Raw genomic sequence first — 60,948 nt, 5'->3', positions numbered from 1 at the left:
GCCATGAGTAAGGCATATACAAGACCTTGAAGCATGCTCCTTGGATCCCCCTTTGACTTGAAACTTCTTGCACAAGCTTTAGGCATGAAAATCAATGGCAGACCATGGAGAGGAAGCTCGAGAATCCTTGGACAATCAATCACAACCTACAAACAAAGGATAAAAAGCAAGTAAAAGGGAAAAATAGCAAGTAAACTAGAAAATGCATAAAATAGAGAAACTAATTACAAAAAGCATAAAATGAAGAAAACTAGAATAAAACTAAGGAAAACTAAAGAAAAGAGTAATAAAATGAAATGAAATTCATCCAAAAAGGGACCAAATGAGTGCCATAAATGTCACTCATCAACAAACTTGGATCAAAATCAAAGGAAATGTGCTAGAATCATCAACCATCAATCTTCAAGTCTCTCTCTCTAAAAATCTAAGAACTAAAGTTTCTCTCTCTAAGAAAATCAAAACCTAAATCTAAATCTAATTGATACTATTCCTTCTCTCTCTAAAAATAGAAGAAGAACCCATATAAAGCAAAACTAACAAAGAGAGTTAGTTAGATCGTCCAAAGAAGACCCGTACAGGCGCGACCATCTCCAAGGAGTCGCGCGGCTGCGTAGAAATGGGTACGAAACATGGGGCTCAAGTGGCGCGGCCGCGCCACCAGGCCGCGCGGCCGCGCCATGGTCGCGTGCACCCGCGTCTGGGAGCAGGGCAGCCTCCTCTTCTTCACTTCGATGCTCCTCGTGCGCTCCACTTGGTGTGCTTGAGGAACACGGAGTAAGGCAGATTCCATAGGGCCTCCATGGTGGGTTCAACACCAAGAATGGTACCCCCACGACTTGAATGCACGCCCTAATTAAGGAACTTGGAACTTGCACATCTCCAATCTTGAGCTTCAAATGGAAAGCACTAGGCATCCTAATCTTTGCAAAACTCGGGAAGGAACCTCGAGAATCCTTGGTCAACAATCTTAACCTGAAAATGAAAGAAAACAAACAAATAAAAGGGAAAAAGGCAAAATAAAGTAAGAAATACAAGAAAATGGAAAACTAACTTAGGAAAATGCAAACTAAAAAAATAAGGAACAAAACTAAGGAAAATGAATGAAAAGAGCTACAAAAAAGAATGAAATTCACCCTAAAGAGAACCAAATGAGTGCCATAAATGACACTCATCAACAAATTAAACAAGTTAAACAAGGTGTTATGTTCATATGATTGAGAAGATGACCACGAACTAGCTTGTTGTCCTTTTCCTTCTTTTTCAAAGCTTCTGTCATGGTTGGCGCAACGGGGATCGTAGGATTTTTATTCCGCCTTCTTGAGCACCTCAATGATATCTTCATATATCACATAATCTATTTTAATTTGGTCAAAGAAAATTAGTACCTTTTGCGACCATCTCTTATAGTTGTTACCATCAATAGGCTTCTACTTAAAGAGGTCGGGGAAGGTCTTGTTCATAACACCAGTTGCAATAGATACTATTTCGTTTACAAATTGTTGTAATATGAAGAGTGATTTGGGTATTTTTACCCTAGCCAGCTGGCCTAATCAGAGCCCGCCACGTGTCACTGGAAGGGGCGCCACTTTGGACCTTCCACATGGCGACACGTGGTAGGAAGATAAAGGTCCCTTGGGAATGGCGGCTTTCAAGGCCCAAATCCCAAGGGCCCTGCAAAAAATGGCGTGCCCTTCCCAAGGGCACAAAACCCTAGGAAGGGCACACATTTCTAGGACCCTAAAAATAGGGAACATTCCCTCATTTATGGGGTAAGATCTGATTCTTACAGCTTTATGACATAACCATGATTGAATACCAATCATTGTATGAACTGTCACTCTCAAGAAACAGTACACCTGAGCTTGGAATCCAAGCAAATAACCTTTCTTTCCGCACGTTTTCTCTCCGAATCCGTACTAACTTAATCTTCGGAGGCGGACCACCAACCATTTGGTGCTCCGTTGTTTTGCAGGTACAGACGTCTCTTACTGGATCCAGTCTTAGTGTTGTAACTCTCCCGAGGGACAAAAAAACCCCAAAACAAAGAGGGCCTAGAACAAATAGTCAATAAAATGAACAAGGGAAAAGAAAATAATACTCAACGGAATTTCAGTGTGGCGTGATAATAATCACTGACCAGAAAATGAAATCCGGCGCAACTGGGGTGCACATTTTATTTGACAGTATGTTCCCTAAGGTTACACACACCACTCCCACACAAAGGCACTTTTGGGTGGGAGGCTAGAAACTAGTAAACTTATGCCCAAAGAGAGAATTGTGTTTTGCTCAATGTGTTTGATGATTGTATATTCTTATTTTTCAATCATGAAAATATATAAAAAAATATAATGAAAAATGAAGAGTAAGAGGATGAATCGAGACATCAAAGGGTGATTAAATCACAATAAACATCCACTTCAATGGGGGGTTATAAGAGAATCCAAGAGATGAATTGAAGAAAGAATGCTTAAGTGGATTGTATGTAAATATGAAAAGTCTACTCCACAACCCACTTGTAGGCAATCGTTGGTGGCCACAATCCTCACTAGTTGAAAAAACGCTATTTGTGACGCCTTATTTGTAACCAAGGGGTTTTTTTTAGTTACAAACACTAGTAGAAAAATTCAAAAATACAACGCTCATTGGCCACCGGTTTTTGAAAACTGGTGGCTTAATTAAGTGGCGGGATGAGGCAAAGAACAATGGCCACCGGTTCAACCAAACCCATGGCAAAAATTGGAAAGGCCACCGGTTTTGAACCGGTGGCAATAACTAAGTATATTAAAAAAAAAAAAAACCGGCCTTTATTTGTTCCTTTATATACCCTAACCCTAAATGATCGGCGCCTCTTTCCTCAATTCCTCCTTCTGTCTTCTCCTCTCTCCTCTCTCCTCCTTCTCCTTTCCTCCTTCTCGTTCTGTCTTCTGTCTAGCTTATCCCCTTTAATTTCCTCCTTCTATCTTCTCCTCTCTCCTCCTTCTCTCTCTCCCCTCTCCTTCATCTCTCTTCGACCTCTCTTCTCTGTCCTCTCTCCTCCCTATCTTTCCTCTTCTTTCCAATTTCTCTTCTTTCCTCTTCTTTCAAATTTAGATCCAAAAATCCATCTCAAAAATCTGAGGTTAGTGCATGTCCGCTTACAAGTCCGCTTACAATCCAAAAATTTCATCTGTCTTCTTCCCACCACCACCGCCGCCGCCATCAAGTCCGCTTACAAGTCAAATTTGAGGTTAGTGCATGTTTTTGGGTTTAATTGTTCGGGGTTATGGTTTATCAGTTTAATTATTTATTTTATATGCCTTGATTTTTTTGGGTTTGATTGTTGTAATATTGTTTGAAATTGATGGGTGTAATTGATTTTGGAATTATTTGGGATAATTGATTTTTTCATTATTTTGCGCTTAATTGATGTTTCGAAATTTTTGGGTTTAATTGAGTTTCGAAAGTTTTGGGGTTAATTAATTTGCTGGGTTTAATTATTTGCTGGGTTTAATTGATTTTCTGGGTTTGCTGACTTTAATTGATTTGCTGGGTTAGATCCGTTTTCGAAAGTTTTGGAGTTCGTAGATTTGCTGGGTTTTATTAGGCGAAATTAATTTTGCTGGGATTTGTTGGGTTCGAAAGTTTTTTTTTTGACGAGAAAAAAAAAACATTTTGCTGGGATTTGCTGGGTTCGAAAGTGTTAGTCCTGCATGAGTTTTCAGGGTTTTTTTCGCATTTTTTTTTAAGTTTTATTAATTTCTGTGTTTTAATTGATGCAGGTGTTAATTAAGGAAACAAGGATTCAAGACTTGATTTTGGAATAATTTTTTTGATGTATTTTTTTATATATATTGTACAACAACAATTTCTGAGTTGAATTTCATAATAAATCATTGTAATTTTTAATTTTTTTTTTGTATTGTACAATAACAATTTACTTGTTGAATATAATGGGATTACATTTCATTGTTTTTGCGCTTCTACTATACTGTGATGTTTGGTTTGCATTTTACTTGTGTTTTTATATAATTTTTATTATAATTGCAGCAAAAAGCAAAAGCCAAAAAAAAAATAAAAAATAAAATTACATGTTATTGCCACCGGTTAACCGGTGGCATTTATCTTAAATATTAAAAAAAACCGGGAAGCATTTTTGCCACCAACCGGTGGCAATACTTGTTTTTGCCACCGGTTTTGAACCGATGGCCTTTATTCTGGGATTTGCCACCCCCCAACTGACCACCGATTCAAAACCGGTGGCATAGGGGGGTTTTGAACCGGTGGCCAACTAGTTTTTTCGCCTAGTGAAATACTATATTTGTAACCAACATTAGCTATGTCTGTTACAAATAGAATAGTAATTGTAATTGACAATATAATGTTGGTTACAAATACATCATATTCGTAACGGACATCATAATGTTGGTTACAAATACATCCTATTTGTAATTGACAACAAATAGTTGGTTACAAATAGGAAAGATATTTTTATATAGTCTTATAACGGGTCAAAGCCCATTACTCTCATAACCCTAACTAGCTTAGCACTACAGCCGCCCCCTCCCCCTTATTTTCTTCCTTTATCAGTATTCTCTCTCCTCCTCCATTCTCTTCTAATTTGTATTCTTTGTCCTCCTCCCTTCTTTACTCTCTTCTTTCCCTCAACCTCTTAGCACTTCTCTCCTCCACGAGCAAACACCGCGCCATGAGCTATTATCATCAACAATCGAGCTAACCATAGTCGCCGTTAACAACTGTGCACACACCGTTAAACTACCGAGAATCCACACCGCAAGCTTCCTTCAACAACGGTACGGGACCTTGAATCTCGTAGCAGCAAAGGTTTTACATTCCAAATCCCTAATTTTGCTCAATTCATTTCTAGTTTTATCAATTTTAGGGTTTTCAATTTGCTCCTGATTTTTCTTTCTTTATCTGTGATTGTGTTGAATTTACAACAACGAAATTGTTTGAATTTATATCTAATTTGGCCTTAAAGCAGTATAATTTGATGAATTTGTAGTCGTATTAGTTAGATTATGCGGTCATTACTAGTCAAATCAAAGTGGAATTTGACAAATTTGAGTTTAATTTTCGATATTATGTTTGAATTTGTGGAATTGTTTTTTAGTTTTGTGATTCCTGGCAATTATTTATGTTTATAATCATAAGATTCTAGTGGATGTGACAAGATTGTTCGTTTTCGGAGAATTTTAAGTGAATTTATGTAGTTTGCCAACCTAAGGTAGGTTTTGAATTTTAGATGTTATTTTAATTTAGATTAGACATTACGAGTAGATCTTATAATAATCGTCCTTTGAAGATTTCTAAACTTTGATTTATTTCTTCTTCTTATTATTTCCTTCTAATTTTTATGAATTTATTAATTGTTGGTAGTTGTTTAATTTTTCTGGTAATTCGAGTTACATTTCATTATTTTAGAGCATATATATGATTCCATCCTTTAAATTGAGATAGTGGTTTATTTAATGAAAATATTTTGGGTGTTGTTGCTATATTCCCATTCATTTTTCTAAGTTTGGTTAAGTGAGTTTTTCTAAATTTGATATTATTTAGACCGCAATTGCGTGCTAACTTTGATAAATATAACATATAAATTACCCTTTTGAACAAATCCATCATTTCCCTTTGATCTAATTTAGAAGTCTCGTGTTTTATTTTTATTATTATTTGTTTATATGTTTGCACAGGGAAAGGAGCATAGCAACATTTGTGAAGGTTATACTAAGCGTTGTAAGCCCAACGTGACAAACTATGATGGGAGCTACATAAACAATTTTTTACTTTTTTAGACCATTTTTTTACCATAATATGTTGTAATGAAATAATGTAATGAGATGGAATATAATTTAGTTTGTATCAATTGAAAAGATTATTATTCCCTAGAATATTCACCTATTAATTTTATCTTTTTTTTTTGTTGTTGAAATGGTGCCTTTAATGATAATGATAATGATAATGATAATGATAATGATAATGATAATGATAATAATGATAATAAAGTTAAATCGACCTAGCATTTGCTAGGTATTTTTTTAATATCAAAAATGAGCATTTGTAACCAATAATTGACATGTACGTTACAACTAGGTACCTATTTGTAACTGACATATCAATTGTGGGTTACAAATATTTACCTGTTTGTAACGAACATATTAAATGTCCGTTACAAATACATAACTATTTGTAACTAACAATTGAACTATTAGTTACGAATAGGTACCCATTTGTAACAGATCGTTACAACTGACAGGACTATTTGTAACCCCAGTACTTGTAACGGCCAATGTTGGTTACAAAAAGCCCGTTTTTGTTAGTTACGAATAGCGTTTTTTCTACTAGTGCCTTGTGGAGTAGGCTGATTTTTCTTATAAAATAGACATAAAAAATCTACTCCACAACCCACTTGTGGGCAAACATTGTAGGCCACAACCTCCTTATGGAGTAAACTAATCAACCTCCAAAAAACATGGTTTTTACTCATTCCACTTGTTCACCATTGAAGCATACTCTGATTTCTCTCGCTCCATGATGAAGTGTACTCCGAATTCTCCATTGAATCAACTTGTGAACTTTTTCTCCTCCATTGAAGGAGCTTCTACCGTTGCAATTATTTCTCTCAAACATCAAAAATATTCAAATGTATTTTCATTTGATATCAATTAATTGACTTTTTTTTGACGAAATTATATCAATTGTAATTTGTTATTTTTTTTTTTTTTTTACTAAGCACATTTTTTGGGCCAACTAACTACTTTGCCAATCAATAAAGGTTTTTTTTTATTGAATGTGATTATGCCTAATTACTGAGTATAATTTCTTCCAGTTTTTTTTCTTTAATTTTACTTGTGAAAACTTCATTTGCTTAATTCATAATTCCACTCATCTCCAAACATAAGTCAAAATTTGAAATTCTAAGATTGGAATTCTGATGTTCCCAAACACTAATATATAGAATTGAATATCAAGATTTCAAATTCTAAAATTCAATTCCACCATTTGAAATGAATTAATATCATGTTTCCAAACATGTTTCCAAACGCAACCTTATGAGAACCAAACCGGCCAAACAACTTAATACCATTTCTTAGGAATTACATGAAGGAAATAAATTCCCATGAAATACAAATTACCAAATTCCTATGTTAACCAAACGAGCCCTTAATACAAAGTATAGATAGATAGATAGATAGCTTAAGTCATAAGCTATCCAGCTAATTAAATAAATTTGATTAATTTATTTGATTTCTTAAAAATAAAACTTTTAAAATCGGTTTTTTATTTTTTATTTTTTTTTATATATATCTTTGAAATTATGTATGTTAAATTTTTGTAAAACCGTGTTGGACCTAAACTAGTGTTAGATTACAGAAATCTCTTTAATTCATCATGTTTAAAAGGAGCCAAAAGTAGCATACTCAAGTTAATTAACACCTTTTATACGGAGTATACACTTGGATGCACATAGAGGTAGGTGCACCCAAAAATTTTAAAATGAGCAAAAATGTTAAATACGTAAAAAATATCTTGAATGTGCCTTGCATATGGGTGTAATAATTTTATTACATGTTAACAAGTACTCGGTACGAAATAATAATTCTCCCTCCGTGTTTTATTAAGTGTTACACTTTGACCTACACATATACGTGGGTTAGTTGTAGTATTAAAAAATTGATAAAGAAAAATATTAGAGTCAATAATTTATTAAAAAGTAATGAATGTGAAAGAAAAGAGATAATGAAAAAAGGATCTTGATAACAAACCCCTCGCGGCGAATGCATGTCAAAATCATGATTCGATTGGTGTAATTAATGTTCATTTTAATTTAAGTTTTCTACTTTTAACTATCTTTTGCCAAAAAAGTATTACTCCATCCGTTTTTAAATACTTGATCCACTTTCTTTTTGCGGTCATTTTAAATACTTACTCTATTTTCTTAAATAGAAAGCTTTTATAATATTTAATATATTTATCTCAACTAATGAGACTTAATTTTATTATTTTTAGATTTTCTGTCTTCCAATTTATCTTCCATTAACCCCACCATCTCTTTATTTTATTACTTTCTTCAATTTCTCCTAAAACTCCGTGCATGAGAAATTGAGCAAATTGATTTCAGTGTACTTTCTAATTTCCTTCTCTTATAAACAATTTAGTTCAGTTCAATTAAGCTCAGCTCACCTCACCTCAGTTCAGTAAATCAAAACGTCCTTAATTATTTTATTATTATTATTATTATTTTTTTACCATAAATTTTTTTTGAAAAAAAAAAAGTGAGAAACGACGGACGGTGTTGATAAGGCATATCTGGAGCAAAAGTGGTGCATCTGAGTCGTCTCCTAAATCCTAATTTCTCCAACGTCCGATCTTCTCTTTCAACTACTCTCTCTCTTCATCGCCTTCAACGCCGATCCCATCTTACGCTTCTCCTTTATTTACGCCACTTCTCCAATTCATCGGTAAGTTCCTTCCTTCCTTCCTTCCCTTTTTATTCTTCTTTCTTATTCCTTCTTTAACCTCTACTTCCCTTCACTCTTTCTCTCTCCTCTTTCTCTCTCCTCATCATCTTCATCTTCTCTCTTTCGCGCTTCTATTCATGGCGGTCTTTTTCAATTTCGATTTTGGATTTGGGGTTTGTGAATTGACGTTTCGTTTTTTAGGGTTTAATCTTTCAATTTTATATGGCGGATGCACCGACAAGTCCAGGCGGTGGAAGCCATGAAAGCGGTGACCAAAGCCCGCGCTCCAATGTTCGTGAGCAGGACAGGTATCTTCCTATTGCTAATATTAGTCGGATTATGAAGAGGGCTTTGCCTGCTAATGGCAAAATTGCTAAGGATGCTAAAGAGACTGTTCAGGAATGTGTTTCTGAGTTCATCAGCTTCATTACTAGCGAGTATGTTTCTCGATTTTGATTTTTTTGTTTCCAGATTATTGGGTTTGTGTTGTTTGACTTGTTGTTGTTATTGGTGTTTGATTGATTGATTGTTTAGGGCTAGTGATAAGTGTCAAAGGGAAAAGAGAAAGACCATTAATGGGGATGATTTGCTTTGGGCTATGGCAACTCTAGGGTTTGAAGAATATATTGATCCTCTTAAGGTCTACTTGACTCGTTACCGAGAGGTATAACTATTGTAATTATTCGTTGGAAGAGCTGGCTTTTATATGAAATTTACAATTTTGGATGATGATGAACTAAGTGTTTGTTTGTGTTTCATGATTGGTTCGTCTTTGGATTATTGCTATCTATTGCAGATGGAGGTGCGTATCTCTGTGCTAGTTTTGTATACAAATGGTGGGTTTGTGATTAGGTAATTGATTTGCTTATTTTGACTAATTTTGATAGGGCGATACAAAGGGGTCTGCTAAGGGCGGTGAAGCCTCGGGCAAAAGGGATGCAATGGGAAATCAACAACCTCAGGTAGAGTTTACTCATGTTTAATTATGTAATCATCAGGTGTAGTTAGATATCTCGTGAGCTAACAGGTTTGCTGCTGTGATTTCTGTTTTGGAATTTGGCAGCTTGGTCATCAAGGTTCTTTTAATCAGGCCATGAACTATGGAAACTCGCAGGTAATTTGCATTTTCATATATATGTGATCATGCTAGTCTTCTGCATTGTGAATGTATATTTTATAGGAAAATTTCACAACAATAATCCAGGTTTAAACAAAACTAGAGGGTATCTTCCCAAGATGCACCCATGTGTCAGGGAACCTCTTAAACTAATTAGTTATTTTTGTTATTTTTCTTCTTTTCCTGTCCTTTGACTCCCTTGTCAAACTCTATTGCAATCCCATCCCTTCTCAGGTAACAATCATTCACTCTCTTGTTTAACCCAGCCAATGAGTACTTCCTCTCCTTACTAAATCTATAGGGAAAAGAAAAAAAAGTGTGCCTAAGTGTTGAGGCATTGGGTGAATGGGATACCTAAATTGGAGGTGCAGAACTTTATTTATTTTTTTTCCTTTGCTGATCTATAGTACTATATAAAGTGAAAGGACCTTTTGGTTGATAAATTTTGCTTTTCCTAAAATACCCTTCTACATTTTAAAAATTATATTTTTACCAAAAAAAAAAAAAAAAAAAAAAAAACTATCCTATAATTATTCATAACTACCTCTCTCATTTTTTTTCTAGAAAACAACTAACCATCCTTAAAAAAAACTACCATCTTTAAAAAAAAAAAACACCATCTAAAAAATTCCTTTTGACCAAAAAAAAAAAAAACAAACAAAGAATTGATTTTAATAGATTACTTATATGAACACGCACGAATTTTCGTGCGTCTCTAAACTTGTATCTATAAAGTATGCAGATGAGGTGCACCTAGGCACAGCAGGACCCCATAATGTTAGTGTGCCTTGGGTTTTTTTTTCTTTTCTTTATTTTATTTTTTATTTTATCAATTGGTCCCGTGTCACTCAGAGCATGGGGACAGTGTTGTGTACCACAAACCAACTTCAGTTGTCATGGAACACTTACGGTTTGGTGAAGGTGGCAAACCCATTTTTAGATTTGAGAACCCATTTATAGTTAGCCTCTAAATGACTTCTTTCTCAATTTGTATATCTATGCAAAACTATTGGGACCTTTAAGATTAATAATCTTTCCAACACTGTTAACACCAACCAAAACCTTCAAACTCCAAAATCATTATAATGAATGTTAATTTAACTAAGAGTGAGAATAAAAGCGAGAGAAGGTGATTACATCATACCAATAAAAATGTAGGAGTTTGAGAGATGAGATGTTTGACAAATATACCAACCAAAACCTTCAAACTCCAAAATCATTATAATGAATGTTAATTTAACTAAGAGTGAGAATAAAAGCGAGAGAAGGTGATTACATCATACCAATAAAAATGTAGGAGTTTGAGAGATGAGATGTATGACAAATATTACAAGTTTAATGAAGGTATAGAGGATGAAAAAAGAGTTTTTAACACGGTGGAAGGGACATTTTAACATCAGATGGCAGTAGAGGGAGAAAAGTAAGCTCCCAGGTGTGTGGTGGTGAAGCTTTGGTGGGAGAGGAGTTTTTGGTATTTGTTGGGAGGGAGTCCAAGGGGTAGAGAGGAGTTAGGGGCTGAACCTTGTAATGTTTTGGTTGGTTTGTTTGCTTAAATTATTTATTTATTTATTTTTAATTATTTATTTTTTAAATGCCCATTACATAATATTAGAGGAACCTCCCATAGTTGAAATTATACTTAATACATCATAGTTGGAAGCTTGGCACAGATATGGGGAAGAATACCCATAGTTGGGAATCTGGGATTATTGATTCTAGAGGTCAAATTTGCATATGATTCTTTGTCTCTTCCTTTGTGTGTCAGATATTTTAAAATGTAGTGTAGTGAAAGCTTAGTTTGGGCTTTTGTGTTTGCATTACTCTTAAATAACCAATGTGAAAGTTTAGGATGATTTTTCATCTCTTCATTGTGTGTTGGAAAGTTTAAATTATAGTTTAGTGAAAGTTCCATTTGAGCATATTTTTTTGGGTGTAAGTAAGAGTATCCTAATGATTTGGGGTTTGCAAGATTTTTCTCTTACATCATACTTTGTAAAAAACTGAGTAAATCAAATAAGATTGGAACATTATAACCATTTTGTAAAATTAGTTTATCTGTTGAGACCTTTGTTTTATTTTTCATACCATTACTGTGACAGTCATGTTGAAAGATGTCCATATGGAGTGGTTATGTGTAATCATTTCTTAGTATTAGATTTACTTAATTTTCTGGTTGAAATGATTTGTCTTGGGCTATGTTTACTTCATCTCATTTGTGTTACTTATTCTTGTTTAGACCAACTTGACCAAGCTAAAACCTTAAAAGAAAGAGCACAAGGTTAAACTGCCTCTTTTCTATATCATCGAGTAAACTAGGTCCAAAGTTACTGACCAGACCAGATTTGTTGAATTTCTATTTTTTTTTTTTTCACTAGATGCAATTGCTGCAGATGGTTCATAAGTGTTTTGAGAAAGGGGAGGGTAGGTGAGGACTAGGAGTTATCCAAAATTTTGCTTTAAATTAACTGAATTTGTCTTTAAATCTTGGACTCTTAAAGTTGCTTTCCATGAATGTAATTTTTTTTATTGGCTTATTGGCCCTAATGATAATAGGTGTAGTTGGAGTGGGCCACAATGGCCACTGATGATCTCAAGCATTACTGAGGAAAATTTTAATGGACAGCTGTAGGTTGTGAAAGGAGTGATGATTTTCTTTACCTGATAATGTGTACTCTGTACTATAGAATATCGTCCAAGTAATCTCTGAGTAGGCTTTTCTTGATAGGGATAAAAATAGAGGGGGGGAGGGGGTTCAATTAGGCGCTTACTAGAAAGCAACTGACTGGTCAACTACTTCATACAAAATAATTTTTGGAACATATAGTGAACAATTTGTTTTCGATCATTGCAATTTTGAAAATTGTTCAGTTGAGACTTTCAACTTTGTTGTCGTTCATAACAAGGATCTCATGTCAAATGCCTCTCTTGGCTAAGAATAGTTGCTGTACAATATTAAGAGATGCGAGCCTTTATGCTGCTGTAATATCAAGAGATGCGAGCCTTTATGCTGCTGTACAATCATTCAGAGACTGTTAGCCATCACTCTAAATTAGACTTTCAATCACGCCCTTGTTAGAAAGCAACTGATTGGTCAACTACTTCAAACAAAATAATTTTTAGAAAGTATAGTGAGCAATTTGGTTTCAGTCATTGCGGTTTTGAAAATTCCTCAGACGCTCAGTAGAGACTTTCGACATTGTTGTTCTTAAACAGGATCTCATGTCAAATGCTTCTTTTGTCTATGAATAGTTGCTCTTGATGCATGATGAAATGAAATGAGGACTGAGAAACTTGGGCTTCTAGTAATGTGTGCACCTACCTTGAATTATCTAGGAGACATTACCCTTAGTATGATGCTAAATCATAAATTGGTTTTTACTATGCAACTGTGATTAACATAACTTAAATTGATAGAAACTATTGTAAGATTGTCATTTATACTACGTACGTGATTTCGTTGGAGAATTATGCCTTGCAGTTTTCCAAATGTATTGTCTGTTAGAATTATATTTGGAATAAAATGATTTCTCTTTCATCATTGTGGTTTCTTGCTTCTGGTCGTTGTCATGATCTGTTTTTCCCGTGGTCGTTGTCATGATTTGTTTTTCCCGATCTTCTTGCAGTTAATGTTTTTTGAGAGGACTGTCAACCCCTTTGTGATGTGTCCTTGATTTAGAAAGTAAATTGTATTCTGCACATTAATCACTTGGATGGCTTCTCATTTGGGCTTGTGATATATGTATTGCAGTATTATGTAATATTTAGGACCCCCAAGATTTAAATAATTTAACAATTGGTAGTTGCTTCTTATGGTGTTTCTATTTTTTGCGAAGAGGATTTGACACTACAATAAGTTGCGTAGCTATCATGGTTTGGTAATTTTTAAGTTAATAGATTTTGAGGCTTGTTCTGTTTGCTTATAAATTAGCATAATGGTGACTTTGTTTGATGGGAGAGATTACCATAGCCTACTCTTAAGCTTTATATGTACGAGTTTCTATTTTTATAATTTTTGGGTATGTACATCTGTAGGTGAAGTTAATCTTAATCTTTCTGAAAGTATGTGTAACTAGTTATCTGCTAATCTGCATTTCAACTTCATAATAGGTAAGATTTGCTCTTTAGAAATGATTGATAAGGTTAAGAAATTGTTTTTGGTTGCAGGCCCAGCATCTAATGGTTCCTATGCAAGGCCCGGAGTAGGTATTACCTGCAATTCATTGATATTACATATAATTGACAATTTCAGTGACGGGGAGTTTTATTACCTTCCCACTGAAGTCTGAAGTCGATTTCATCAGTGCTATAGGAAAAACTTATATCAAGGATACTTTTCTCATTCTTAGCAATTTAGGTTTTGTAGGCGCTGTTTGTCTCGTTTATCAGGTATAAGTCTGATAGTTCTGTATATGAAATTGTGAGCGGTTTGTCGCAAGACGTATAAGAGATCCTAATTATATCGACCTTGAGTAATGCATAATTTATTATATATATATTTTTTATTATAATTGATTATATCATTTTTGGTTGGCTCATTTTCTAAGTTTCATGTTATCTAAGCAATAGCTCACCTAAATTTTGATAAAGGTGACTAATAGGATACGCTGGTGTGCTTAACTTACACCCAAGCTTCCATGTTCACCATCAGTAAAACCTTATCGAAATAATTTTGGTGCCAAGACTGGTTTTGGTGCTAAGACTGGTTTGAACATGCTTGGATGATTTTAAAGTGTTTAAAGTGAAATCGCGTCCCTCTCTACTCCTCTAGCATATACTTGTATTAGCAAGCCATCAGTAAACAACTAAACATAAAGGTGTAATCTTGAGTTTTTGGACATTTGGGACGGCTTTTAAAATCAGGATCATCGTCAGTGTTTAAGCACCTGCTTAAATACTCTAGGCCAACTGAAAATTGAGTTTTAAAAGGAGATAGGGGATCTTTATCCTAATATATTAATGCAAATTTTTAAATAACAAAAACTAAAATTTTACTCAAATTAAGCAAATACGAGTATTCAATTGAAAATAAATACTTCATGAGATTATTTCAGTTAAAATATACTTACAAAATGCTTAGCAAATATAAGCAAATATTTCACTAAATTTGAGCTATGTCATATAAATAAATAGCTTGATATACTAATACGAATATTGGGACAAAACTACAAAAGTTGACCCTTCTAGCAAATTAATACTACCTCCGTTTCTTATTACTCGCAACAAAGGGGTATTATTTGTGAGATATAAAATATTCATTTGTTGCAAGTAATAAGAAACGGAGGTACTATTTAACATTTTCAGCACAATGTTGCACATTCCCAAAAGTAAAATTGAGCTATATGTTATATCAATAAGTTGATCATGACTCTATATCGTAATCAACCTCTCACCCGTTCCTCTTATTAGTAGGGTTTATGGTCACGTTACTCTAGTGCGCCCACTTTTGTGCCGTTTTGAAATTTCATTGTATGTCGATGGTGAATTACTCTAAAGCACATCAAGGTCTCAATGGGTAAATGTCAATAAGGTTTATGGATTACCAACCTTAAGTTCTAAACCATAATTTTACAATAATAGCAAAATGATTCTCTAAACTTGTGATTCTAATCCTCACGTTGGATCTGCCACTCTTACTCGGCATAAAACATCTTAATTGAATTGAACTGAATTAAACTGAAATATAGTGTAAAAATGAAGTAATCTCGCCTGAAATGAATTGAACGGATTGAACCTAATTCACTTGAACTAAACTGAACCGAATATAAGATGGGGAGAAGAGACCTAACATATAACTCCTAACATATATTTTTTGAGGGGATTAATTTGGCCATATATTTTTTGAGGGGATTAATTTGGCCATATAGCAGACTGAAAAAAAAAAAATTAATAATAAAAAAATTAAAAAAAAATTTTTTAAAAAAAAATAAATAATAAGTGTGGACTAATGCAGAGTATTCGCTTCCTTCTCTCTTTCTTCATCACTGTTTTCATAATATTGGTGGATGAAACAGTTGATGTTGGCGCCAAAGTGTATAACCGTTATGATTTCCCGCCTGATTTCATCTTCGGTGCTGGAACTTCGTCTTATCAGGTTCACTACTACTTTTTCCTAATGATTTATTCTGATTTGTTGACAACTAACTCAATGAGTTGGAATAAAGATGCCTAAATAACGCAGAAAACTTTATATTTGAAGTGAATTTATTATGGACTAAATTATTTTTGATGTTTTTTTTATATAGTATTTATTTATTTATTTATTTATTGATATTATGTATTTATTTGTTCTTTCAAAATAATAGTACAACTTGATTTGATTAAATGAAGGTGGAGGGAGCAGCATTTGAGGATGGAAGAAAAGCTAGCATTTTTATAGTTTTGCTTATTCTGGTATTATTTCTGCCTCAATTATACTCAACTACTCCCTTCGCGTAAGACTAATTCAAGATATCCAAGAGCAATATTTGGTCCTACTGAATAGAAATCAGGCTGATTTGAGGATGCAAAAGGAGACATAGCAGCGGATGAATACCATAAATATAAGGTAATGTAGTAATGCAACTAGACCCTTTTCACATCTTTACTCGATATTCTTCGGAATGACATAATAATAAGTTTTAGGCTGATAGATGGCTTTTTATGTATGTTGTTTGTTTAGGAAGATGTTCAACTGATGGCAGAAACAGGATTAGATGCCTATCGTTTCTCCATATCATGGTCAAGACTTATACCCGGTATATTCTTTACATCTAAAACCTGGCGAATACTCATAAGTGTTGAATGTCTTTTAAGCTCAAATTTGTAAGAATCCTGTATCAGATGGCAGAGGACCGGTTAATCCCAAGGGTGTCGAATACTACAACAACCTCATCAATGAGCTAGTTAGTCATGGTAGATTCTGTTTTTACATCATAAGTGCAACTAGAATTGCAAAGAGAGAAAAGGAAACAAAAGAATTATAATGTGGTTTGATCAAAGTTATTTTTGCTTCATTTCGATCTGTAGGAATCCAGCCTCATGCTACATTATTACACTTGGATACACCCCAAGCACTTGAAGATGAATATGGAGGGCTCCTAAATGAAAGAATAGTGTATGCAATGCTTTCGATCTGAGTTTCTCTATATGATATAGTTTACGTCTGTGCTAAGTTGCTTACACTTTCTTTAATATAAGATTCTACATTCTAACATATGTCATGCATACAGCGAGGACTTTACAGCATATGCTGATGTTTGCTTTCGAGAATTTGGTGATAGGGTTCGATACTGGACCATTGTCAATGAGCCAAATATATTTATCATGGGTGGTTATGATTTTGGGAACTCACCACCTGGTAGATGTTCTAAACCATTTGGCCGTGGGCATAAATGCAGTATAGGAAACTCAACAAGCGAGCCATATATTGCTGCTCATCATATACTGCTTGCTCATGCATCAGCCACTAGGCTGTACAGAAACAAGTATAAGGTATGACTCTTACCAAAAAATGACACTATTAACTGTCACATTATTCCTACTCCTTGCAATTAAAAGTAAGAATATGGCATGATTTTAATAAAAGATCATTGATAATGATAATGGTTTTGGATTGGTCATCCTCTCCTCTCCTTATCAATACAAGCTAAGAGACGCACACAATGCGTGCGTTTGCAATATAAGGGCCTGTTCTCATTGACTGAACTGAACTGAACTAATCTAAACTCAGCTGAACTGAACTGAGCTGAGCTGAGCTGAACTGAACTGAAATGAATATTTTATAAGAGAAGGAAATTAGGAGATGAACTGAACTGAACTGAGCTGAACTGAACTGAACTGAACTCAGCTGAACTGAACTGAACTGAATTTCAACGTAAGAGAACAGGCCCTAAGTAATTTATCAAGCTCCGTTCTTTGTTTTTTTTTCACCACAATATTATCTTTTTAATTTATTTTAAAAAAATATTAGTAAGTTTAATAATTGTTAATAAAAAATAAAAATTAAAATAAAATTATGTTAATGATGTCATATAGGCTAAATATATATTTTTTTGGTGCACGTATAGGCTAAATAATAAAATATGACTTCTTTAAAACAAATTTTAAAAAGAAAAGATGGAAGTTTTTTTTTTTTTTTTGAACTAAGATGGTAGTTTTTTAGATGGTAGTTACATTTTTTTAAAAAATAAAAATAAAAGATGAGAGGGGTATTTTGGGAAAAGTAAAATTTATCACCCAAAACCCCCTTTCACTTTATATATTACTGTAGATATATGTAGTGGTGTATCCGGAGATTTAAGTCATGTAAACATGACCCCATGCTGAGGTAACATCTTCTTATGGACATCCTAAACTATGACATACTAGTTTTTTTTTTAGAAAATTTGACAATTACCACCTTCTGTTATCGCCATTTTAGCAATTACCACCTTGTATTTTTTTTGGGCTTGAAAATTACCACCTTCTATTTTCAAAAATATCAAAAGTTACCTCCTTCTTACCCCCCCAACTATCACGTGACGTCATTTTGGGCTCATTCTTTCCCTTTCCTCCCTCAGTGGCGGACCCACGTAGTGGCCCGGGGGGGCACGTGCTACCCCTAAAAAGAAAAAAAAAAAATATTTTTTGAGAAAAAAACACGGGGAAAGGAGGCTTCCTCTTCTCTTTTCTCTTTCCTTTTCAAAGTTCAAACCCTAACTTCCTAACTTCTCACTTCCGCCCAGCCGCACTCAAAGTCACTGCTGCCCAGTTCGCCGCTGCCGCCCGCCGGAGTGCCGGACACCGTCAAGCCACCTGAGTTCCCGTCTTCCCCTGCGGCCCTGCTGCTCTGTGCCTCTGACCTTGGTTTTGTTAGATCTGAATTTCAAAAGGTAAGTAAATATTACTAAGTAATTGTTATTTTGTTAATATTTTATTAATCTTTATTAATTACTAATTGCTATTTGCTTAGTGTTTATTATATTATTGTTATGTATAATGTATGATTATATGAATCAATGAATGTTTGAGTGTTTGACGAAATGACGATTGACGAATTCTATTTGCTGCCGCTTCATTGTTTCACTATTTGACAAAGAAAGACCAAGATTTTAATCTAATTAATTACAATTACTAATTGTTGTTTCACTGTTTGTTGGCATTGTTGCTAATTTGCTATTTGGTAATTGATAATTTGCTTATAAGTTTGTTGCTTGTGGGCAGTGTTTTTTCTTCAAAAAAAAAAAAAAAAAAGTGGGTAGTGATTCAATTATAATTATTGAAGTTATTTTATCTATTGAGTTGTGCAATTGTTGTTAATTTGTTGACAATTTGACATTGACTAATTAGATTAAAGTTATGTTAGTTGATGAATTATAACTTGTTTGTTGTTATTTGTAAACTTGTAAAGTTTTTACAATAAAACTTGCTCTAAATCTCTAATAAAGTATATGCAAAATTGATTCGACTTGCCGAGCTGTATCATAATGAATTTTCATGTAGTGATTTAATGTACTTTGATCATTTACTTGGAAATTTCATTGATGACATGCAAAATGATGAGAGATTTTGGAATCTAAAAAATCTCATTGAGCTATCTATGAAGCTAGTTGAGACGAGAAAGCATCTAGATCATTCAAAGGTGTACTTGCTCTTGAAATTAGTATTGCTTCTTCCCGTGGCTACTGCAACTGTTGAAAGGGCCTTTTCCGGAATGACTCAAATCAAAAGCAAGCTACGAAATAGCATGGGAGATGGATTGTTAAATGACACTTTAGTTACTTTTTTGGAGAAAGATTTATTCTTAAATGTTAGTCTTGATGCGATTGTACATCGTTTTCAAAATATGCAAACTCGTCGTGAACATTTGTAATTTTTTTTTCACGTATTAGTATTGTAATGTAATTGCATACATTATTATGTACTCTTTTTGATTCCCTTTTATATTAACTAATTTGCCTTAGCGCATTTTGAACTTAGTGTCATAGTGTACGTTGTCGGTTGTGCTACCCCTCCCCCAAAATCCTGGATCCGCCACTGTCCTCCCTATTTCCCTCACATTTTTCATTCCTATTTGGATTCTCATCTCCCCTTTCACTTTTTTTTCCCCCAAACCACCAATAAGTGTTCGTCAATTTTGATTTGGAGGAGTGAATTGAAGTGTTTTTGATTGTTTGGGGGAAAAGAAGTGAAAGGGGGGATGAGAATCGAGTTAGGAATGAGAAATGTGAGGGAAATAAGGAGGAAATAGTTGAGGAGCAAGAAGGTGGTAACTTTTGATGTTTTTGAAAATAGAAGGTGGTAATTTTCAAAAAAATACAAGGTGGTAATTGCTAAAATGGCGATAACAGAAGGTGGTAATTGTCAAAATTTCCTTTTTTTTTGGTGAAAAGGAGCAAATATATTAGGCCATATTAGGCTTTAAGAACGCAGTTAAGTAATTACAGATCATAGAAGCTAGAGTAAGTGCCCACAAGCGGGCCAAAAGTGGGTCTGTTGTTCACCCCTACACAACTACCTGGATCATTAGGTCCATATATTACATTAAAACGATCCAAATACAAAAGATTGTTCCTGAAGACATCAAATAGAGTTAGAGTCTGCCTTGCTTCTTTGGCTAGAAAGTCTGCTTCCTTCACCTTCCTCCTCGGGACGTTCATTAGCAATAAAGATGGATTTGCTTGAACTAGGGCCCTGAAAGTGTCATATAAGAAGAATGCTTCATCAGCTGGAGTTTGGTTAGCATTAATACCAAGCACACCCCTTTCACAATCAGAATAAATGTAGATGGAGTTCCATCCTCTGGCAGAGCACAGGGTTAGTGCTGTTAAAACAACAAACAATTCAGCATGAAGGGGGCTAGATGCAGGGATATGAGCATGAGCATGAGCTGCCAGTCCCTGGACCCATTCTCCCTTGTCATTCCTACAGACACAAGCTACCCCAGCAGAGAAAGAGGTATGACAGAAGGCAGCATCCACATAGAGAGAGAGGGAAAGAGAGGGAATGGGTTTGCTTATGAGAGGTTTTACAGAAACTGAACTCTGAAAACAGAATAGAGAAGTCTCATAGATAGAGGATTTAACCCTTTTTATCCACTGGTGGCCAAGGTTTACTTCTGAACACCCAAGCATTTCTCCTAGACCATAACTTCCATAAAAAGACAACAAAAGTTAGGTTCCAAGGAGCATTGAAATAAGAGGAGAGAGAGTCCAAATTAAGGTTTTCAACCAACCAGCTTTGAAGACAGGAGGGGTTTTGAGGAGAGATAGATGGAGGACAAATCTTTTCCCACATTTCTCTGGCTCTAGGGCAGTAATAAAAGACATGCAGGGCATCTTCTATAGTACCAGGACAGAAGGAACAGAAAGGGGAGGGAATAATGTTCCTATAGTGCAGGTAAGAGGCAGTAGGAAGTCTATCCCAATAGACTAGCCATAGGAAGAACTTGTGAGAGGGGGTGGCATTAAGGTCCCATATAGACTGCCAATTCTCAGATGAGGACTGGAATTGATGTTGTTTGTCCCAGAAGAAAGAGTAGGCCTTTTTCAGATTAAAATAGGACCCCTCACCAAGCTGACAGAAGGGAGTATCCTCTTTGCTAGGGAAAATTAGAATAGCCTTGATTCTTAGCAGGAGGTCGGGGGGAGACAGAAGGGGAGGGATTGGAAATTCCACACCCCATTCATGATAATAGAGCTAACAGTTCTGCCCTCTTCAAGAGGAGGGAGAGGGCTAGAAATAATATGTTTGAGGGGGCCCAAACCAGTCCAGTTGTCTAACCATAAAAGGCAAGTATTTCCATTCCCAATCAGCCACTGGGTGAAATGTTGGAAAATAGGCCAGCCCTTACCCATGGCTTGCCAAATGTGGGAGCCATTAGAGAAGGAAATAGGAGATTCCCTATAACAGTATTTGTATCTGATAATATGAGAGGAGATATTGTCAGAATTGTGGATCTTCCAACATAGTTTAGCCAATAGGGTAAGATTATGAGAATGAGACTCTCTAAAAGATAGGCCTCCCTTGTCAACAGGACCACAGAGTTTACTCCATGCTATAAGGGTATGCTTCCTGTCATCATCTAAGTTTCCCCAAAAGAATTTACTACAGAGCTGATTAATTTGCATGCAAAGCTTTTTTGGGAGAGCAAGGACTTGCATTGGATATTGAGGAATAGAAGTAAGGACAGGTTTGATAAGAACAACCCTTCCAACCTTAGAGAGACACTTTGCTTTCCAAGAAGAGAGTTTAGCCTTCATATTCTTTATGATGAAGCTGACTTGGGAGAGAGATGGCCTTTTATCAGTGAGGGGAAAGCCAAGATATTTCCCAAGATTATCAGTGATAGAAGTATTAAGAGAGGATGAGAACCAATCTCTGATATGAGGGGTAGCATTTTTAGAGAAGTAGAGAGAGCTCTTAGAGGGATTCATTTTTTGACCAGATAAGGAGAAGAAGAGATCAAGAGTGTTATTGAGGGAGGAGAGAGTCTGATAAGAAGCTTCAGCAAAGAGGATCAAATCATCAGCAAAGAGAAGATGAGAGATAGAAATTGCATTTCTTCTAAAACTGAAAGGGACCCAGGATCCAGATTCACAAACATCAGAAATGAGGGATGAGAGATATTCCATACATAAGATGAAGATATAGGGGGAGATGGGGTCACCGGGGTCACCCTGTCTAATGCCTCTAGAAGCAGTAAAGGAGGGAGACAGGGTCCCATTTACCATGAGTTGAAAAGAGGGGGTAGAGATACAGCTCATGATCAGGTCAACAGAGGATTTATCCATGCCACATCTTACTAAACACATCTCAATGAAAGACCATTCAAGTCTATCATAGGCCTTTTCAAGGTCCAATTTCAGGGCAAACCAGGCCCTGTTTCCAGATTTCTTCTTCATAGAATGAAGAATCTCAGAAGCTGCAATATAGTTGTTCTCACACCCTCTGCCAGGTAGAAAACTACTCTGATTTGGAGAAATGAGGGAGTTCAGAAGAGGTCTCAGTCTATTAACAAGGATCTTGGATACAACCTTGTAATAGGAGTTACATAGACTAATAGGTCTATACTGCTTGATGGTTTCAGGGAATTCCACCTTAGGGATGAGGGTAATGGAGGTACTATTAGCCTCCTTAGGGATAGATTTGCTCTGGAAGCGGGATTGAGCAAAGGAGTGGATGTCTTGCCATATTGTACCTCAATGATCTTGAAGGAAAAAGGGATGGAAACAATCAGGCCCTTGGCTTTAAATCTACCTATACCAAACACAGCAGTGAAAGTCTCATGGAGAGTAGGTGGGTGAGAGATAGAGATAGAATTACCATAGGTTAACTGATGATGAAGGGGCTGAGATTCAGAAGTAAAGAGAGAAGTGAAGTAGGAGTTTATATGAGTAAGGAGCTGGTTATCAGGGACAGGATCTCCCACATCATTTCTAAGGTTTGTGATTTTGTTTCTTCTCCTTCTTATCAGGACAGAAGTGTGGAAGAACTTAGTATTTCTGTCTCCATTAGAGAGCCAATTGACTCTAGATCTGATTGCCCAGAAATCTTGTTCTTGGCAGTGGAGGGAATGTAGCTCCTCATTCAATTTCTCCTCAAGGTTATGCAGAAAGAGGTTGTTGGGGTCAGATTCAAGAGCCTGAGTTCCAGCTAGCCTCTTACCCAAAATACTCATTTTTTTAAAGGGGGAGGGCCCAATAGAGTTCACCCAAGACGTAATGGAGGAGGTAATGGTGGAGAATTTTGAATGGAGGGTTGCACTTCCCCTAGGCCAGGCATTGTGAATCATGGGTCTAAAGGATGGTTCAAAGTACCAGAGAGTCTCAAGTTTGAACTGATTACGGGCATGGATGGGAGAGTTGGAGGGAGAAGAGCAGAATTTTATAGGGGCATGGTCAGAAGAAGTCATGGGGAGGTGGATGAGAGAAGAATCAGGGAAAGAGTGAAGCCACACAGAGTTTACAAAGGCTCTGTCCAACCTTTGCATAATAGGTCTTAACTTTCTTTTATTTGACCAAGTAAACTTGTTACCCACAAAACCCACATCAATTAAACCACAATTAGAAATGCAGGACTGAAATTTAAGAGCCTTTCTACAATTTAAAGGTCTTCCCCCTAGCTTTTTCAGATTGAAACAGAATCTCATTAAAATCACCAATGACTAACCATGGCAAAGAGATAAAGGCAGAAATGTTCTCCAAGTCAGACCAAGTATCTAGTCTACTTTTATAATCAGGACTGGCATAAATGGCAGATAAGAAAGATGTTTGGTTAGAAGCTTTTACCTTGAAAACTCCATGAATAGCATGAAGATCCCTGCTGAAGGAGTAAAATTCCAGCACATTTGAATTCCAGAGAAGGAGAATGCCTCCAGAAAAGCCCCTAGGCTCTGCCAAGTGATAGGAATCAAAAGGGAGGGACTTGATGATCTTCTCAGTATGAGCCCTACTGGTTTTAGTCTCAGAGATAAATAGAAGATCTAGAGAATGTTCTTGGATGAGATGGAGGGCATTGGAGATGAAACCCTTTCTCGCAATGCCTCTTGCATTCCAAGCAATGACTATCATAGGAAGGAATAGCTCCTTCCTCGTCTTTTGAACCGTTGAGGTTCCCACTGACACAAATTTCCCCTCCACTACACTGTGCAGATACGAGTTTCTGGGAGTTAGTACTGACTCTGTTATCCCCTGACCCAGCTTCAGATCTACCAGATAGTTCGCTAGCACCTCCAATTGCCGGAATCCCATCTGGGTTTGCGCTACCACTAGAGAATTTGAATACTCCCCCAGAGTCACTTTCAAACCGCAATCCTTCAGGGTGTAGATGCTCCTCTCCTGGGGTAGAATCGGAACAGGGTCTAGCAAAAACTCCAACTGAGATGGTAGCAGCCACGGGAGAAAGAGGAGTTGAGCTTGTTGCAGCCACAACTTCACAAATGCTTCCAGCACCGGACACATCGCTTTCACCGCCGGGAGATCCGGAAGGAGGGCAGGAGCCATCTCGCCGCCTCCTCTTTCGACCATTTCCAACTCCTGGAAGGGGGGGCTGACCAGATGAGGGTAAAGAAGGAAGTGGCAGAGCTCCGGCAGAGAAACCTTGTACCATTTGGAGGGGGTTTTCAGAAAGAAATCCATGTTGTTCACATTCACTTCTGGGAATGTCGGGATGGGAGGATCCATGAAAGAGATCTCCAGAGGGGTCGGCATAGCCGTGTTGCAGCAGAAGGTGAGGAGGTGGAATCGGCGGTTTTTGGAACGGAAGAGTGAATCGGGGGTTTGGTACCACATGTCTGAGAGTGAGAAGGTCCGACACCCGAAGAGATCGGCTTAACTCGTCCTCCGAGTCGCTGCCGTGGGCGAAGGGGCACCACCTGTCGGAGAATTGGTCGGAGTCGTTGCTTGATGGAGCCATTTGGGATAGGTTTTGATGAGGGTTTTTTTGAGAAAAGAGGTGGAGCAGGTGAGGAGGGAGAGACAAGGGGCTGTTTAGTTTGAATTTTAGGGTTGGGTGAGACGATAGATCCGACGGGTGGGGTTGCAGGAGGACCCGTAGAAGGGGACGGCTTAGATTGAGCCACGTGGGCAGAAATTTCATTCAGAGAAGAGTGTTGGGAAATGGATTGCGGCTGGCTGTCGCCTTTCTGATTTAGCTGATTTTTGAATTTTCTTTTATCCACTCCTTTTTTTGGTGTTTGTTTTTTCCTCAACAACGTAGTCCACCCCTCCTCAGCTGCCGGAGAGTGGTCCTTAGCAGAGGCCTGGTTAGCATCACTAACCTTTCAGATGTGCCCTTTTGGTTACTCTGTTTTTCAACTGTAGGAGATGTCTTTGGACAGGAGGCATTAGAATGTCCGATGGTTTTGCAAGAAGAGCAAAACGGCGGGGCAGGCCCGTATACCAGGGGTTGGAGACAGTTTCCCACCCAGATTGACGATTTCCGGGGTTTAGCAAGGTCAACTAGTACCAAGATCCTCGCTGCTTGCACCTTTTTTGAGAGCAGGGGTGATGAGTCAATCTTAACAAAAGAACCGATGGCGTTGCCCACCTTTTGAAGGATTGATTGAAGATGGAGTTCAATCGGGAGCTCCGGGAGTGAAACCCAGAGGGGCACAGAAGAAAAGGTTGCTTCCGAAGGCTTAAAATAGGGGTTCCATGGCTGAACATATATAGGAAACTTTCCCATGAACCAGGGCCCACCAGCTCTGAAAAGCTTTAGAAGGAAGTGGAAGGTTATAGAAACCCTTTCCCAGAGTAAAGATCTTTGCCTCCGCCGGAATATTCCATAGCTTCGAGATACTCTGGTTTAGAAAGTCGAAAGATAAAGACTTTCCAATCACTTTAAAGATTACTACATTAATCCAAGGGGAGAGAGCAGAGGAAGCTTCCTCAACTGGGACAGAGATAAAGGATTGGGTATCAGGGTTAAAAGAAGGTGGAGGAGTGGTGGAAGAAATCAGGGAGATTTGCGAGGTGGTGGGTACAGAAGCGGATTCAGAAGACTGACGAAGGCTATCAAGATACGATTTTTTTGGTGAAGGAACATGATTTTGAGAGAAAAAAGACGCTGGGTTATCAGAGGCGGGAGAATGCGGCGGCGCTTTTGTGGTGGAATCAGGGTTTTTATCTGGTGGAATAGGAGGCAGGGGGGTGGCTGAAAGAGAGGGTTTTCTCTCTCTAGGATATTCTCTCTCATGTTTTATTGCATTAGTTATACGGAGTATATTTCCTATTATTAATAAAATTATTAGGGTTGATAAGATCAAAGGACATTATGACATACTAGTTTGGTGTTTTGTTTTTCAAAGAAATAGCTTGCTGTTATATGATTAAGATTTTGTCAGATTCCTTGACACATACTATGTATATCACATTGATGCTTTATATATAGCATCCTGAATTCCTTATACAATCATTCATCTCCTATACAATTTCAGGCACTTCATCTTTGACCATATGAGGTTGATTAACTCAGTTAACTCTTGGTACTTATTAGAGTTTTATCGATCTCTTCACTCTAAATGCAGGTCAAACAACATGGCTTCCTGGGGTTCATTTCGTACTTGTTTCATTTTGTTCCAGCTACCAATACAACCAAAGATGTTAAGGCAGCAGAGAGAGCATATGTTTTCTTTAATGGCCTGTAAGTTACACGAAGCTCCATGAGTCCATGATATTCATATCATTAGACCTAGATACTTCTAAGCTTCTCTTTTTGCTATATTGAAACAAGGTTTTAGGATACTAAGAATTCATAACTTTACATAATGGCAAATAGGTTAATAGGTTATAAGAAGTGAGGAGTCTCCAACTAATTTAGTTTCAGTTGGTCAAAATTGGTGTGATCTGGAAAATTACAGTTTTATAATGTAAAATCTTTTTCATAAGCACTTTCAGTTTATGTAATGAAGAAAAACTTTGAATCACCTAGACTCATACTTACCTTACCTGTAACAAAGAATTTGAGCTCAACGGAAATCAGATGATGAGAACATGTTCATATGGGTATTTTGTAACCTCATCTCATTCTAGTATTGTTCCTGTTGGACTCACCAAGAATTGTTTTGTCTTTTCTCTCTGTCATCAGGTTCATGGATCCTTTGGTATATGGAGATTATCCAGAAATAGTGAAGAAGACTGCCGGAAATAGGATTCCATCATTTACAAAAAAACCAATCAGAGTTGGTTAAAGGATCGTTTGACTTCATTTTTTTTTTTTTTTTTTTTTTTGGTGTTTAGAGAGCCCACAAGGGCGGGGGTGAGAATCGATCTCAGGATCTCCTGAAATCGGGAGGGAGCTCTAACCACTTGAGCTATCCCTCACTCTCATCCATTGACTTCATTGGGGGTTAATTATTACAATGTAATTTCCTGCAAACACATAGAACTGAAGCCAGAACCAAGAGATTACTATGGCGATATGACAGTAATTATGACATATACGTCTTGTGTTGCTAATCTCAATTCCGATCCTGCAAGTACTTGGATGAAAAATTCATAATCACTTTTGGTTATTATTTGTTCACAAGGCTGAATTTATGTCTATTCTTGCAGATTATAATCTGAGTACAGTTGATCCATACAGAATAGTAAGGAATTAGTTTGATGCTCTTTTATGATAAGTTCTACACGTTCCTATGAGTATTTCTTTCTCTAAGGTTTCTTTGTTTTGTTGCTTAGATTGAATATCCTACTAACTATACCATGGGGTCTTGAAAATTTTACTTTCCCATACACTTTAATACCTTAGTCTCACTACTTTTTCGCATACCCAGTGTAAATTTACTTTTTCAATGTACGTTCCTTAATTCTCCTTAAATTTCCGTGATTTTTCTTCAAAAGTGACTATTGATCGGGGACGGAGGGAGTACTAATTTTGGATAAATATCACTAATACAAAAATCAACATTAACTTAGAGAATAAGTATTTGATTTTACTGTCAACAAGAATCATAAACCAAATCACCAAAATTAGATGTCAATTAGCAATACCCCATTTTTCATGGAAACAAATTTATAAAACCATATAACCAATAATTTTAACTCAAAAATAGCAATACCCCATTTTTCATCGCAACAAAACATTTCCAATATCAAAAGAATGCACACTTGGTCTCAGATTCATGAGATTCGAGCAATCGACTGATCTTAGACTCGCAAACGTTTTGCAAACACGATCACAACCAAATGAGAACGAAAACAGAAACCTAAAACAACTTTTTCAATTGTTCCCAACATTTTAATAGTTGACAGAAAACATATTTTCTGCGAAATACAAAAACCCTAACTTGAATGGATTCAAGAAATTTACCAATTAACTCTTTTTAAACACTATAATGCAGAGTAAGCTCAAATAACAGTTGGTTTTTGAAAAGTAAGAACATCAAACTAATATCCAAGAGGCCTCATTCGTCTATCATTTTTAGTTTTTTTTTTGTTAAATTAAAACTAAAATCAGATTTCAATATTTCATTCAAATTTCCGAAAATCTCTTCAAATCAATCTTGTTTTTGGGGTTTCCAAATCAAAACAGAGGTTACACCCAAAATCCCATATTCATAACCTTGGAACATTAATTACAGTGAAATAATCATATTAGCCTAAATAAATTTCATATTCAAGTCAACAAACATATGATTGAAAATAACTCCAATAAACAAAATAACATAGCATAAAAGCATTTGATAAAATGGGTTCATCATATCATATATCAAAATAATCGAAAATACCCACCATAAACAAAACCATAGCAGTAATGTGACCAAAATTAAGCCTAAAAAGATAACATAAATCCAACATTGAAATAAACAAAACCATGAAAAACACTAGTAATTTATCTTTCTCTCTCTAAAACCTGAGTTTGGAGAAAAACCAACGATTCTTTCCAGTCTTGAACCTTTCCTCGAACCTAGCCTTAGTCTCTTTCGCAGCAGTAACCTTCTTATCCTTGGATTGAAGAACTTCAGCAGAAACAACATCCTTGAGATCAACATCAAGAGTGTAACGAGTAGGCATGATGTGATTGTAATTCACAACTTTGACGAAGCATTTCACCCTCGATTTCTTCGCTTGTTTCTTGGCGGAATCCTTGCGAATCACCTTCTTTGGGTACTTGTTGATGCCGGCGACGAGACAGTACCCGTAACGACGGTCGCGGCTACCTTCATCGAAGTTGCGCACGATCACGGCCTTGCGTCCGGCGTAACGACCTTGAAGGAGGATGACGGCCTTCCCTGGTTTGAGAAACTTCACCATTTTTAGGGTTTTGTCTCTCTTCTCTTCTCTTCTCGCGAAAGGGGGGCTGGATTCTGGTTTCGAAAATTAGGGTTTTGAGAAATGGGGTTATTTATATTTGGGGTGATTGTAGGGTTTCTACGTTTGGTATCAAATAGTGATGATAATGGGCTACAATTTGTTATGGGCTTTAATGGAATGAAATAAGATATGAAGTCACTGATTAAGCCTGTTGGTCTGAAAAATAAGATAATTGGGACAAATTGACGAAATTGTCCATCAATACATACAGTGTAATCTCGCTTGAAACGTGATTTTCTTAAACTTGTACAACCCCAAAAGAGATTAATGAATCGAACCGATGTAATTAAATTTTTATGAATCGTAATTTCGATATTAAAGGCTAATTTCAATAGGAGCTTAGATCTAATAAATTACGAGAGTCACTAATTAGATTAATAAATAGCGGATTGTTAATTTGACTAATTGTAACATTGATTGTTGATCGGTATATTTGTCCCGAAGTATAATAATTATTGGTGAACTTATGACCCTAAGTTTTTTATTACTCCTTCAAAAATAGATTAATATTTAATGATGACATGTCATCAATCCTTTGCAAAAAAAAAAAAAAAAAAAAAAAAAAAGGGACCAATAACATGCTCTTATTGAAAAATTAAGAACCAATCATATTCATCTAAATTTAGGCACAAGGATTGATGAAGCAGGAGTGAGAATATAAGAGTGAGAATAGGAAAGTAAGAGTGAGAAATAAGAGTGAACATTAATTACTAAACAGAAAAAGAGGGATAATTTGGGATATATTGAAAAAAAATACTTACTAAAAAAGGAAAGGAAGAATGTAATTTTGGAATAACCAAAAAGGAAAGCAGAAATGTAAAAAAGGGACAGAGGGAGTATTGATTAATTCCCTAGTTTAATTCATACAAACCCTATTAGTTTCTTGATAATTTAGATTATAGAGTTTACTAGATGTAAGCCCGTGTAATGCACAATTTTAGTTACTATGATCATATGATGTGTGGATCGTTATTATTTTTAAAAATCACAATAGTTATCTATGTGCAAATTTTTTTTTTTTTTTTTTTGAATCTTCAGTTCCTATTTTGTACACCCGGGTGTACCTTCCTCTAGAAATTTGTAGAAATTTTATTTTCTTGCAAAATAAATTTTAGAAGGTTTTTCTAAATTCGCAAAAGCATATGCCTTACGCATGATACTTGGAGCTCCCTTTCTTCTTCCTTATTTCGACACTCATGATTTTGTTCTTCATAAATTTGCAGAAAATTTACTCGAAAATTCACAGCAATAATGGTAGAATTGATTGCAAGTCCAATACCAACTCCAATACAATCAATCAAAGATCAATCTCAGCAACAATCAAGTATCAATTGAGCAATTCTTCACTTTTTTTTTTTTGCATTTTTTGGCGGATTTAACAATATTAGTTGTAAATTTGAGCAACTTCATCTTTTATTTTATGTTTCTTGCCGTGGAATCCTATGTACTTTAGCAATAATGAACTTAATGAGCATAAATTGATCGAGATTGTTCATTAAAATTCGAATAATGAGCGTAATTTGATTATTCAACAGTTTAAATTGTACTACATTTGAGCAAATAATGAATTGTACTACAATTGAGCAAATAGAAGTTAATAATCTTGTGCATGCATGCAAGGTTTTAATTGTACTACAATTGAGCAAACAAAGGTTAATTATCATGTTAGAGGCACTGGTACTGATTTCCATATAAGAAAATTGAAACATATGGGCAAACCTAAATGAACAATTTAGGTGAAATTGATATTTTTGATTGTTAGAGGCACTAGTAATGAATAAATCAGTGTTGTATCTGATTTAATCAAATAGTGTTGCATCTGACTTATTAATAAGTGTTGAATAAATCAGCAAATGATCAAATTATGAGTTGACTTAACAAACCATATTCCGATTCTGTGTGTACTGTCAAAGATAGTTTTGCTCATTTTTCTAATGATTAAATAATGTTGCTGCAAAAATTGCTAAGTTAGTAGTAGATATTGCTAACAAGCTAATCAGATAATTTTGCTCATTTTTGTAACAAGCTAACAAAGTAGATATTGCTGTAAAATTTCCATCATTGGAAAACATACAAAAAGAAGCTAAAGAATTAGAGCTACTTGGTTTGAAAGTCAATACAATAAAAGAAGCATTCAAGATATACAATGAGTATGCTTTTTAAAAAATGATTTGGTGTTAGAGATATTCCAGGTTAAGGAGGGGTGAAGCAAATGGTGAAGTTAAAGGGCAAGAATTTTGTTGCAATAAAGAAGGCCTGAAGAAAGAAAATAAGGAGAAGAAATACAGCAAACTAATTAGAAGAACTAATTGCAAGGCTATGATATATTATATCAAAATAGATAATAATGGTGCATGAGAAGTAGTTAGGCATAAGACAGAACATAATCATATTTTCTATCATCTAGAACAAGTGCATCATGTGCGTTCCCAAAGAGGGATAACAGATGAAGAAGTGCAGTACCTTGTGCATATGAAGAGAAGAGGTGTAGGTGCTGCAAAAGCTTATAGGTGTTTAAGGGTAGAAGCTACAAGTTCCCCTCCACTTGGTTTTAGTTTAGAGGATGCATATAATGATGCTGCTAGAGCAAATGAGGAAACACTTCGATGGTTTTGATGCAAACACGCTAATTAATATATTTAAGCAAAAACAAGCTAATGAAGAGGATTTTTATTGGGATTTTGAAGTGGACCTAGCTTGATTCATTTTTAACGTGGTTTTTGGAGTCTTAGTGGTTCATGACACCACATATAGGACAATTAAGTATGACCTTATTTGTGGTTCATTTGTGGGAATGAATAGTCATGGACACAACATTGTATGTTTGGTTGTGGACTTATCTTGAATGAAAGAACTTGTTCTTTTGACTGGTTGTTCACCACCTTTTTGAAGTCAATGGAATGTCTTTACTCTAAAACATTCATGACATATTAGTCATTCGCCATGAATTCAGCTATACAAAGTGTGTTCCCTGAAGTTACACACAGATTGTGCATATGGCACATAGGTGAAAATTCTAGAGCACATATCAGAGACCTACGACAAAAGGATGGGTTAGTTTATGGATGTCTTTGATCGAGTGCTGAAAAAATGTCATACTCTATTAGAATTTGAATACTTTTGGAACAAGTAAGTGTACATTAAACACTTTCTTTTTACACTTTCTTTTACTCTTCTCCTAGGTACTGCTTATTTTACAGCTTTTATGCTCAGTACTTTATATTTTCTGCTTTATACTTACTTTGTTAATTTTATACATAACTTCTGCTCATTTTACAACATATATTCAGGGCTTCCTTTTATGTGCTGAATTTTATATGTAGTTAATGTAGGATGACAATAGATTTTAAATGCAATGATAATGCATGGATGAATAGATTATATGAGCTTAAATACAAATGGAGCAGGGCTTATACAATAGGTGTTTTTTCTAGAGGCATATTATCATCACAAAGAAGCGAATCTACAAATAAAGCAACAACTTATATGACTTTTACAATAACTTTTGTGAAGTCATTGGGGAATGAAGAAGTAAAGAAGGAAAAGACGACGAGCTTTGTTGTGAAGGGTATCCACGAATAGCAGTACCTTTTGTCAAACTTTTGGATAATGCCTCAAGAATATACACAATAAGTGCATACAAACTATTTGAGACATAATTTTTTAGAGGAATGACACATCAGCTTGAGCTTAGATCCGAGCAAAGGGGGACCTTCCACCGAGGCCATTTGGGGCCTAGCCCCTGGTAAATTATTGTAATGAATTAATTAATGAACTTAAATAACATTATTTTACTTATAAAACATTAGTACATAGTGATTAGTTTTGAGTGAGAGGTAAAAGATTCAAATTATGGCCCCTCTAATATTATTGGCCAACATTCACCACTTATCCGAGGAAGATAGGAGTCTGGCCTATGATTACTTTGGGAATTTTGTAACCTATGATATCAGTAACAACAATGTTTATTGTACTTGTAAGAGGTTTGAAGAATTTGGCATATTATGCAGACATGTATTAAGAAAATACCATGTGCATTGTGTGGAAGACATACCAAGTGCATACATATTGAATAGCCGGTATCGTGATCAATGCAAAGCCTAAGCCTACAAATGAATCTGGAAAGGAAATGGTTGCTTCATCTGATATTTAGGGACTCCATATCCAAATAAAATTCTACAAAATAGTGGTTGCTGCTGACAACAATGCACAGTGTAGAAGATCAATTGAAAAGCTTTTTAACAAAGCTAGAGAAGAAGTTGAAACACATTGGAAGCGTTTACATATCTGATGATGAAGATATAATAGCCAGTCCAAAGGGAAAGAAGCAAAAGTATGTAAGCAATGATCGTCCAAAGAGTATCCTTGAAGTGAAGACTAATATTGCTAGAGGAAAAAAAAAAAAAAGAAAGCTGCTACATCGAGTGAAGAAGCTAAAAAAGAAAACAGAAGCCACTACAAGTACCTATTAATCACTAGGAAAGAAGAAAGTTACATGCATATATATATATATATATATATATATATATATATATATACGTACATATATATATATACGTACATATATATATACGTACATATATATACGTACGTACATATATATACGTACGTACATATATATACGTACGTACATATATATACGTACGTACATATATATACGTACGTACATATATATACGTACGTACATATATATATACGTACGTACATATATATACGTACGTACATATATATACGTATATATATATATATATATACGTATATATATATATATATATACGTATATATATATATATATATATATATATATATATATATATATATATATATATATATATATATATATATATATATACATACATATACATATGTATATATCAGTTTTTTTATTTTAATAATGTAACAAATTGATATTATCGTTAGACCTTATTTCCTTTTACATCTGATAACTTGCATTGCCAAGTGTTATATCTTTTTTTTATCAAAGGTGTTATATCTTTTTTTGTCTTAACCTCCAATAGGAAAATCAAACACTTCGTGCACATCTTGCTTAGTAATACGAAACAGCTCACAATTTGGTATGCACAAACTAGAAGTTTTGGAGTCAAAATGTTGTACCAACCACAAACCCAAGTGAAAAGGCAATTGGGTCACCTTTAAATACTCTAACGACCCGAAACCCATTACTCTAATAGATTTCAACTTAGCAATATAACAATCCCCTACAACTCTTACAATAGAAGAATTGAAGGAGATATTCTACTTCGCAACGAATCATAAAAACAAAAAATTTCAGCTTTGATGTTCTCTGAAATTCTTTAGAATTAAGATTTTCAGATTTATCCATCTATTTACCTTTACTGACAACCTTCTGTTTACCTTTACCAAAAATTTTCTGTTTCTCTACATTTTTGTTCTAAATCTTTTGCCCTTTATCCCTCATAGCTAATGTTTTAAATCTCTTCAACTTATATTCTACTTTAAAAGTCTAACTATCAGTCCATTGTGGCTGAACTTGTTGCACAGAATCATTAACATTAGGTTCTTTATTGCAATGCAAATAAGCTTATAGAAATGAGCATAAAATGAACAAACAAATGTAAAATGACCAAACATAAAATAGAAATACACAAAAATTGACCAAAATGAGAAATTAATGACACAAAAAAAAAGCACAAAATGCTTCTAACAAAGTTGCAAAATATATAAATGAGCAAAAAAATAATAAAATGAACAAACATAGGAAAAATGGGCCAATTAGGGGACCATCTAGCATTGCTAAGTAAGATACATCAAATACAACACTTGCAGAAATTCAGGTTGGAAATCTAAGCCACACCTTTCCTTACAAACTAAAGAGAAGAAGCTTCATTTTTGTATACATCTAATTATGTGGAAATGTGCGGCTTATCACGCATGAAACCTTTAATAATTTCACATTCTAGTATCAAGTGGCACAGGGATTGACAAGATAGGATGTAATACATTTTTAACATACATCATAAATCACTAATTCAAAAACTTAACACAAGTCACAATATACTATTTTCTTGACTTCACAATGTTATCCATAGTGCCCTTATCAAATTTCACCATCAATTAGCTTTATGCTCCAACTATTAGCATTACCACAACAGATAAAATGATGATAGTATCACATCAAAAGTATTAACAACCTATGTTTCTGGCACGATGCTACACTATAATCTAATAAAATGGTGTCATATGCATATTATTTGCATCAAAACAGAGTTTTAAGGCATCAAACAAGTTACTCATAAGCCATATGCAAAGTATGAAGTAACAAATTAAAACTTGACAGTCATATAAGTCGGTACAACTTGAGAAACCAGTCAACTCTAATTCACATTTAATATACCGAATTTAAATCCAATTAGTTCTTATATCAAAGCTCATTTCATCTCATTATAGCTATTCCACCAACTTTTGTAGTAGTTTACTTCTTTGCACTACAAATGCCTACATAACAACCGCACGCACACACACCTCAATCATAACAATGCAAAACAAGAAGCAACTTAACTATGCTGCCAAAAAAATGAGCAAAAAAAAAACACAAAATGAGCAAAAACAAAATATAAAATGAACAGACATAGGAAAAATGAGCAAACATAAAACAAAATTACAAAAAAAATTAAGCAACATGAGCAATTAATCACACATAAAAAGGAAACAGTTACACCAATAAAATTGAGCTGAACGAGCAATTAATCACACATTAATGAAATTTAAACAAAAATTAAACACAATGAAGGAGACATTAATGAAAATAACATAGAAATTGAAACAAAAGTACATGAAACTTAAGAAGTATAATTAATACTCCGTATAAAATTGAGCAAAAAATTTTATACGAATTTTAATTGAGCAAAAAAAAAAAATCTGAAACAATTAAGCACAAACAGTTTATACAAAGTATAATAATCACATAAAAATACATGAAACTTAATTCAAAGTATAATTGAACAAAAACACATGAATTTAATCATAATGTGACCAAAAATAGAAACAATAATTGAAAAAAAAGGAGGAAATTTACCTAGATTCCTCCATTGTAGCAACTACAAGCAATCCTAAGCAATATCTGGAAAATGTAAATAAAGAAATTGAAGATGGGAAACGAAATTCTAAAAATTCGTTGCTGGGAATTTAAGACCAGAAAGAGAGAAGGAAGAGAGGGAAAGAAGAAAGGAAGAGAAAGAAAATAATAAAAAATGAGTAAAGCGTGAACGCAATATCATATGACAAGCGAAAACGTGTGAAATGACGATAACAACCATGGGTGTACCATACACCTAGGTATATAACACTAATTCTAATGAATATTGAAAAATACTTTTTTAACAAACAATATTGGATTAATTTTAATTTACAATCTCATTCGATTATTGTATATATAATTAATTCAAAATTGTAATTTAGTTTTTCATTTAGATTTTATTGATGGATAATTATTTATGATTTTACATATTCAAAATTTCGTTTGGTATTTTGCTTTATTTTAATTCTTAATTAAATCCTATACTCCGTATTTAATTTAAGATTTGTATATTTATGAATCTCATTCATTAGATATTTGGATAAAATTCCTCATATCATATGTTTTTTTTATTAACACTAAAATTATCTTTCGTTGTTTTATTTATTTTACGTGACACTAGAATTTAAAATCTCAAACCTCATTCGTTAATTTTTCTTATGTGGTGATTGAAAATTTTAATTCTAACATACTATATAAATTTCTTTTTTTTATTGGTTGAAATAAGGCTTTTGCTTATGCGTCTTTTTATATAATCCATATTTTCAAATTGTTAGTCTCATTTAGAATCTTTTCACTATGTATTAAAAAATTAGTGGGAATGTTCTAAATTACTCTCTATATATAAGAACAAATATAGTCATATGAGATTTAGTGGTTTTTTTTTCGTCCCGATGAGTACATTAATAATATTTAATCTTTATAATATTTGCTAGTGTGAAATTAAAGATATTTGCGATTAAAGATTTGCATCAGTATATGTAAATAGAACTAACATAAAAAAAAAATTAGGGAAATTTTACATGGTGACCTCCAGGATTTAATTGAATTCATAAAATAAATTAGAAAATTGAAGTCAAATGTAGAGAAACTGGATGGAGAATTATTTATAGATGAATAATGTGAGGCAAATTCCATTGAAAGTCAAAGAAGAAGACCGTTCTTTTAGGAGATTAATGAGGTTGAAATTGCAAAAATAAATCAACAAGAAGAAGGTATCAATTGATTTTGATTGAGAAGAGATTATTTAGTAAGAGAAGTTGAATAACCATAATTGATAAACCTTTGGCAATTAAGATATTTTTGGGAAAATAATTAGAAAAAAAAATAAAGGAATTGGAAGTTGAGATTTGGGAATATGAGCATGATATGGAAAAGAGGCATGCATACAATATCATTAATTAGGATATTTTGGATTATTTTTTTTTTAAATTTGACTTTATTGAAAATTTGGGCCTCCTTCATTTGGGCCTCAGGTGACGGCACCGGTTACCCTGCCTTAGGGACGGGCCTGGTTTTATTGGTTTTAGATAAAACACTACTGAGTCAATATCAAGTTGAGTTTGGATCGTAAATCATCATGTAAAGTCAATTGCGAGTTAATTTTAGATTGATTCTAGATCAAATCGAATTTGGATAAAAAAATTTCATGTCTAACCAATTCGAAAACAGTTTGATTTCAAACAAACCTTTTAGATCTTGTAAGTTTTTGGAAACTATGAATAAAAGTGACCTCCAAATCAAGATTATTATTAGGGATGTTATTGCTGGTACCCTCAAAGATTTGACTTTTATCAATGGTGCACCTCATTAAGTTTTTTTTTTATAAGCGGTGCCCTAATATTTTCACCTAATTGCTACAGTGATCATTAGGTCGTTAAAACGTTAATTATTAAACGTTAAGTTGGGGTTTTTGGCTGGTTTAATGGGTTTGGGAGATGAAAATACTGAAATGCCCCTACCCCAAGAACTCCCTCCAAAATTCTGTTTCTTTTTCCCTCCCTTTTTTTCGATTTTTCCCTCTTTCCTTTGTCTCCTATTTAAACTCTCTGCTTCTTTATAATTCCCCTTTTCTCTTCTCTTCTCTTCATTCCTCTTTTAAACTCATACACTTCAATGGATTCTTCTGGCAGGTATGCATCTTCAAGAAGCATCAGTTGTGAAGGTGCTTGGTTTAGAGGCATGAACTGCAATTGCCAACCACCAAGATATGCAGACATTAGGTTTTCGAACTCAATATCGAATCCTAGAAGGCCCTATTATAAGTGTAGGCTCTGTGAGTTCTTTATGTGGGTAAGGGAAGACCAAATTGTAAGGGACATTGGAGGGAGACAAGGAGATGCAGCATCTTTACATGCATTAAGTGGTTGAATTGCAGAGTTTATGCACAAGACTGATGAATTTGTTGATTTTATGTACATGGTGGTGAAATTCGCTATGGTTATGTATTTGGTGTTGCTTTAGTTACTTTGAAATAGATGAACTTAGTTATTGTACCATGTAATTGTTAAACTCTAATGTACTTGGTGTTTTATTTTGGAATAAAGACATGGGGTTGTTTATTTATTTGTGTACATTACATCAAATTATTTGCATACTTAATAGCAGCAAATTGCAAGAATGCTTAACAAGTACAATACAAATGCTTACAATTTGCACAAAAAAAAAGATTTAATCATAAGTAATTTATGCCAAATAAGAAAGGTCAAACATTTGCACAAAACTTGTTCCAAAAAACAACTTGATCATAGTTTTAACTTGATGGCTAATAAATAAGATCAACAACATTGCATTAACACTTGTTCCAAAATGATGAGCTTTTAAAGAATTGTTCCCATCTGAAAAGTAATTAGTTCCCTAAGATTGTCACTATGACTAAAACTAGCAGAACATGACAGTTTAGGCTAGCATACTTCATGGTTGTGATTGAGACAAGTCTTGAGGTTGGATGGACATTTGAGATGATGAGATCTCTGTTGCAGCTCCAGCAGCTCTGGACTTTACAACAGCTTCCTTGGCAGCCTTTGATTGATCCCTCACCCTTAGATTTTTAACAACCAATGCCTCACTTGCTTTCAATTCCTTCCCAGTTAAACCCCCCAGCAGAACTAACTGTAGCCTTAGCCTGCTCACAAACCTTCTCAAATTCTTTCCTACTGTAGACACCCAATTGTGTCTCCCCAAAAGCAAACACAGTGATGAATACCTTTCGCGTCAAATGATAATCGAATGAAGTGAAAGTGTGAAAAGTCTAGTGTTGCGGTAGTTATATTAGAAATTGTAATACCCCGTATTTTCATACGTTTTTTCTAATTAATTAATTAAGAATTATTTTGTAAAAGGGTATTTCAGTAAATTCATTATTTGGAGCCAAAACAATAATTGAATTTTGGCGCAAAATATAAGTATTTAATCATTTGAATAATTAATTATTTTCGGATTTCTGAATTAATAATTTAGGTTTAATTATCTTTTAAAGGTCAGTTCATATTTTATTATACTAACTATTTCAAGAGAAATATATAATATACATTATGTATTTAACTTATTTTGATATTACTTATTTTATTCAATTATTTAATTTTGATTTTCGCTTTTATTTAAAAAAAATGGAAATGTGAAGCTGATAGTTTTAAGAGTGATTTTTAGCACTTTACTTTGTTAATGATGATATTTTAACTTAACCACTAATTCCCTTCTTCATTATCTCATCATTTTGTTCCTATCTTCCTTCTCCCAACCATATGTGTATGTATCCACTTAAATTTTCTTATCTTATAACCCAACTACTAATCTACACTAAATTTGATCCAAGTACCTTAATGTAGGCGTCGTTTGAAGTGCGCCTACGTTAAAGCATGTGTGAATATGCTTGGCACTCATAGGAAGTGGGGATTGACATATACGATTAGGGACATAATTAGGAACAAGGAAAGTAGGGAGCCGCCAACAAGTTTTTAAGGAACTTGTAAACCGTTCATGGATCATAAAAGGCAACCACGATTAAGGGACAACGAAGGCAACAACGATTGACCCGTGAAGGTTACACCCCATTCATAATCCATGAGATTACTAACTCCATATGGTTCGAAACCACAAAGGAGGATCGGGGATGATGGTTAGAAGTGAGTCATGGAGTCACATTCGCCCGTATTGGCCTCTACTCGATTCTTTTTGTGAAAAGTGATTCCTGCGATCTCAAAGGCATACAAACAAAGATTCAATTTGCTCCAAACTATTATTAAGCTAAATTGGTTGAATATTAATGCAACATATAATTCTAATATATTGTGACCACTTCAATTAATAGTAAGATTAAAGAGGAACTTAAACCGATCGTCCAAATTATCTTATTAAGCGTTGTATTCAATTACATATTCCCTTTAACATGTAATATGGTGATCATAATAATAATAGAATAAACATTAATATTGGAAGCAATTCAACAATAATAGCATTAGTCAAAGGAAAAATTGCCCGGAATAATCCGATCTTTGGCACATCCGCCCAAAATAATCCCACCTTTCGATTATTTTTAAATAATCCGACCTTTAATGTCAATTCGCTTTAATTGGTCCCAACCGGTTACCTAACTTGTTATAGCAGGTTAGATGACACGTGTTGGCCTATGATTGGCCAAAAAAATTTAAATTTTTTTTTTAAAGAATAAAGTTTTAAAAAATTAATTATTGAAAAAACCATCAGCTACCTCCGCCCATCCCGCCGTCTGCCTGACTCCCCACCGCCGCGGATGCGGCCGCCGGTGGCTCCTTTCCCAGCGTCGGTGCCCGCTCCACCTCTCTCGAAACACCAACTCCCTTCCCTTTCCCACGAAATCCCACTTAAATTACCGTCGAAATCCCCTTCCCCATCCCGATCTCGGCCCCCCTTCTTCCCTAATCCCGATACCGATTTCCCTCCCCTTCCCCCGCATCCAGTTCGTTCTCCCTCACCTTCCCCGGCTAGATTTTGGGTGTGAATTGTAGAGCAAACAAATGAAGATTTCGCGGTTTTTGGCCCGGATTCGAGTTGTGGGTCGGGTTGCGAGGAGGTGGATGGGAAGGCGTTGAGTGTGGCGGAGAGAATGGGATGATGGGAAGGAAGAGTTGAGCGAAACTTGAACGGCGGTGGTCGGGGCTGCAAATTGGCTACGGTGGTTGGGGCTTCCTTTCGGGCGGCGGTGACTGGCGCTGTAATTCGCCGGTTTCTGGGCTGCAATTTGGCGGTGGTTGGGGATGTAGTTCATTGGTGGCTGGGGCAATTTGTGTACCTTTATTTATTTCTTTTTAAATCAATTTTTTAATTTAAAATTTTAGACAAATCATATAGTGACACGTGTAGTTTAAACCAAAAAAAAAAAACTTATTTAACAAGTTACCGGTCACTTAGGACCATTTGAAGCGGATTGACATTAAAGGTCGGATTATTAAAAAATAATCGATAGGTGGGATTATTTTCAGCGGACGGGCAAAAGGTCGGATTATTCCGAGCAATTTTTCCTTAGTCAAATCAAATAATAACCCTAATCATGATACTAGCAATATAAAATAAAATAAGTAATTAAATTAATTACTCACATTCCGCGCGTTCCTTTAAATTGCTACATCATGAATAAATTGTTAGTAACTTCAATAAAGATAAATCAAATTGAAATTAAATTAAATTAAATAAAATGTAGAGTTGATTTGGTCCAAACCCTCAGTTAATTATACCTTTCACGCCTTGGTTTAAGGACAGAACCTCGGGTTAAGTATGGGCTCATTGGAGTGCTTAAGGGAAGAATAGTGTTTAAGAATATAGGTTTAAGGCTTAGGATATGAGAGAGAGAGAGAAAAAAAGAATGATTTTAGGTGTAAAAGAGAGGAAGAGAGAATGATTTGGTGATCAAGATTGTTGATGATTGAAAAAGGGGTGATATGACCTCTATTTTATAGGGAAATAATAGGGTCGAAAAAATAAAGAAAAGATCGAGTTCGAGTCGGTATAAAACTTTTGCGATAGACAACAGTTTTTGCGATTTTTGTTTTTATCATATCTTTTGATCTAGAAATCGGAATAAGATAAATAATATATCGTTGGAAAGCTATTGAAATCTAATTTCTAAACTAATTAGAATCAGATTAAAATATTATGTAGAACAAAAGATATGGCCGAAATAGTGGGACGGTGTCAGTTTTGGATAGAGTTTCGTATTTCATTCACATATTTTTCGTTATAGCTCGGAATTAATATTATAATATATTATTGGAAAGATAATTTCAAGGGATATCCAACCATATAATATTTATACAAAAAATATGAAGAAAAAAAATAATATTTGACTATCTTTGAACGTCTTTCAATTTGAATAGAATTAGGACTTCCCTACCTTATAAAAAGTTGGAAAATACACATATGAATAGTGTTAGGACATTTTTAACCCTGAAAATGTTTAATTACCTTTATACCTCCATTAATGTAGTGTTAGGACATTTTTAACCCTGAAAATGTTTAATTACTTTTATACCCCCATTAATGTTTTATGAATAGTTTAAGAATAATCAATGTATTTATTTTATTGTTAATTTGTTATTATTGATCAATTTCACAATATGGGTTTTATCGTTAATTTAATTGCTCACTTGTCAGTATAATCAACTTAGTATTGCTTTAATTATTTTAACCTTCATAAATATGATTATGAGAGGTTTTGATTTTACATTCTTTCCTATATGAAGCACAAGGAACTATGGAAGCAAGCATTTGTCCAATATAGTGCAAAAGCAACTATATATGCTGAAACTGAAATTTGATACATGAGAAATCAGGCTCAAGTGTGGGTTGGTGAATCGGTTATATTTCGAACTGTAAGAGAAAACAGATTTCCATGACTTTGATATAAGTTTACAAGGGTATTGGTTCATTTTTAAAAGTTCATAAAAGTGAAATCCGAAAGATCATATGAGTAGTTCTAACAATATATACATATATATGTATATATATATATATATATATATATATATATATATATATATATATATATATATGTATGTATATATACATATACATATATATATATATACATATATACATATATATATACATATATACATATATATATACATATATATACATATATATACATATATATATATATATATATATATATATATATATATATATATATATATATACTAAAAGCTAAGACAAAGGTTGGTCAAATACAATATTGCGGTATTAATGCCATTGAGATAGTTTAGTTAGTTTGGTGACTCTTAAGGTCCAAACAATAATTGCCCAAGTTTTTACTCATTTGAAGACTAGCTAGGTAGATATTTGAATTGGGAATGAACTTGATTGACAATTTCACACAGTCAATCACTCAACATCTATTGTTTTTAATTCTTGGACCTTATTTCTCCGCTTAACTTAGAGTCTGTTCTTGTTGACTGAACTGAGCTGAACTGAATTGAACAAGAGTTTTGATTTGTTCAAGATTTCAATCTTTATCTAGGGCTCTCGGAGCCTTCTGATCTTGCTACCGACTTAGGACACACTATATTCGTTGATTCCGAAAGCATTAAGATATGTGAACTGAACTGAACTTATTAGAGCTCAACTGAATAACTGAAATGAATATTTTATGAGAGAAGGAAATTAGGAGCTGAACTGAATTGAACTTATTAGAGCTGAGCTGAACTAAACTGAATCGTATGAGAACAGACCCTTAGTTTTTGAGGTTACTTGGTCCATTTTGTCCACTGCATTTTCTACCGATTCAAGAAATAACTTCATTATTTTTGTAACTTTAACAAAATAAATTACTAACTTATAATATCAATTTACTCTGTAAAATAAATTATTTACAAGGGAATCATTGTCAAATGACATTTACTGTAATTATTACGATCATAACTTTAACCGATTAAAACTTAAAGTGAGGTGTATTGGTATCTTATATGAATACAAAAAAATATAGACATGTAATGTCCTGCTAATTGAACCATTTCAATCTGTACTTTAAATATAGCAAACATTTGCATGTCTAGAACTTGATACTTTTAAGAACTCATTCACTAATTCTAAAGTAATTTGCTAAAGTTTTGAGCATTGCTAAGATACATGTCATTCAACATATTAATCGCCTGCATATATACAAATAGTTATAATAAAATGTATGCAAACAAGCATAAGGTATTAAGATTAACTGCATTGACTAAACTTGAAACACAACCTATATCGCGCGCATCGCGCTCGTAGAATCCCCTAGTTCAAAAAGAAAAGTTTTATTCAATTTCAAATGCTTTAATCTTATCTTTTCAAAAAGGATAATTAAGATATTTTAGAAACTTATAGGAGATTCTAATTAATCCTAATTGGATTAGGAGTGGGATTAAAACCTTTGCACCCTCCACATGATCATTGGGTCGTAGGTAAGGTGGGCTTAGGTTCGATTTAGACTCAGATTAGTATTTTGGCCATAACTTATTCGTTATAAATCGGATTTGGGCTTATAATATATCGTCGGAAAGATCTTTTCAACCCCAATCCAAATATTAAATCATTGGACCCATATTATGGACCAAAATAAACAGGTCTAAACGTTTTATAAAAAGGACACGAAATGAATGATTTTAATGGACACGAAATGAATTATTTTAGGTTTAAAGGCACGAAAAGAGGAAAATAAGTTATGGTTTGGTGAAATGGGTTAGGAATTGAGTTGTTTTATGAAATGTATTGGGAATGAAAATGGATTTAAGCACTCTAAAGATTACATACTCAACCCGACCAATAATGGTGGTGAAAGGTTGTTCATCATCGGGTTTGGGTTTGGGGAGACATTTTTAGGTGTCTACAGAAGCCCCCACTTTGACTGAGTTTGTAGAAACGTCAGATTCAAAAACGATTGTCAAAGTAGCCGATAGGGACGGATAATGATTTAAGACGTTATGCGATCCTATCACTCTGTATACGTCAATACCTGCAGAAGAATGTTAGTTCCACAGATAAAAGAGTAAAGGGATAGAATGCATATCTGACACCAGTGTATCGGTGACAAATGAGTTTGGTAGCTTCCTATGCTTGAAGGAATCCACTGGATGATACTTTCCATGCTTGAGGAAAGTCGACAGATGATATTGGCAGTATTCTATGCTTGAAGAAATCTATTGGATGACATTTTCCATGCTTAAGGAAAGATTTGTCTGATGATGAGATTGCAAGTCTCTGTGTATCTTGCGCCATAAAATGATGGTGGTTCGATTGTCCCCGAACGTGGGTTGTAGTTAATTCGCTTGTCCCCGAACGTGGGCTGTAGTTGGTCCGCTTGTCCCCGGACGTGGATGGTCCACTTGTCCCCGGACGTGGGCTGTAGTTGAGACCTGCAAAATAAAATTTGCCAAGGGACTCGTATATACTATGATTGACTTGACCAACTGACTTGACCAAGTTTGACTTGACATGACATGACATGTGTATGACTTGTGATTGTGTGTGCATAGTTTGAGTGTGTGTGCACAGACACAAGCAATCGAAAATGCAAAAGCAAAAATTTTTCGTCATTTTTGTCATGAGTGGAGGGTACAGACTTTCTCTCGAAAAAGAAAGACGTGAAAAACAGTTTTATTTTTGAACTTCCCCAAAAGAAAAGTCATGATAAAAAAGGGAAGAAGTTTTGAACTTCCTTTTTTAGCAAGACGAAATGAATCACATGGATTTTCTTCTTGTCATATTGAACTGCTCGTCTTGAGTATAATGTATGCATGATGTTCTTAGCCCATGAGGCTAAGGACAATTACATCATATGACACGATAGATGAATGAACTTAGGTCATTGAGCTAAGCATAATATATGGTGTAAAGAAATTAAACGATCTTGAATATCACTTAGGTCTTGAAGCTAAGCACATATATAGATGAAGTGATCGATGATGGTATCGCATAATGAATGTTGCTTAGGTCAAGGAGCTAAGAACGATATGTGATGCATGAAACAATGAATATTGCTTAGATCGGAAGTTAAGCAAGTATACAATGTTTCTTTGTATATTGTCTAGTGATACAGAGAACGCGGGACGTTGAGGCGAATCGCGATCTGAGTCGTTCGTACCGAATCGCGGAACGAACGCGACCCAAATCGCTAGGGTTCGCGACTCAGTCCGTAGTCGTGGCGTTCCCTTTTTCTTCTTCAGCAAGGTCGAATTTTTGAGTCAATAGCGGCAAAAATTGAAGGTTTACAGTGTTTGATAATGGCGAGTTCGCGAGGTTGAAGATGATACAGCTGTTGAAGATGATAAAGTGAAAAAGAAAAAGTTGAGGGGGCATCACGCATGAGACAAAACTTATTTTTGAACTTCTTACTATATTGGGGCCCTCAATATAGGAAATAGGAATATATATTCATATAAAGTTATTATTTACACCTTTTTTTAGTTAATTGAGTATTTACTATGTCATTTTTTTATGCTAAACTTTACTAATGTCATTAGTCTCTAAGTCTCTAACTACTACCTACTCATTACACTAGCTTATCGGGAACTTGAAAACTGAAAAGGACAACTTGCAAGTGAGTAATGTTTTAACTATTTTTTACGGGACTTTGGCAGCAAAGATGCTAAGTTTATATGAGATTATGAGTTACCAAGTGATTAGTCTAACAAATAATATAATAATTACAAAATATAATTATATAAACTACGAATAATGGATAAAAAAGAATACTAATTTAATTTAATGATTACGTATACATAGTAATTTGAATAAACGATAAAAAATGATATGATCGTATTATAGAGGGCTAAGAGACAAGAATTCCACTTAACATCGACTATGATTGACCGGTCAAAATTTTTTTCATAATATAACACGTAAATTAGAGTGTACATACTATGATTGCGTTTGCGTTTAATGACCATAATCTGAATAATAATAGGATCATGCTATAGATCGATCAAAAAGGATTAGATCGTATATACTATGATACATTTTATAGGATCATGTACGTAATACGATCATGGTACGAATGATCAATCAAAAAGGGATTGGATGATATATACGTTATATCATACTCCCTCCGTCCCGGTTTAGTTGCAACGGTTTGACTGGCGCTGGATTTTATGCAAAGTAATTGACTTGTTTATTATAATGGGTATGTAAGTTGGTAGTGGGCAATTTTTTATTATAGCTAGTGGAAGTGGGCCATAACATTTTTTTGGGGGTGGGGTGTGCTGTTGGATACACGTGCATCTAACATGTGAATCCAAAAAATTTGATTCATTTTTTAATTTTTGCCGGGAAACACCATAGTGGATTTCATTCCACTGCCAATTTTTTCATTACACCACAATACCAAAATTCAAAAATAAAAATTTCAATAAAATTCACTTTATACCGCCAACATTTGATCCCATCACCAGAATTCACTTTATAATTTTTCCCTCTTGATTTTTTTGGTGAAATTTCAAATAATTTTTGTACACTTCCCCTTTTTGAATTTGGAGCTTCCAAATTATGGCCTTTATATATTGAACCATAATAAATGCTCCTTCTTTATTTCAGCTTCACCTGTAGATTACCAAAAAATAAAAAAAAAACACAGCAAAGAGAGAGTAAAGAAAAAACAGAGAAAAAAATATGGGGGTGGGGGAGGGGGGGGTTGGGGTAGAATTAGAAAAAATGTCGTAAGTTTTCTTCTTCAGTTTTCACTTAGATGCAACTAGTGTCGAGTAATCATGTGCATTTTTAGAGAGAAAAGAGAGCTTACAAATGATGCAAGAACCAGAATTGCTAATTGGTTACTAGTAAAAAATTGCACTGGAAAGTTGAAAAGGGGTACCGTGAAAGAAGCATCAGAGCTTTTTGGAGTGCATCGAACCACAATCTACAGAATTTTGAAGCAAGCAAAAGCTCAATGGCAGAACGGTGATGCAATCAACATGGAGTCTAAGAAACCCAAAAGGGTTGGCAAGAAAGGTAAACACATTGACTTAAGTAAAATTTCTGAAATTCCATTTCACAAAAGGGGCAACATTAGGGCACTTGCAATAGCATTAGGTGTTTCTAAGAGCACCGTTCATAGGTTGATCAAAAGTGGTCAAATCAAGCCACACACAAATGCATTGAAACCAGCACTTACAGAAAAGAATATCAAGGAAAGACTACAATGGTGCATCAAAGCCATTGATCAAGACAATGGTATGTTCAACGATATGTACAACACAATCCATTTAGACGAGAAATGGTTCTACATGACAAAAGGGACACAACGTTATTACCTACTCCTAGGTGAAACACAACCTTATAGAACGTGTAAGAGCAAAAAATTTGTCACAAAAGTCATGTTCCTATGTGCCGTTGCTAGGCCACGATTTAATGCAGATGGAGAATGCATTTTTGATGGGAAAATAGGAATGTTTTCGTTTGTCAGGTGGGTGCCAGCAAAAAGAAGAAGCAGAAATAGGCCAGTAGGTACATTAGAGCTCAAACCAGTTACCTCAGTCACAAAAGAAGCTTATAGGAACATGTTAATCAGACAAGTGATCCCAGCAATCATGCAAAAGTGGCCAGATAACGATCAAGGTCCAATCTATTTGCAACAAGACAATGCAAGACCTCACATAGAAGTACAAGACAGAGACTTTAGAAGCTGTGCAAAATTCCAACAAAGACTTAAGGTTAGTATTCCAACCTCCGAACAGCCCAGATATGAATGTGTTAGACCTTGGATTTTTTAGGGCGATACAATCCCTCAAGGATCAAACAGCCCCAAAAAACACCAAGGAGCTGGTCAAGAATGTTAAAAATGCATTTAGGGAGTATTGTCCAACTAAAGGGAATAGAGTGTTCCTTAGTCTCCAATTGGTGTTAATTCAAGTGATGAGAGTAAAGGGGAGCAATAATTACTTGCAAAAACATGTTGGAAAAGAAGCTTTAGAGAGACAGGACTACTTCCTATTGTTTTCTCTTCATCTCCAAGTCTTGTTGAAGAATGTTTGGCACACGTTGAAGCAATGTAGTAGACAATTTGAAGTGATGAACTTGCAACTTTTGGAAGCTAAAAAGTCAAATGATTAATTTTGTAAAGTTTTTGAAAGCATAATTGTAAACAATCAAAACTAGCAGTAGATTAGTGGAGAGATATTATATGAACCTCCCTAATACTTTTGTAAATTTTTTGTAAGCATCAATTATTAATGGGAAGATCAAGTACTAATTAAGATAAATTAGCTTGTCATTCAATTTACAGAGTACCTAATTCATTTACTACTACACCACCAAGTAAACAACACAATAACACTACGGAGTACATCTTCTAAGAGTACTCATTTTTTGCCTAACAATTACTCCGTACAACATCACAAGCACTAGATTATACTTAATGGGAACATCACAACATGCATAGCTTACCAACATCACAAGCAGTAGATTAATACTTGATGGGAACATCAAATAAGAATAACTAACACAATAATCCACCACTATTCACTTCCGGAACTATCACCCATCATATGTCATTCAATAATTGGGACATAACCCTTCAACATCTGGAAAAATGTCTTCTTTTGATACATTACCTTTTCTTTTTCTAGATTTCAACTTACCTTTCCTAGAATTTTTAAATTGACGTCCGCTACTACATCGAATTACCTTTGGAGCTACACACACAGGAGTGGTAGCCACTTCACGTTCTGGAGTGTCGGGAACAACCCACTCTCCGTGATCTACCGAAAAAAACGCACTTGGAAGAAAAACGTCCGGTGGAGTAGTCACTTCACGCTCTCGAGTCTGGAGAACGTCTGGCGGAGTTTCAGAAACTATTGAAAATGGTTCCACAGAATCATCGACCCAAACCCCAATTACATCAGAATTGGGGTAGATGAATGAGTCTGGATCTTTGTTTTTAGTTAAATCAGGATTAATTTGTTGTTTTTCAGTATCATCCATGAGATTTTTTCTCAAATCTACAGTAATTTGTTTCATGATTTGGGGAAGAAGATGAATGGAAAGAACCTTGAAAATGGGTTAAAATAATTTGGAGTGAGAAAGTGAATTGCAAAAGTAAAAGTAAAATAAAAAAAAATATGAAGGAAAGAAAGTGGTGTGTGAAGTGAAATTAGATCAGGGGGTAGGGGTAGGGGTAGGGGGTGGGGGGGTGTGTAAATTTTTTATCATTTTTTTACAAAAGTGAAATAATAGTGGGCCATTGATATTTGAGATAAATATTAAAAAAATAGTGGGACCATGCCTTTTATAGAATTGTTGCAAGTAATTTGGGACGGCCTTATAAGGAAAGTGATGCAAGTAATTTGGGACGGAGAGAGTAATATGACTAATTGATCAACTTAACTAGGATATGATCCTACACTATGATACATTAAATAGTTGTACGTAATAGGATCATGGTAAGAATGATCGATAAAAAAGGATTAGATAAATTGGATCACATATAGGCTATACCATACTATGACTAATCGATCAACTAGGATATGATCCTACACTATGTTACCTTATTTAATTGTATGTAATAGGATCATGGTAAGAATGATCGATAAAAAAGGATTAGATAAATTGGATCACATATAGGTTATATCATACTATGACTAATTGATCAACTAGGAAATGATCCTACACTATGATATCTTATATAGTTGTACTAATAGGATCATGCTAAGAATGATCGATCAAAAAGGATTAGATAAATTGGATCACATATAGGTTAAATCATACTATGACTAATTGATCAACTAGGATATGATCCTACACTATGATACCTTATATAGTTGTACGTAATAGGATCATGGTAAGAATGATCGATCAAAAAGGATTAGATAAATTGGATCACATATAGGTTATATCATACTATGACTAATTGATCAACTAGGATATGATCCTACACTATGATACCTTATATAGTTGTACGTAATAGGATCATGGTAAGAATGATCGATCAAAAAGGATTAGATAAATTGGATCACATATAGGTTATCTATACTATATACTAAAGTAATCACCAAAAATATCTCAAGATTACACGTGTCAACTTCTCATAAAATATTTTTCCGCCCAAAAACTTAGTTTTTTTTTGGTAATTTTATTTTATTTTAAAAAACTTGAAGATATTCTTATCTTATTATTTAAGATCTCATATTCAATTTTGAATTTTGAATTTTTGACTGAAAAAAAGACAAAAGATATGTTAATTTTGATACTTATTAAATCATGCATCATATATCTTTACAAAAAAATCATCAAACAAAATTAATTTTCTGTATTATGCATAAAGATACTTCAGCCATATATAGTAACAAAAAAAAAAATTACAAAAAAATTAAAAAATTAAAAAAAAAAATTTCAGCCATATATCAAATGAAAATCCGAGCATGGCTCGGGCATTAACTAGTATCATACTATGACTAATCGATCAACTAGGATATGATCCTACACTATGATACCTTATATTATTGTACGTAATAGGATCATAGTAAGAATGATCGATAAAAAAAGGATTAGATTATATAAATTATATATTGTACGTAATTGGTTTGCTCGTTCCAATTCGCGGTTTGATTATAATTTATACGATCATACATAATATGTACCGGAGATAGTAGATCGGTTGCAAACATGATCATACGACACATAAATTGGATTGTCCATTTTTTGATAAAAATATCAAAAAATGTGAATGATACACGTCATACACCTATAATACTAGGGGGAAAAAACAAAAAGGAAATAAGAAAAAATAGGAAGAGGCGCATTCAGTTAATGAATTCATTCTAATCTTCTTTCCCAAAGGCCAAAGCATTCTTTTCATTTACAGTAGAGCTTGAAGTTCAAACGACATCCAAACTCCATCTTCCCAAATTCTACAATTCTATAAATTCAATGTCTACTTTAGTCATCTCCATTCCTACGGTTCCAAGCAATCATTATTATCAAAAAAAATTAGGTACAAAAATGGCATTTGGCAAAAATAGATCCAGACAAAGAGTTTCCATTGAAACTTCACAAAGAAATCAACCACAAAATCAACCTTCACCTGAAGAGTACAATGATTTGGAAACTGAAATTCCTCAAAGGGAAGAGGTGTTAGATACAGAAGATCAACCAAATCAACGAGTTTCTTCCGAGATTAAGCAAAAACCTCTATTAACTGAAATTACACCAATTCAGGGTGAGAAAGGGAAAAATGCTGGAGGAACGAAAAGGTGGTCTTGCAACCATTTCAAGAAAACATACAACAGCTCATACACAAGAGTACATCAACATTTTTTTGGTGCTCAAGTTGGGAAAAACCCAGAGATTGGTCGATGTACTATGATGCTATCAAATAGAGTACTACTTCAAAGCATAAGAAAGAAAGTTGAGGAAGCTGAGTTGACAGGTATCTCCCCATCATTATCTAAATCTACTATAAAAATTAAAGTTCCGGGAACTAATAAAACTCCCATAGAAGATGTGTTTGGTATGGTTGAACGTAATGAGGTTGACAAAGCAATAGTTCGTTTTCTTTGTGCTAATGGAGTTCCATTCAATGTACTAAGAAGTCCAGAATTTTCTTATATGACAAAAGCCTTGACTCATGCTCCCAAGGACTATACTACAAGCCTCCATCGGCTGATAGAGCTAGAACATCCTTACTTGATGAAGTCAAGCGAGATGTGGAGAAGGAATTAGCTCCAATTAAAGACACTTGGGCTACACAAGGAACTTCAATCATTTCAGATGGATGGATAAATGTGAAGCGTGAACCACTATTTAACGTGGTTGCATCCAAAAGTCGTTGTTTGATGTTTCTATACGCGGACGACTTCACAGGGGTGGAAAAATAGGAAAGGCCATAACTGACTATCTACTTACTGCAATTGAAGAAGTTGGGCCGTCAAATGTCTTGCAAGTTATCACTGACAATGCAACCAATTGCAAAGCTGCTGGAAAAGAAATCGAGAAGGTAAATAAGCACATTTTTTGGTCCCCTTGTGTGGTGCATACACTCAATCTTATTTTTAAAGACATTGCTGCTGCTTTTCCATGGGTTAGTTAAACTTATGTTAAAGGGAAAAATATTGTGAAGTATTTTTTAAATTATACTCATGCTCATGCCATTTTTAAATCACAATCTGGACTGGAATTACTGAAAGTAGCAAAAACTAGGTTTGCTTCTCATTATTTGTTGTTGAAAAGACTATCACAATGTAGAGAATCATTAGCAACTACTATAGTCATGCGGGCTTGGAAAGATTGGATTACTTCGGGGGATGAAAATACAAGAGAGTTAGGGAAAGAAGTTGCTGCCACTATTAGTGATGAAGGTTTTTGGGAGGAAGTTGATAATATTATGGCAATCACAAAGCCAATTTATTTGATGATTAAATTTGCTGATGGTGAAGGGCAAAAGATGGGTGAGGTTTATGAAAAGATGGATTGTATGATTGGGGAGATAGGAGATGTAATGAAAGAAAACAAGCATAAAGATGACAGTGACAAAATGAGTGAGATCTTGTTATCAAGATGGGAAAAAATGAACATTCCCATGCATTGCTTAGGATTTGCACTAAACCCTTTTTTTTATGATGCAAAGTACTTGGAAACTCCGGCTCCGGGAGGGGAGGCTAGGAGAGCACTAAATTTTGACAGAGAAGTTGTTGATGGTGTTTAAAAGGCATTTGATAAAATAGGGGAGAGTGACGAAGAAAAAAGACTACTCCGTGAACAGTTGGCTAAATTCCAAGCTAAGGAAGGTATTTTTGGGTCACTTGCTGCCAAAATTGATGCTGTAACAATGTCTCCTATTTCTTGGTGGTCCACTTATGGATCGGAGGCACCCAAATTAGCTGAAATTGCCATTAAAGTTTTGTCACATCCCATTAGTAGTTCTTCTGCAGAGAGGGTGTGGAGCACATACTCATTTATTCACAATGCCAAACGAAACCGACTAAATTCTGTTAGAGCTGACAAATTGGTTTTTGTTCACTACAATATTAGGCTAATTTCTCATTTTACAAGCTACTACAAAGAAGGTCCTTATAGAAAATGGGACATTAATCCAGAGACTTCAATTCTAGAAAGTTCAACACTTGGACTTGAGGAAATGAGGAAGTTCAACACTTGGACTTGAGGAAATGAGGTGGAGAGAAGACTTAGATGAGCAACCTAATAACACACCAGTGACATTTATTTGCTTGTAAAAGGCAGCGATATGCAGATTGATAACTAAGTTTGGGGCTAATTTTTCTTTGATGATATGTGTTGGATTGTTTATTGTAATAGAAGTTATTGAACCTTTTTTGCTTGGGTTTGTTATTTGTTTTAAGTTTTGAACTTTTGATCATGTACTCATGTTCTATGGGTTGATGCATATGAAATATGGATGTTTTTTTGGGTGAAATGAAAATCAATGTTTTAATTTCAAATTAATTTTTGTTTTTTTTTTCAGATTATATATATATATATATATATATATATATATATATATATATATATATATATATATATATATATATATATATATATATATATATATATATATATATATATATATATATATATATATATATATATATATATATATATATATATATATATATATTAAACTACACCCAACGTTCCCGATTCACTCAATGTAGTGTTTCCCGTTTCCGTTTCCGTCCCGCGTTTCGTATCGAATTTCGTTCCTTGTATCATTGATATTGTCTTGAACGATGATGAAACATGCAACAAGATTTCATGATAAAGGGTTCCTAAGGGAAGGATGATGATATGGCTATGTATGTGTGAGTGATGTGTGTGAAAGTGATACTAAGGTGAGTCTGCAAAGGCTATGGTGGTGGAAAGAGATGTGAGAAGAGTCAAAGATGTTGACTCTCATCAGGATGGGTAAGCTAAGTGATGTGGGTTCAAGCCCCCAAGTCTAGCTCTATATGGGTAAGGATAAGCGTTGGATATGACTCGATCATGTATGTATATGAATATGAATGTGGCCGCACCTCCATATGAGGTTGCCTATGTATCTGTTAGGAATCAGGCCGAACGTAGCCCTAACTGAACTTTGCACAAGTATATGTACACCTCAAAGAGGTCTTTTAAGGGTTGTAATGGTTAAACTTATAGGTGAAGAATAAAGGGTGAAAGGCTCAAGACCCGAGAGAAGCCCCCAAGATACGCAATTGTGTGTTTGAAAATTTTGAATTCGCAAGTTTTATTTTTTTCACATTTTTTTTTCTTTGAATTTCTTTTTTTATTTTTTTTTATTGAATCAATGTAGGCAATCCCAGCTCATGCGGTCCATTACTCACTTAGCATTCATGTTTCTCAGGCGCGGTACCAAGCACTCGATGAGAGACGCAATTAGAGACGTGTTCATATCAAGGATATTGGAACACTTGCCTTTAAACATTGTTTTTTATTTACATTTTTTTTTGAACTTGCTTTCTGAATTTTACACAAATTGCACACCTTCCCATCCCAGGGTTAGGTGAATGTGGGTTGAAATAAATAAGGTCAATTGTTAGACGAGGCTCAAAGTGATTGATGAAGAAATGGATGTGATTGAAATGATCGAATGCAAAGGAAAGAAATGCTTATTGATGGAACATGGCATATAGACATAAGGATAAGGAGAACCTATGCTAGACTTATTAGGGAAAAAGGGTTGGAACGAAAGAAGAAAAAAAAACCATGAATCTTGTATGGAAACTTGTCTTATGTTTCGTCTTCATGGATGCTTATGAAGTACTTGTTACTGCCAAAAGGGACAAGAATTTTGTTATTGTTGATGCTTTGATTGGAAGAAAAGAAGGAAGGAATGACGTTCCCTTTATCCTTCCAACTCTTGCATAGTGATTCTTGAACTCGTGCACTATGGAACAAAATGAGTTCACTTAATGCATTGACTCAATACTTGGATTGGAAAGGAAGAGTGTATGAAAAAATTTTCAAAATCAATGTGAAATACTCCACTCATTCCTATTACGGCGGAAAACGATGCATGCATGGTCCTAGTATACGATCATAAACAATATAGTGCATTACTCGAAGACAAAGTATGTGCAACGACTCAACATGTATGATTAGGTGAGTTTATAAGACTCGTGGTATGATTGCATGACTAGACATGAGGATGTTGTGAAAAACAAAGGACCTAAGGACCAAATAGCACGGAAGACTAAAAGAAAGTGCGCCTACGTTAAAACATGTGTGAATATGCTTGGCACTCATAGGAAGTGGGGATTGACATACACGATTAGGGACATGATTAGGGACAAGGAAAGTAGGGAGCCGCCAACAAGTTTTTAAGGAGCTTGTAAACCATTCACGGATCATCAAAGGCAACCACGATTAAGGGACAACGAAGGCAACAACGATTGACCCGTGAAGGTTACACTCCATTCATAATCCATGAGATTACTAACTCCATATGGTTCGGAACCACAAAAGGAGGATCGGGGATGATGGTTAGAAGTGAGTCATGGAGTCACATTCGCTCGTATTGGCCTCTACTCGATTCTTTTTGTGAAAAGTGATTCCTGCGATCTCAAAGGCATACAAACAAAAATTCAATTTGCTCCAAACTATTATTAAGCTAAATTGGTTGAATATTAATGCAACATATAATTCTAATATATTGTTACCACTTCAATTAATAGTAAGATTAAAGAGGAACTTAAACCGATCGTCCAAATTATCTTATTAAGCGTTATATTCAATTACATATTCCCTTTAACATGTAATGTAATACCCCGTATTTTTAAGCCATTTACTAGTTATTAATTATGGATTTTTCCGAAACATTTTATTATACAAAAATATTTATTTAAGTCCATATATGATTTTACAAAAATATAATTTTAATACGCGTTATAATTATATGAGTCAACTCAAAGTTGTCGGAATTTCGGCCTTCAATATTTTACTTCCGAGTCAAACTACCAAGTACCAAACTACTCCTCCTCCCGTAATCAAGGTCAACCCGTACTACTTACAACATTTATTAGGCCGGCTGCATTTATTGGGTCAGCAGCATTTATTAGGCCGGCTGCATTTATTGTGTCAGCAGCATTTATTGGGTCAGCTGCATTTATTAGGCCAGCAGCATTTATTAGGTTGGCCGCATTAATTGGGTTGGCAGCATTTATGAAATCGGTTGGAATTTTGCCCGAGTTGGGGCTATATATAGCCATGAAACACGAGCTATTCCATCACATCTCCTACTCCTCTTCTTACTTTCCTTCTCCTTCCTCCTTCCTCCTCCATTTTCACCTCCTTTTTAAGCTTTCATTTTGTAGTCTTGAGCTCCTCAAGAGCACCTCCTCGCCGCCACCCTATTACCACCATTTGGCCACCACCTTGCCGCCACCTCCTTCCATGCGTTGCACCGTAAGTAAGCCATATATTTCTCATTTTAGTACTACTACTAAGCACTAGTAGTACTACTACTACAACTAAATCTACGTATTACTACTACTTCCTATATTATTATTATTATCATTATTATTATTATTAATATCATTATCATTGTTATTAATATGTCTACTACTACTCACATATATACTACTACTACTTACTTACGTAGCATTACTACTACCTTATTGATATTATTTTCATTATTATTATTATTATTATTATTATTATTATTATGAATTACTAAAGATTATTTTATACAAGTGTTAATTTTATAAAAGGGTTATAATAATAAGTTGTTCATGCACAACTAGTCAAAGTCGGTATTTTAAGTCGTCGTGTCTATGGGTTGAAAAGTATTTGATTAGGATTATTGGTTTGTTGTAGGAGGTATTTCCGGTTCGTAACTAGGAACCCCGTGTTTGTTTTGCAAAGATCAAGGTACGTACACGTGGCTAGATCTTTTATAAAGTGGCTTTTATATGCAACGTGATTTACATGTTAAGAGATTTTGAACCATGTTTAAATGATTGTGAAATATATTTCGGTGGAACATGTTTTAATCGTTTAATCTCAAATGTTTAAATATTTTATGTGGTTGATTATAAACTTGTATTGATATTCAAGGTGTTTAAAAAGGAAGGTCTTATTGTTTAAATTATCCCGATTATGGGATATTGGAAAGTTTATTTATCAGGATTTATTCCTTGGATCCTTGGATTTTTAACTCCCACTATGCGGAGTAAGTTGAAGACTATGGGATTTGTATGACCTAGTCTTTCCCCTTGATAGCACTATGTAAAGGAGTTACTAGCTTGGGGGGTGTGCACACTTAGGTGGTAAAATGATTTACGAAAATGAGGATTGATCCATCCTATTCGGAATTATCTTTGGAAAGTTGGTTGTTTCGGAAATTGGTTCTTTGGACAAGTTTTTATACATGAATTTCTATTCATGAATGGTTTGGATAAATTATGATTTATTAAAGTTAAATCTTTTCGAAAGCATGTTTAATTCATTAAATTGATTTTACATGACTAGCATTTGTATGTACTTAGCATTTTGGCTAATACGTATTTGTTTTGTTTTGGCTTGGCCCTACTTATCATTTTGATGAGTAGATAGGTGATGGCGATCGGACAACGTGACCTATGTGCTGCATTGGGAACCATGGGCGGTGATCACCTAGTTTAACTTAGTTAACATAGTATTAGTGGTGTAGTAACTTTGAAAGTGTATCAAACTATTATTACTACTATTATTATCATTAATGAAAGTTAAGTACTATTTCCGCTGCAAAATTCTGTTAAGCCTTACGTAATCACGTGGCGGTAATACTCCCATGTTACTCCCTAAAGTTGGATTATTATTATGAATTATTAGAGAGTAATTTGGGGGTGTTACATGTAATATGGTGATCATAAATAATAATAGAATAAACATTAATATTGGAAGCAATTCAACAATAATAGCATTAGTCAAATCAAATAATAACCCTAATCATGATACTAGCAATATAAAATAAAATAAGTAATTAAATTAATGTAGACACCCATTTGTGTCTCCCCAAAACCAAACCCAGTGATGAATGCCTTTCACCTCGAACCATAATCGAATGAGGTGAAAGTGTGTGAAAGTCAAGTGTTGCGGTTTAGTTTTATTTAAAAATTCTCTTTTCTCTGTTTTCGAAATAACTCTATTTATTTAAAAATAGCCAAACCAGTTTAGTTTGGTCCATGATTAAGGTCCAATACTAATGTAGTTGGATGGGGCTCGAAGAGACCTTTCCAACGATATATTATAAGCCCAATTCCGATGAATATTGAGGAAGTTATGGCCAAAATACTAAACTGGGTCCGGTTAATTATTTACATACGGCCCAATGATCTAGAGGAGGGTCCAATGTTAATTATTATTCCTAAAATTATTAGGATTAATTAAACTTTCAAGAAGTTTCTAGAAGGTTCCTTTTAATTCTAATATTATTAGATTTAATAATTATTTATTTTAAAGTGGACTCTTATTTGGAATAAAATATTATTATCATTATTAATTATTTTTATTATCTTTGAAAATACGTTTTTTATCTTCTGTATGGATTCCGTAGATCAAGTTGATTAAAGATCGGATTCCGCGTGGAAAAACGCGCCTAAGCCAGGCTGTCCCCAAACGACAAGGCTGTCGCCTCGCGACAGAGTGGATTCCTGGCGACAACGTGTAGTTTTATTCCTTATCAAATTCTATGATTTTCCGGACTATTTTCCTTATAAATAGGGTCTCAAACCTCCGTTTTTATTCATCAATTACACTCAATTCTCTCTATTCTTTCTCAAGAATTGCTTAATTCTTATTCTCTCTCTCTCTTTCTAAACCAACTTTTTACAAAATACAATATTCCACATTCACAAGACTTAGAATCTCTTAGCCAAGTTCGAAGTTGCCTTCGCCCTAGACGTGCAAGGTTTGATATTTTATGAGGGTTTGGTCCAAAACTAGTCAAAACTTTATTTAATTTGATTTCAATTTAACTCTTTAGTTATTCTTTATTATTTTCATTGAAGTTTACTAACTTGTGTATTTTGTTATTAGAAAGAGGTACGAGGCTTCAAAGTAAGTAGATTAGCTTACTCCCTATTTTATTAACAATGTAGAAAGTATGCTAATTATTGTTTAATATTCCTAGTATCATGTTAGGATGCTCTTAATGCTTTCTAGTATCATGTTAGGATGTTATTTATGCAATCTAGTATCATGTTTAGGGTGCCTTCATTCTTTCTAATAGCATGTTAGTACCATGTTAGGTTTAAAGCTTTGGTTTTTATTTTTTAGTGACATGCTAGGATTTGCTATTAATCTTGTTAGTATCATGCCTAGGATCTTTTTATTATTATTAAGCTTTATTATGCCTTATCATGTTATTATCATCGTTATTATTTAATATTGTTTATTGTTTATGTTGCTTGATTTATTATTGTTATTGCTTGATCACACCTTTTATGCTTGTTAAAGGGAATTTGTACTTGAAATCACGCTTAATAAGATAATTAAAAATTTTGGTTTAGGTTAATGTGATTTTAACTCAAGTGATCGCCAATAATAGTATTATTTGTGCATTAATATTCAACCAACATAGATAAACAGGTTAGGTTTAATATAATGTTT

The 60,948-nt window shown here is 34.6% G+C and overlaps 4 protein-coding genes and 1 pseudogene across 4 annotated transcripts; 4 read left to right on the top strand and 1 right to left on the bottom strand.

Annotated features, from left to right (window-relative positions):
• Positions 1 to 8,525: 8,525 nt before the first annotated feature.
• On the top strand, positions 8,526 to 14,064 carry LOC145616554 (nuclear transcription factor Y subunit B-1-like). The gene is made up of 6 exons (XM_081671300.1): positions 8,526 to 8,896; positions 8,994 to 9,123; positions 9,256 to 9,261; positions 9,347 to 9,421; positions 9,523 to 9,573; positions 13,741 to 14,064. The coding sequence occupies exons 1-6, from the start codon at positions 8,682 to 8,684 to the stop codon at positions 13,777 to 13,779; spliced, it is 516 nt and encodes a 171-aa protein (XP_081527426.1). The 5' UTR covers positions 8,526 to 8,681; the 3' UTR covers positions 13,780 to 14,064.
• A 1,456-nt stretch (positions 14,065 to 15,520) lies between these two features.
• On the top strand, positions 15,521 to 27,634 carry LOC145616925 (hydroxyisourate hydrolase-like; annotated as a pseudogene).
• A 1,052-nt stretch (positions 27,635 to 28,686) lies between these two features.
• LOC145617248 (large ribosomal subunit protein eL27y-like) lies at positions 28,687 to 29,354 on the bottom strand. Its single transcript, XM_081671941.1, has one exon. The coding sequence runs from the start codon at positions 29,286 to 29,288 to the stop codon at positions 28,881 to 28,883; it is 408 nt and encodes a 135-aa protein (XP_081528067.1). The 5' UTR covers positions 29,289 to 29,354; the 3' UTR covers positions 28,687 to 28,880.
• Positions 29,355 to 48,116: 18,762 nt separating this feature from the next.
• Positions 48,117 to 49,118, top strand: LOC145616924 (uncharacterized). The gene has a single exon (XM_081671641.1). It carries the CDS (start codon positions 48,117 to 48,119, stop codon positions 49,116 to 49,118), a length of 1,002 nt encoding a protein of 333 aa, XP_081527767.1.
• A 3,226-nt stretch (positions 49,119 to 52,344) lies between these two features.
• LOC145616923 (uncharacterized) lies at positions 52,345 to 54,046 on the top strand. The gene is made up of 3 exons (XM_081671640.1): positions 52,345 to 53,048; positions 53,206 to 53,338; positions 53,462 to 54,046. The coding sequence occupies exons 1-3, from the start codon at positions 52,345 to 52,347 to the stop codon at positions 54,044 to 54,046; spliced, it is 1,422 nt and encodes a 473-aa protein (XP_081527766.1).
• Positions 54,047 to 60,948: the final 6,902 nt, after the last annotated feature.

The sequence above is a fragment of the Chenopodium album genome, chromosome 26 (genome assembly GCF_948465745.1).
Source record: "Chenopodium album chromosome 26, dcCheAlbu1.1, whole genome shotgun sequence".
Classification (NCBI taxonomy): Eukaryota; Viridiplantae; Streptophyta; class Magnoliopsida; order Caryophyllales; family Amaranthaceae; genus Chenopodium; species Chenopodium album.
The sequence above is the reverse complement of the archived record's forward strand: the minus strand, read 5'-3'. Positions and strand labels throughout refer to the sequence as shown.

Coding starts and splice junctions, on each gene's coding strand:
- LOC145616554 (XM_081671300.1), top strand. CDS start 8,682: ATGGCGGATGCACCGACAAGTCCAGGCGGTGGAAGCCATGAAAGCGGT. Junction 9,422..9,522: donor TGGGAAATCAACAACCTCAG/GTAGAGTTTACT, acceptor GGAATTTGGCAG/CTTGGTCATCAAGGTTCTTT. Junction 9,574..13,740: donor TGAACTATGGAAACTCGCAG/GTAATTTGCATT, acceptor TTTTGGTTGCAG/GCCCAGCATCTAATGGTTCC.
- LOC145617248 (XM_081671941.1), bottom strand. CDS start 29,288: ATGGTGAAGTTTCTCAAACCAGGGAAGGCCGTCATCCTCCTTCAAGGT.
- LOC145616924 (XM_081671641.1), top strand. CDS start 48,117: ATGTGCATTTTTAGAGAGAAAAGAGAGCTTACAAATGATGCAAGAACC.
- LOC145616923 (XM_081671640.1), top strand. CDS start 52,345: ATGGCATTTGGCAAAAATAGATCCAGACAAAGAGTTTCCATTGAAACT. Junction 53,049..53,205: donor TTGATGAAGTCAAGCGAGAT/GTGGAGAAGGAA, acceptor ACGACTTCACAG/GGGTGGAAAAATAGGAAAGG. Junction 53,339..53,461: donor CTGGAAAAGAAATCGAGAAG/GTAAATAAGCAC, acceptor AATATTGTGAAG/TATTTTTTAAATTATACTCA.